This window comes from Dicentrarchus labrax, unplaced genomic scaffold (genome assembly GCF_905237075.1).
Source record: "Dicentrarchus labrax unplaced genomic scaffold, dlabrax2021, whole genome shotgun sequence".
Lineage (NCBI taxonomy): Eukaryota > Metazoa > Chordata > Actinopteri > Moronidae > Dicentrarchus > Dicentrarchus labrax.
Window position 1 is genome coordinate 32,066,688 of NW_026136720.1, and position 72,089 is coordinate 32,138,776.

General features: G+C 41.1%; 2 protein-coding genes, 1 long non-coding RNA gene and 1 pseudogene across 3 annotated transcripts; 3 read left to right on the forward strand and 1 right to left on the reverse strand.

The window, feature by feature from the left end:
* The first annotated feature begins 16,284 nt into the window (after nt 1–16,284).
* LOC127352607 (myosin-1-like) lies at nt 16,285–24,910 on the forward strand (annotated as a pseudogene).
* A 2,507-nt stretch (nt 24,911–27,417) lies between these two features.
* On the forward strand, nt 27,418–28,469 carry LOC127353465 (myosin heavy chain, skeletal muscle-like). Its single transcript, XM_051382732.1, has 3 exons — nt 27,418–27,864; nt 27,958–28,161; nt 28,360–28,469. The coding sequence occupies exons 1-3, from the start codon at nt 27,427–27,429 to the stop codon at nt 28,444–28,446; spliced, it is 729 nt and encodes a 242-aa protein (XP_051238692.1). The 5' UTR covers nt 27,418–27,426; the 3' UTR covers nt 28,447–28,469.
* Nucleotides 28,470–39,128: 10,659 nt separating this feature from the next.
* LOC127353421 (myosin heavy chain, fast skeletal muscle-like) lies at nt 39,129–51,955 on the forward strand. Its single transcript, XM_051382633.1, has 39 exons — nt 39,129–39,350; nt 39,425–39,568; nt 39,668–39,824; nt 39,918–39,945; nt 40,023–40,122; nt 40,216–40,308; nt 40,397–40,460; nt 40,542–40,640; nt 40,736–40,839; nt 40,939–41,077; nt 41,225–41,343; nt 41,617–41,766; nt 41,866–42,036; nt 42,127–42,427; nt 42,560–42,624; nt 42,715–42,802; nt 42,884–43,001; nt 43,086–43,209; nt 46,011–46,147; nt 46,231–46,486; nt 46,566–46,808; nt 46,890–47,066; nt 47,146–47,291; nt 47,390–47,480; nt 47,577–47,966; nt 48,074–48,200; nt 48,291–48,409; nt 48,495–48,691; nt 48,986–49,169; nt 49,270–49,435; nt 49,536–49,660; nt 49,760–50,068; nt 50,162–50,365; nt 50,472–50,597; nt 50,690–50,860; nt 50,961–51,065; nt 51,158–51,253; nt 51,568–51,699; nt 51,864–51,955. Exons 1-39 carry the CDS (start codon nt 39,144–39,146, stop codon nt 51,882–51,884), a joined length of 5,793 nt encoding a protein of 1,930 aa, XP_051238593.1. The 5' UTR covers nt 39,129–39,143; the 3' UTR covers nt 51,885–51,955.
* A 10,359-nt stretch (nt 51,956–62,314) lies between these two features.
* LOC127353490 (uncharacterized) lies at nt 62,315–62,926 on the reverse strand. The gene is made up of 3 exons (XR_007881298.1): nt 62,761–62,926; nt 62,483–62,569; nt 62,315–62,362 (listed from the first exon to the last, which is right to left on the reverse strand). It is a non-coding gene; the product is annotated as an uncharacterized LOC127353490 (long non-coding RNA).
* Between the last annotated feature and the right edge of the window lie 9,163 nt (nt 62,927–72,089).

Below are 72,089 nucleotides of genomic sequence, written 5' to 3' on the forward strand. Positions count from 1 at the left end.
CCCCAAGACTAAAACTGCAACCAGCCCTGGACAAAGTCCAACTATCATGCTACGATCTTGGAGACGTACCATGAGAGGATAACTAAAAAGGGCGTTGATGGCATGGCCCTAGCTCGCTTGCTTCTGCTAAACGCCGCTAAAACTAAGACTCTGTTATTTGATCAAGCAGAATGGAGCTGGATGCATCCGCTGCGGAGTCACTCTGGAGCAAGCCAGTCATCTTTGGGATGTTACACCAGCATTATGGTGCACTGAGTGTTATACAAACCACTTTTCCATTCAATCTGCAAGAGCCATTGTAGGTCGCAAACAGGTGCCCTACATGCCAATAATGCCTATTGAAGCATGTACGGAGGTGGAAACCAATGCACAATATGGAACTCACTGAAGGCAGTAGAAGGAGCGGCCATGTCCTACATGGAATACCTGGAATGGGTATGTTGCACCGTCTACACCAAGATGTGGGAATACCCTGATGGAACGCGAGTGTCCATGGCACATCTGGCAGACGGACGGTTCGTGGCGATAGGCCCACGACTGCCTCATCTGAAGACAACCAACGAGAGTGTGAGTGCACCAAAAAAGCCACTGACCCAGGAAACCGGTACACAGACCGAGTGGCTAGCATGGTGCTGGGAAGAGAGAATGGGAGAAATTGCATGATCCCTCCTCAGCGCAAGTTGAGAGCCCCCTGCCCAAACTGAAGAACACATCAGAATATGAGGTAGAGGCGATGGTGGTTGCCATCAAATCTAAGATGGGCATTGACAACGAGAGGAAAGAGGAAGTAACCTCAAAACCACATTGTCCAGAGGATAATACTCCATGTATGGATGAGTTCCTGGTAATTGATCACAGGGAGGCATCTCCCGGCCCACCTCATCTCTCTCCAGTGACACCGACACCAACAGAGCCAGATGTGTTGACCATTCAGGAAAACTACGAGGAAAATGATTCCCTGTTCGCAGGGAGTTAGGGTAGAGGCATCAGGGGCAGCGGAGGGAGGGGGTGTCAAGAAAAGTTGAGATCCCTGATCCACAGAGCACAGAGGTAATAATAACCAAATGCTTTTATGTGTGATGACTGAAGTTAATTCTATATCATAAGCTGTATGATGATTGAAGTTGATTCTATATTACAAAATGAAATATGTAACAATGAAAGGAAATATGATCAAATGCTTTAATGTGTGATGATTGACGTTGATTCTATATTACAAAATGAAATGTGTAACAATGAAAGGGAGCATGGTCAAATGCTTGTAATTGATTATTTGATGAGTGATGAATATAAATGTATAGTAGTAAGATTCAACTATGAAAAGTAAGGTCAAGAGATCAAATCCTGTTAAAGTTATTGAGTAAATTGAGGAGAAGGCTCATATTACAAAATAACTGTTGAGAGAGTGGAATGGCTCAAACAGGATGGAGCAAAAAGGGGAAGTTGTACAACGAACAGGACACAGCCGGGGGGGAGAAACGGTTAAACGTGGCTACACAGAGAGGATCGTGGTTAGTCCTCAGCCAGCTCAACTCAAGAGACGGAGTAAACGAACAGCCCAACATCGCAAAGAGAGGAATACAACCTACCTATAGCCTAAAAGAGAGTGATAGGCAGAAGAGGATTAACCATTTCCACCAGGCTTTAGGATTACAATTCATTTCAATGGATTACTCTTTTGTTCACCCTGCCAATCGAGACTGAACTGGTTAGAGACTTTACGTACTTTGGATATAGTCGGGAGTTTCAATATCAACCAACAGTATGGCAGGCCAAGGGAGGGCCGTATTGGCCGTACACCCGTACACCCCTTCCCTCTTTTTCTTCACATTGAACATTCAACCTTTCAGCGAAAATTAAATGTAAACAATTCTTTTTTAATGTCAGAGATATAGTTAATCTCTATCAGTAGATGTTAATAATCAATGCTGAATCAATATTAAGCTGTGTGCTAGCCCATGCTAAATCTTGCAATATATATAACGACTGAAGTTAAAGAATAAATTGTGGACATTGTATTTATGTCATCCCTACATGCAATAATTATTAGGAAGTGTGTTTAACATCTTGAAGGTTCTAACAGGTTACTCTAGCCAACGAAATTAAACAGACCCTTGGGACCTACTGTCCAAGCCACTAAAAATAATCCTAGCAACTACCAAGTGCACAGATCAGTAAGAGGAGAGCTGCCGTGAACAGACGTGACTAGTGTGGTATTGGATCCTACGGCTAATCGGTCAGATGCTGCACTAGAGTGAGCAGCGTAGGTGTTCGGATGAATGCAGTTAGAAGTTAGGCGTGTCTCCTCGTCTCGCCACCAGCTTAAACAGTCCTCTTCTGAACCTGGCCAGGTAATACCCACTGGCAAGAGGCTCGGACCCTTTAAACTGGAGAGCTGGTCCATTTCCACCCATACGGGGGTGACTTGGGATCTAACACTGTTGACAGGGGGTTCTGTCAATAGGCACAAACTAAATACTTAAAAATGACAGTAATTGTGTACTAATGTTTTATAAAGTAAAAAAAAAAAAAGCTAGGATGTAGTAGGATCAGAGAGGTGAATATATTAAACCAAAGAACCAAAGACCATGAATGTCAACGTTGCCATAGGTCATATTTGCATCTGAATTTTGAAACATGAATTACAACAATAAATCCTTGCTTTAATATCGAAGTGAAGGAGGGAGTCATTTATAGAAAGGAACAAAGGTTCATTTGAAGGAGCCAGGCCATATAATAAAGGGTGCAGCATCTGACTAATCTCCATCTGACAATCAGTCTATGAATACTCATCAACAATCAGACAACACAATTTCTTCCACTCTTATACTGCTGTTCTTAATGTCATCTAAGGCCAGAGATAAAGCTCGTAGTGAATAAGAATAAAATAGAACAGAATTAAGTGATAATATTGCAAGAATAAAGTCATAATATTACGAGAATAAAGTAGTAATTTTATGAGAACTGTCAGCCTGTTCGTTCAGCCAGCAAAACATTTTAAAGACAAATATATCAATACGTTAGTTTACATGTCGACTGTCAACCTGTTTGGTTGAGTTGGTCACGTCAGATCTTGATAACTCTATCGAAGCTTTTAATCTCATTCAAAAGATTACATTATTCTCGTATTATTACGACTTTATTCTTGTAACATTACGACTTTATTCTCGTAACATTACGACTCGTACTCGTAATTTCCCAAAAAATAAAATAATTTGCTTTCTTAGTCTGGCCCTAATACGGAGAACTCAAAGATCTGCTGTGTTTAAGTATCTCATAATATGACTTTTTATCTCATAATTTCGACTGTCTCTTAATTATGACTTTTTATCATTTCTATTCTCTCTTCTCCTCTTTTTTAAATTAATTTTTATTATTTTGGGGGGATTTATTTAATTTTTTAAAATGGAAATGGGCTTCCATACATTTTAAACTAAGTGCTCTCGCAAAAACCTAGGGTCCTAGAAATGCCGTCCTGAAGCCTGTGGTACTGCAGGACCGTAACATTGTGTGGGGTGGCAACCGATGCAAGAACTGTCGGATCTTGTCTGGCTGGCAGATTTGGCATTTTTGGTTTACATTACAAAATACGCTAACATAAAGCCTATATGGGCAAAACCCAGTGGTGAGCCTGCTATATGCACACATAAAGGCCTTACAAAGCAAGCTCCAAGTAAGATACTTGTCACACTCAGAGCCCAGTACGTCACATTTCCCTGCGCTGCGCGGGGTCATGGTCAGATTTCCAGAGGACCCTATAAACAAGGAGGCATGCAGCAGCTATCACATGACTCTTTGCAGAGTGTAACAGGCGCTTTCAGGGTTTTGCTACTCTCAAAAAGAGCACGTTGCTTTTCTCCTCTCACTGCCCCACGGACCCTGATGAAGCCCCACACCAGCTGCAGATGGAGCTCACTCAGCTGCAGTGTGATGAGGTTGAGAGGTCGACACCAACGGCTCTCACTTGTGAACTTTCACCGGCAGTTGGATAAAGACAGGTTCCCAGGAATGGGAGCGTTTGCAAAGAAAATGGAGAGCTTCTTCGGCTGCGCACATCTGTGTGAGCTGACATTTTCTGCAATGAACCTGAAAGAGAACTGGTTGAGGTCCAGACTAACCGATCCCCACCTACGCATCTCAACCACTGCTCTCAAACCAGACCTGCACTGTGTACCGCAATCCAGATCTCAGTATCACCCAGGGGCGGACTGGGACAATAATTCAGGCCGGGAATTTGATACCATCCCAGGCCACCACCACCGATTAACGCAAAACACCAAGAGTGTGTTAGGTTGGGCACCTACTGATGTAAGAGTGTAAAATAATAAACCAAAGGCTCCACATGCGCCCACACACAGCTTTTTCTGTTTCTTTCCCCTACAAAATAAATGTTTCTGTTGTGCTACAATAACCTGTACTCAAATCACATAAACTGAAATTATGTTAATTTCTATTCTATTTAATTTACCACTACACTTTTAAAGTGCAGGCTGCACATTTAACAGTGTAGTAGTAATTGAAATAAAATAGGTTACACCATCATCCACCTAAACTTGAGACCAATCCTATTTTTAATGTAACATTTGTTTTATTAAGTCAGTTTTAGCCCCATCAGCTTCCACAAAGTGGAACTAACCTCCTCATTAAACTAGTCGTGCTGGATAGGCTATGGTTGTGCGTCTGTTGTCACCACTAGTGTTTAATGTCTTACCTGCTCCCATACTGACAAACATGTCAGTTATTTTACAGCACTTCGCTGCATTTGTGGCCAGTGCTTTTAGCTTTTTAAGCCTCTCCCTCTCTGCTCCACCTTTCCTCTTGGGCTGTCGATCTCGCTTCATTTTTCAAGCATGTAGAACTACAGGTGCAGGAGGAGGCAGGGAGGGAGGGAGGAGGGGAACGGGGGCGCAACTTGGTGTGTGTGTGAGTCTGCCTGCAGTGCCTTGACAGAGAGCCTCAGAAAAAGAGAGGAGGGGTGTGTTTGTGCCCAACGTTGCTGCTCAGTCTGTGTGAGCTTCAGCGAGGCAGATACCCTAATGAGCCGCACGACGGATTGTTTATTTAAAAATCAAGCGCGACCTGAGCCGAGCCTTTGGTCTTGATCATCTGCAATCAGGTCAATTCCATGTCTCTTAGTCATCTGACAAAACTACAGTTTCTGAGTGAGTAAAAGTATTTTTCATTGCTTGGCTGAAATGTTAGACATGTTCACACCTCCCTGGTGTTTTTCTTGGTCATCTGAAATTCATAAAATGCAGTTTCTGAGTGACATATATTATATAATATATATATTATATAATATATTTCTCAACTTTGTGGAACCTTTTTGGAATTTTTTTTTGCTTGCTTGTTCATGGCGTTATCTGACTCTTATGTGGTATGAAAAAAAGGCTGAATTGTTTTGCGGAGACCTGTTCACAGCTGAGTGGCTTACAATAGATTACACTGCACGCTGTATTTTTTGGGTTTGTTTTTCTGAGAAAGGATTTGTGTTTTTCTGAGTAATTTTTTTTACGTCTATTTTTCTGAGTAATTATTTCTGTTTTTCTGAGTTATTTATTTTTTGGTTTGTTTTTCTGAATATTTTTTTTCTGTTTTTCGGACTAATTTTTTTTCTGAGTTTGGAGAGCATTTGAAACAATAGACGCATTTATTCCTTTATTGAGAGCTCGATTAAACGGAAACAAATGACCGGCTTGTTTAGTTCAATCAAGTTTTATTTTGATCTGGGTTTAAGACACTGGGATATAGTCCTGTCTTTAAGTCATATAGATGGTATTATCATTAGTTTGTCATCTGTACGCAGGCACCTGAGGACTTAACGGTTGTTCAGAAGGAAAGCCCATTCAGATCTGCTAGTCAAAGCAATGTTTCTCCAGGCTCAGCTGGACAGATATAGCATGCTCCAAATATCCTCGATAATTCAGAAAAAAAAATTACTCAGAAAAACAGGAGGGAAAAAATTACTCAGAAAAACAAGGGAAAATTTGTCAGAAAAACTGAAAAAACTATTAAAAAACAAACCAAAAAATAAATTACTCAGAAAAAACAAGTTTTTTTTAAGTGAATGCAATTACACGTCCGTACATTTGTTATTGCAATATAAATAAAATTGCTATAATGTAGTGCATTTGCATGTGACTTTATTATGGTTCTCAGTATTTTCCCATTATTGAATCTGGCCCCCTTTGAGAATAGTTTGGACACTTGTGGTCTAGTTATTATTTTTATTTTACATAAAGCAGCTTTTTTGTTGATTCTGGTGACCCTTGTGGACAAAAGTGGTAATGTTTCCAAATCAAACTGGTGGGCATTAAGAATCTTCTTACTTATGGTCTTGTGTGCTACTGTAGGTCATATAGAGGCATCAGTATGACACTGAGATGGTTGTACAACTATTCAAAAAACTTCTTGTAGTACGTTTAACCCAAATGTTCTTTTTTAGTTAGTCTAGTTTTAGTTTAACTTTATTGACTTGTGTTACTGAGTTTCTTTCTGAATTAATATCAGGTTTAATTTAATGTTAAGTATTAACTTAATTCATTACAACGAGGAGTAAAAAGTCAATTCTTACTACAGAACGGGCAAATCTCTCAGAGAGTGCATGGAGGCACCTGTTCAAGCACTGCCTGGAAGTCTGCCATGTGCAGGGTGCGAACTACGGGGGAGCCAGGGGGGTCTCAGCCTCCCTTTATGAGACATGAGCTCTCCTGAAAACATGATTTGTGAAATTTTGGGGGGTTCTCTAAAATATTGGCAAAATTCTGTTTTTTCCCATGCATTTCCTTTTTGTTTTGTTTTTTGTTTTTCTGTATTGTCATAATCATGGGTCATGTGTAAAATTAGGCTGTTTTTAATGTATGATTTCCGCATGAGGGTGATTCATCACTATTTCACTCTAATAAAGATACTGGCCTGCATGCAATTCTTGTCCTCACCATTGAAGCGTGGGGGCGCTATGTCTAAACGTCACTTGAAATCAGACATCGGAAATGAAAAACAGACCCACTCTGGACCATTTGTGCTGGAGCTGCTGGACCCGCTCAATTTCGTTGCTGAATTTTATTTACTGGCATGTTTTGAAGTCATCATGTCTAAAAGGATGGATGTGATATGTGCTTATATGTGCTGACATAAGGCAAGTAGGCGTACAGGCTTGTAATAATGGATGTGTTTTGAGTAAGACACTGCTCTGAGGCACGCGCAACTGGAGTGGGAGGGTTTTCCTGTGACCCATCAATCACCTGCATGCTCCCTGTCCCTGAAGTACCTGCTTTTCTTAGCTTGTACCATAATTTGTGTATATGGTGTAATTATAAAGAGTTCAGTTATCACTGCAGTGACTCTCTTCAGCCTGTAGTAGTAGTCAACTCACAACAGGCATTTATATTCACACATTGAGTAAATAAACACAGATAATGTGTTTTACTCAACGCAGCATAGTTGAGAGAAATGTGTCAGATACTCCATTTAGTGGATGACCTATTCAATGAAAAAGGCGTGATCTACTTTCATTACACCTTACACTTGACATTTCATGTCATTATTTGTTTGTGTATCTTTGATAAACTGAACACTAAAACATTCGATTTTGTTGGGCATTTGCAGCATGAACAAACCTTCAATCAATTCTGTATAATATATCAATATGCTAATAATTAAACATTTTGAGACATCCAGGTGACAAACAATGTCATGACCACTTTTCTTCAGAACCAGCTTTATTGGCAAATTCCGTGTGCACATATAAAGAATTTGACTCCCAGTTAGACACAGTTCTAAGAACAAATTTCAGGAAGATAGAAATAGACGGCTAAAAACATTGACAACAAAGCTAAACAAAGATCAATAAAATAACAACACATAAAACAAACTTTAACTATAATGTACATGCCAGTAGTTGAAAAAAAGAGTAGAGAATAAATACAAATATATAAAAATCAATATTACAATTCTTATATATACAAACTGACCTGTTTGAGTAAATTGTAAACAAGAATGCAATAGTTCAAGGTTGCAGAGTACAAAAAATGCTAGAATAATTATTGAATCTTGTTTACACTTATATTAGGTCTCCAAAAGTTTAAAGCACTATTCACTCTTGGGCAAAACATTCTTTTGGTTTAGTCAATATACTGTCCAATCCAGGATGAGCCTTGCATCCTCCCACTCTTTGATGACATGCCCACTTCTTTCACCTCTACACTGCAATCTTTAACTACTCAAATTACATGATGGAGTACGACAGAGGGCCCCCAACAAGTCCGGCTCCTAGAGACATAACATGTGTTCCTCATTGCACCCCAAGTTAGCTGACAAGTGGCTGACTCTGACCACTAAATCAAACTCACTCTATGATGCTAACTGAGTCTTGTCTAAGAAAACATCACAGTGGCATTCCTGTGAAATCGCGTTTATTAGTTAGTTTAGAACAGGGGTTCTCAACCTTTTGCAAGCTGGGCCCCCCCAAAGCTGGTTCATTGCAGTTGGGCCCCCCCTTCCCGGCGCTACCCCCACTACACCACCTTGCATAGATAGATAGATAGATAGATAGATAGATAGATAGATAGATAGATAGATAGATAGATAGATAGATAGATAGATAGATAGATAGATAGGCTAGGCTATTATTTTTAGGGCCACATTATTATTATTATTATCATTATTATCATCAGTAGCAGTAGGTATAGTCCTATTATCATTACTAGGCTATTGTTATAATTGGCAGTAGCACCAGACTTCTAATGTGAGCTTGCAGGCATTATTATTATTATTATTATTATTATTATTATTATTATTATGAGTAGTAGTAGGCCTATTATCATGACTAGGCTATTGCTATATAATTATATGAATTTACATGCTTTATTGTTGTTATTATTATTATTATTATTATTATTATTATTATTATTATTATCATCAGTAGGCCTATTATCATTACTAGGCTATTGCTATAATTGGGAATTGGCACCAGACCTCTGATATGAATTTATTCTTTATTAGTGTGTGTTTAGTAGTGTTATTACTAGGCCTAATAGTAGGCATATCATCTGCATTTTTGACAGAAGCTTGCAGGTAGGCGATGTTAATGTGAGACCTGAGCCTGCTTTGCCTTGCAAAGATCCTCAATTCTTGGAGCAATGTCTGATAAACATAGCCTCAAATCATCCTCGATTTGTGCACGATTGCGGTACTGTTTTGAGTGCAGTCATTTTTGAGAATCCTGCCTCACACAAATATGTCGACGCGAAAGGGAGGAGAATATTCAAGGCCACGTCTTAGAGTTGAGGGTATTCCTGCATCAGTGCTGCCCAGAATGACGAAAGAGGGCAGGAGGTAAAGACTTCCTTCAGCCTACTGTCACTCTTCAGCTCAATGAGCTGTTCCTGCATATCGATTGACAGCCCGTTTGCTGTGCACACAAATGGATCTCGAACCCACGCGAAAGAGCGATAATCATCCTTAAAGTATGTCGCAAATTGTGTTCTCATTTCTGACAAGTGCTCAGACGCTGATTGAAATAGAGAGAAGAATCGTGTGATGTGCCTGCATCCGTGATAAAGTCTGCAAGGCTGGGGAAAATGTCGCAGTTCCCTTGACTGATGCGGCCATGCCAGAGGTCAAGTTTTTGTGTGAGTCGTCCACTCTGTCTGCAAGGAGCAAAATATGAGTTTCGCGGCCTTGCAAAGACAGGTTGAGGCCATTCAAGCGGTCAAATATATCGACCAAATAGGACAGAGACGCAAGCCACATCGTGTCATCCAGATGCTTCGCCAGATCTGATTTGATTTCTGTCAAAAACCACTTCACCTCCTCTCGCAGCTCATACAACCGCTGTAACACCCGCCCCCTGGAGAGCCAGCGAACTTCAGTGTTCAGAAGCAGCTGTTCGTTCCCTGACCCCATCTCCTGGCAGAAGACCCCAAACAAGCGAGAGTTTAGTGGCCATGATTTGATGAGATTAATCATTTTCAAGGATTGGTTCAGCACGGAGTCAAAGAGAACCGGCATTTTTTTAGCAGCTAGTGCTTCACGATGGACCATGCAATGTGTCCATTTCACAAGTGGAGCTACTTGCTGAACGCGAGCAGCTAGGCCGCGCTCACGGCCCGTCATTGCCCGCGCACCATCCTTGCATAGGCCAACGCATCGGTCCCAAGCCAAACCATTTTCACGGATAAAAACATCAAGGACATTGAAGATGGCTTCTCCTGTAGTGTGCGACTGAAGAGGCCAGCAAAACAGGACATCCTCCTCAATTGTCTTGTCCCGCAGATACCTGACATAGGTGAGGAGCTGTGCCTGCCCAGCAATATCAGTGGATTCGTCCAGCTGCAGCGCGTAGTAAGGACTCTTTTTTATGAATGAAATCAGTTGCTCTCTGATATCATTAGACATGTCTGAAATTCTCCTAGCGACTGTGTCATTGGACAGTGGTACTGTACCGAGTTTGGCTGCTGCACTATCTCCTATCATTATTCTGCACGTCTTGCGCAGCCGGCAAAATGAGAGTCTCGGCAATTGTATGCGGTTTACCCAGTTTAGCTATTCTTTTGGCCACTACATACGATGCCTCCAAACACTGTTTAGACACAGTGCTGTGCACTGAAATGGTTGCCTGTTGCTGTTGGAGGCCATCAAGCTTTCTTTTAAAATATTCAGCCGGTTTGTCCTTAATGCCAGCATGCTTTGTTTCGAGGTGCCTTTTTAGTTTGCAGGGCTTCATGCTGTCGTTTGCCAGCACCTCGGCACACACGACACACTGAGGTCTCAGATCAGCTGTGACTGTAAACCCAAATTGCAGGTATGCTTCATCATACCGTCGAAGCTTTTTTGCAGCTGGTGGCGCGTCGGTTGCCTTGTTGGTCCTCACTAGAAATCTCTCCATTTGTGTTGGTTTTGAAATAATTTGGATGTGGATTAGTTGTGATTTCAATAAAGTTTAGGCTATGATGTAACGATGTGTGTGTGTGTGTGTCTGTCTGTGTGTGTGTGTGACTATGTTGAGAGACTAGTATCGGGGGCTAATCAGTTGGGACTTAGGCACGATCTTTAATACAAACAAAACAAAATTAATAAACAAAATAACGATTTTACAGGCAATGCAGATTTTATTTTAAGACTTAACGATTGTAGTCCTTTGTCAGTGAGTGAGTGAGTGTGTGTGTGTGTGTGTGTGTGTGTGTGTGTGTGTGTGTGTGTGTGTGTGTGTTGCAACACGGTGAAAACGGCAGAGGGGTAGTTAGCTAAGTGCACTGCCTAGCAGTTAAAAAATAAACATAAAAACATAAAAATAACTGAGATGGGGATAATCTTTAAAAAGACTGTTTGTGGGATTAATCTTTAAAAAGACTGTTTGTGGGATTAGTCTTTAAAAAGACTGTTTGGGTTTTGGAGTATAAGTAAATGATATTGAGATTGATAATAGATAGACTAGCGAGAGCTGGCACAAGCGAACTTGGCAAGAGACTAGACTAGAGTGAATGGAGCTACGCGCAGTGTTGTATTTTTTGTGTGAGAGTGCAGAGTGAGTGAAGAAACATTAACATTTAAACCCTGCTCTGTGAGCCAGGGCGGGAACGGCGGCGGCCATGCGCATGCGCGATTCATTTGCAGCCTGGACGCGGAGTGGTGTGTGTGTCTCCTCTCTGCTCTGACTGCAGGCTGCTGTGCGGGGCTACAGAGACTGACCGCCTGTGAGTGCTTTGGACCGGGGAGGGGCTCACGGCAGCACCCGCTGCTCGTTGAGCACAGTAACTGCAGAGTGATACGTGCTTTTCACGTCAGTCTCCAAACACCACAAAAGTCTCCAGTAACATCAGATTTTTTTTCCTCCCATCCTGTAGCCTACTCGTGCCCCCCCGGGAGAGTGTCCGCGCCCCCCCAGGGGCCACTGGTTTAGCAGATAATAATAATAAATGTGCAATTTAAAAAAATTAGTCACTAATAGTCTAAATAATTAAATAATTAAATTAAAGATAATATATTCAATACATTTTGTGCTTATTTAATGATTGCATATTGAGTCATATCTCGGTAATTTATATGTGCACAATCAGAATCGGCATAATAATAATCCAATTAACTTTTTTAATTTTGATCCCTGTATGTTTCTTAAGGTTGCTTTACTATACAACCATCAATTCTCAAAAAATAATTTTAAAAAGCTTATCTGTACCTTAAGATGTAAGTGACAATATAACAGCTTAGTGTTAGATGTAATCATTTTTAATCTCATTTTTATATGAAACTATTATTCCACTTTTATATATGCCATGTTTCAAAAGAAGTAAAAAAAAACTTACTTCAGAAAGGAATTGACCCAAAGTAGTGCCAGCTAAATATTTGAAATGCTTCAAGACTCAGCTGTCATTCCAGCCATATTTGGCACGATAGCCTGCTTTAAGCCTTACTGTGTAAGCAAACCAGACTTAATATAAGGGGTACAAGTGGAGCTTCAGTGTGTGTGGTGGTAGACCAGTGAAGTTCCTGCTTGTGGTGAGGATATCTACTATTGCATTGTACAATTTAAATATCTTCCTCATTTTAGAAATGAGTTTACAAAATATAGTGTCATATAAGAGTAGAAATATATATGTATTACTATTCAATGCACTCTGTGCTTTCAATGTATAATTTCCTTGTAATTTTACAATATAATATGTGTTTGTTAATTCATTTTGATGTTTTCTGCACTGACAAAAACATGTTTTCAACAGGATTGTGGAATATATCATTCTTTTCACAAAAGGAAAGGATAAGGTATGTGCAGCTTTTAGTATTGATTACAGTTTTATCATATGTATAAGTATATCTATGTTTAGTCAGTGGATGGCAAGGTGAAGCAGTGCTTAGCCTCACACTGAGAAGGGTCTAGGTTCCAACCTGCCAAACCAGCTACAGCAGGTTGTGTGAATTTTGCATGTTCTCACCATGCCTGCATTAATTGGCAGCTCTAAATTGTGAATGTAAGCGTGAATAGTTGTGGCTCAATGTCAGCTGGGTTAGACTCGAACCCCCCTTACAGGATGATTGGTTATAGCTAAAGAATGCTTCGAAAATTAATTTATATTTAGCTGTTGTTCACCCATTGCTTACAAATCTCAAATAACAATTGATTATAATTGATTAATCAGTCTGTCAGTCTGAAGGCTTCAAGTTTTAACTGAAGCCCAGGGGCCTCCCAAGTTCAGGTTCATGATGAGCTGAAAAGGTCATATTGTTTTGTAACTCGTCAGGTTTTCTGTCAATCACTCTAATCGCACGTTACATGGCTGCTGATTAATCCAATTTAGGAGTGACCCACGTGGCCCCATAGCCTATGGCCCGTGGGCTTTCCTATCAGAATGTCTATAGTTAGTTTTGGGGTGTGTCCCTCTATGATTGAGTGACATTAAGTGAAATGTCGGGGAGGACATTTGAGAGTGGTGCCCAGAAAAGAAAAAAACTTATTAAGAAGGAGTTGCTCGAAAAGATCTACTAAAGAGCATCCCAAAGCTCACCGGATTTTTTAAGCCAGCTGCTACTGAAGATGGACCCAGCAGGAAGATCGCTATCCCACACACCGGAGGGAGCGGAGGAGGCGCAGGCAGCGCAGGTGAATGTAGCTGGAGAGGAGCAGGGGACCGCCCGCAGCAATGGAGGGGAGGAGGAGGAGGGAGCACACGAGCCCCAGAGAGAGGACCAGGCCGCAAACCAGTTAGGGGGAGACGAGTCAGATGACCCATATAACAGTGACCCGGGCCGCTGGGGAAACAATATTGACACAATAGTGCGGGCTTATTGGGCGGAAATGGGACCGGAGTCCTGTAAAAATAAAGATGCTGACGTGTCGGCATCGGAACGCCAATATAAACAGCAGAGAAGATTTTTCTCAAAAATGCATTTCAAACGCAAACTCAGTAACGGAGAGTGTGTGCCCAGAGAATGGCTCTGTTATTCACCATCAGCAGGTAGTGTGTTTTGTTTGGCATGCAAAAATTTGGCGAGAACAAGGAAAAGTCTGCATTTGTGAGTGGGGGTTATTTTGACTGGAAACATGCTAATGATCGTATAGCAGAACATGAAAGCTGTGACATTCACAGAAAAGCCATGATTGCTTACATCAATCAAGCAGCTGACAGTGGGACAGTGGACTCAGAACTCAAAAAACAGTTCAATGAGGAGTGTGAATACTGGACACAGGTTCTACAAAGAGTTATTATTGTTGTGAAGTTTTTGGCTGAACAGGGACTTGCTTTCAGGGGTGACAGCCACAGGTTTGGAGACACTGACAACGGCAATTATTTGGGGTGCATGGAGCTGATCAGCCAGTTTGAGCCTTTTTTAAAGGCTCATATTGAAAAATACGGAAAGGCTGGCAGAGGAACCCCATCCTACCTCTCCCTGAATGTGTGTGAGGAATTCATACAGCTGATGGAAGTAATCAGCAGAGTGATATTTCACAGCACAGTGTGTGCAGCACATAACCTGGTGGGGGTCAACAGTTTGAACTGCTGTGAGGAGACTGAACAGTTTTTCGGTTTTGTACAAGCTTTGTTCAACTATTCATCAAAGACCACGCTGGCAGATGATCAGGGCAGGGTTGCAGCCCAATGATAATTAAAGAATAGAGACTTTGAAATCGCTTTCTGACATAAGATGGTCAACACATGCTGTCGTAACCAAAGCCCTATGTCAGAACTACGCAGGGATCCAGCAGTCATTACTCAACATTGCTGATGATGAGCACAAGAGAGGAGGCTGCACAAAAAGATGAACAAACTGGAAATTGCATTAATGTGCAACATGTGGAATGTCATCCTTCAACGTTTCCAGGGTGTGACTACTGCACTACAAGCGGTGGAATTGGATCTGTGCAATGCTGTGCATCTGGTTCGGTCATTGCGTGAATATGTAGCAGGCCTCCGGGATCAGTTTGATAGCTTTGAGACAGCTGCAAGGAACATGTCCCCCAATGTGTCTCATGAGTACAAAGCAGACACCCAGCGAAAGAAAAAAGAAAGAGACAGGCTGATGAGTTATCTGAGCCTGAGTGCGAGCTATCAGGCTGCAAACGCTTCTATACATCTGTGTATATTTTTATCATTGACGGTTAAGTGTCAGAACTGGACAGAAGGTACCATTCATACAAAGATGAGCCTGCAGAGGAAATACAACAGTGACTTGGAAGAGGACTTTGTGGAGGAGGTGGTACAGTTCAGAGAATTTGTACAAGATGAAAATGTGAGCAGCACGTCTGCAGTGGAGTTACTGAAATTTTTAAGAAGAAGAAAACTCCATACAGTGTTTCCAAACACAGAATAGTGCTCTACGGCTATTCCTGACTATGCCAGTGACCAACGTGAGTGGAGAACGGTCCTTCTCCAAACTGGGCTTGGTGAAAAATAGACTACGATCAAGCATGCAGCAAGACCGAGTCAGTCATTTCACACTGATGTCTATTGAGCATGACATCCTTCGTGATTTGGATTTTAAGGACATAATTAGGGCCTTTTCTTCATAGAAGACCAGACGAAAGCACTTCTAAAAAGGTAAGAAAGTGCTGTATTTATAGCTTGTGCAGGTTTTAAATTGTTGTGGTTGTGCATTGTTTTAAGAGAAATGCACATTTATACTGCAAACCTTCTATAACTGTTGCTCAGTTTCATCTTTTTGGTACCTGGCAGTAGGCCATGTTGCTATCCATGGTGCTGAATGGAATGTGTTTGTGTGTCTGTGCAGGTGTATGTGATTGGTTCACAGGGCCCGCTGAGGCCAGAGAAGAGGCTCCTACTTTGATCTGTTGCTGTTCTTTGCTTATGCTGTTATCAGTTATTATCAATGTTTGTGCAGACAGGTGATGGTTGGTGATGTTTTTCATAATATCGTTTGAAATCATACTTTCACACATTTTGGTTTTATTATCACCATAAGTTGCTGTGTGTGGTTGTTAAATAAAGTATCTTGTGTTCAGTGATATGTTAATGACAGTATTATGGTGTTTTCTGGCTCAAAGAGGGAAAACTCACTGTTGTATGTCTCGAAAGAAACTAATGCATTTTGTGATGTAGATTACCTAGATATTACACTTTTTTAAAATGAGACTCTATAAATCAGGGTCCTACAAAACCTCTCAGCCCGGGGCCTAACATTAGGTTAAGGCGGCCCTGCCTGTAATGATGCAAAACCGTATTTAGGTGTGAATATGTTAACTGTTTAGTAAAACACCAGGCACGTGGGCACTGTTAAATCACTTGAGCATAAAACATCAGTCTAAGATTGCTATTGTTTGACTTGCTGCAGACATTAGCCACCACCATGAGTACGGACACAGAGATGGCCGTTGATGGCAAAGCTGCCATATACCTCCGTAAGCCAGAGAAGGAGAGAATTGATGCTCAAAACAAACCCTTTGATGCCAAGGCCGCCTGCTACATGGCCGATGCCAAGGAGCTGTACTCGAAGGCAACAATCCTCAAGAAAGATGGTGGCAAAGTCAGTTTGACAAAATTGAGGACATGGCCATGATGACCCATCTCAATGAAGCCTCTGTGTTGTATAACCTCAAAGAGCATTATGCAGCATGGATGATCTATGTAAGAAAAGCTTCCTAATAAGAAAAGAGAAATATACCTGTACAGCAAAACTACCTATACTAAGAGTTAACTGCTGGATCACTTTCAGACCTACTCTGGGCTGTTCTGTGCCACTGTGAACCACAATAAGTGGCTCCCAGTGTACGATCAGGAAGTTGTAAATGCCTATAGAGGCAAGAAGCGTATGGAGGCTCCACCCCACATCTTCTCTGTCTCTGACAACGCTTATCAGTTTTTGTTTTTTTTTTCCCAATTGGACAGATAGGGAGAACCAGTCTGTCTTGATCACGTAAGTTTCACATTTGTTGACTTTGCTGAACATAATCTAACATGATAAAATTCTTACAAGTCTGTGTCTATACCTAGTGGAGAATCTGGTGCTGGAAAGACTGTGAACATCAAATGTGTCATCCAGTATTTCGCAACAATCTCAGTTGGTGGAGACAAGAAGAGGGACACATCAAAGGTTTGTTACTGTATGATGATTACAATTCAGTGTTCTTTAAGTATGGAATACATACATTCATTTTCTGACATCAATTTTAAACCTGGATTATAGGGGTCACTGGAGGATCAGATTATTGCAGCCAATCCTCTGTTGGAGGCCTATGGTAACGCCAAAACTGTGAGGAATGACAACTCTTCTCGTTTTGTAAGTATGGAGGATTTCTACACATGAGAGGTGTTGTTACACATTGCCCATTATGAGGGATATTCAAAATTCCATTGTTCCAAACAGGGTAAATTCATCAGAATCCATTTCGGCACAACTGGCAAACTGGCTAGTGCTGATATTGAGACATGTAAGTAGGTCTCATAGTACATACAAATAGTTGGAATTGAGAATTAGACAGTCTCTGACTCTTTAACAACTTCTGTAGATCTGCTGGAGAAGTCTAGAGTAACAAATCCAGCTTCCTGATGAAAGAGGCTACCACATCTTCTACCAGATGATGACCAACCACAAACCTGAGCTGATTGGTAAACAGATTGAGTTGTAACAATTCTACAACCTACTAGTTTCAATGTGCGACAATCTAATACATTTGTCACCCCTTTTTTGATCTCCGAAAATGTCACTCATCACAACCAACCCCTACGACTTCCCAATGTGTTGCCAGGGTCAGATCACTGTTGCCAGCATTGATGACAAAGTGGAACTGGAAGCCACTGATGTGAGTCATTTTTTCTTCAAAATACTGAAATGTGTTTTGTGTACAAAGTGCAATATCAAAACTGCTCTTTAATAGATTTAAATGTTTTTAAAGTGATTATCTTTTGTGTGGTCACCTTTTTTAAAACAGAATCCCATTGATATCCTGGGCTTCACTAATGAAGAGAAGATTAGCATCTACAAGAATACTGGTGCTGTGCTCCACCATGGTAACATGAAGTTCAAGCAGTATCAGCGTGAGGAACAGGCTGAGCCAGATGGTACAGAGGGTGAGTATTTAATGTCAGCTCAAAGTGAATAGTTTGTGAATACCAAAGGAAGTTCTTTATCTGGCTGGTTTCTTTTACATTATGATGGAAGGTCACAGTCCTAGACCGCATGTATAAATCACTAAACTTTTTCAGACGCTGACAAGGTTGCTTACTTGCTGGGTCTGAACTCTGCTGACATGCTGAAGGCTCTGTGCTATCCCAGAGTGAAGGTCGGAAATGAGTTTGTCACCAAAGGACAGACAGTGCCTCAGCTAATTGAGATATACTGCTATCAGTTTTTTGGTTCACATGCATTTCCAAGCACTACATTTACATGTACATGTGCATCTACAATACGAAAAAAAAAGTGAGAAAGTTAATTAGTTTAGTTTAGCTTAGGTTTGTAACATCAGATGTATTGTGCAAGTAAGCTCTACTTTTGTATATCAGTAATCCAGCATTTTACAAAACATTTGACTGACTTCAGTGAAATCATTCGTCCTTGTTTTCAGGTGATGAACGTAGTGCCTGCCCTGGTCAAGTCCATCTATGAGAGGATGTTCTTGTGGATGGTCACCCGTATCAACCAGATGTTGGACACTAAACAGCCAAGGCAGTTCTTCATTGGTGTCTTGGATATTGCTGGATTTGAAATCTTTGATTTAAGCTTCATTTCAAACGATTCATCAGCTGATACTTTTCATGACTGAATTATTCTTATTGTCTGAAAGACATTACATTGAATTTTTGTCCCCTCACAGTTCAACAGAATGGAGCAGCTATGTATCAATTTCACCAGTGAGAAACTGCAACAGTTCTTCAACCACCACATGTTTGTCCTGGAGCAAGAGGAGTACAAGAAGGAGGGTATTATCTGGGAGTTCATTGACTTTGGCATGGACTTGGCTGCCTGCATTGAGCTGATTGAAAAGGTAATCATTTCATTTTGTCATTCTTTTTGATTGTTCTTGTTTTCACTTAATGTATGACATAATTACATACATCATTCTACTTTTTTAAAGCCCATGGGTATCTTCTCCATCCTTGAAGAGGAGTGCATGTTCCCCAAGGCCACTGACACATCCTTCAAGAACAAGCTGTATGACCAGCATCTTGGCAAAAACAAAGCATTTGAGAAGCCAAAGCCCACCAAAGGCAAGGCAGAGGCCCACTTCTCCCTGGTGCACTATGCTGGTACCGTGGACTACAATATCAGCGGCTGGCTGGACAAGAACAAGGATCCACTGAATGAATCTGTTATTCAGCTGTACCAGAAGTCCTCAGTGAAACTGCTGGTTCATCTCTATTCTCTTGTTATTGAGGGTATGATAGTAGATAGATTGCTAGATTTTCAAGCTTATAGATAATGTATATTTTTTACCTAACTTATTGCATGTGTTCATGTAAATAAATTGAAAAAACATGTCCACTTAAAACCATCCACAGAGACTGGTGGTGCCAAGAAGGGAGGCAAGAAGAAGGGCGGTTCTATGCAGACAGTGTTTTCACAGTTTAGGGTAAGATTTAACATTTCAAACTTTGGTATAAAATCTTATCTATGTTTAATATCACAGTTGTGACATTTTATGACAAGAGTTACCATTTTGGATCTACAGGAGAACTTGGGCAAGCTGATGACTAACTTGAGGAGCACCCATCCTCACTTTGTGCGCTGCCTGATTCCCAATGAATCAAAGACTCCAGGTACATAGAGACCATGATCTCAATAGAGTTGGTATGGTTTACTTCAGGTTGTGTTGCTTCAACAAAGAGAGTAACTACTATATTCATTTAAGGAAGTAATTAAGAAATATTCTTTTACAGGTCTGATGGAGAACTTCCTGGTCATCCACCAGCTCAGGTGTAACGGTGTGCTGGAGGGTATCAGAATCTGCAGAAAAGGTTTCCCCAGCAGAATCCCCTATGCTGACTTTAAGCAGAGGTATCAACAGATAGTCTAACACAATTATGATGCAGACTAATTAAAGAAAATGTTCACACTGACCACTAATTCTCTTATAAAAGGTACAAGGTGCTGAATGCCAGAGCACATATTTTTCAGTCAATTTTTTCTTTATGGTATAGAAGAGTATCCTGAAAAACATAACCCATGGGGAATTAGGCCATGAAGGAGACAATGCAACGTCGCCATCATGTGGCCATGGATAAACATTACATATTGCCTTGTAACTTGTTACCAAGAGGCTTAAACCCCAGATCATTTATGCCCTAGATTCTGTGGTTCTTTAATATTAAATGATTAAATGATAAATAATATATTTTACTCTTACTCACAAATCTAATCAGGTTATCACCAAATGTATTCAATATGTGAGTGAGTCTGCAAAAAAGTTATTAATTTAATTTTACCATTTGATACAAGATTGTATTAATACCAATTACCTAATTCTTGTATGGGTTATTTTACATAAATTGAAGTACTTTGTGCATACATCACAACTACAACCAAATTTAGAAGCACATGTATACCAAGTGACCCTGTAAAACTTCATTGCATTATGTCAAAGGTGGTGCTGCAGAACTCATCATGTCTGACTCACTTGAAATTTGGCACATTTCACTCTTGTAAAAAGGCTAATGTGCAAAAAGACACAACTGTCAGCCATTTAGCATAATTACATTTTACTGTTTAAAGTATTTAGATATAGATCCTGATGCAGATAAAAAAAATTCTAAACATGTTTTCTTAATCTCAAAAAAGTATTTTTTAAAATACAGTAAATATATTATATATTTTTCATTTTGAAATGATTGTGTAGGGTACATGCTCCTTTTCTACCTTTCTAGTTTAATCTTTAGTATGTTTTATAGCAGTGGTCTTCAACAGGGGGTCCGCGATCCCCTAGGGGGCAGCGGAGGTGCTGCAGGGGGGTCGCAAAAGTTTCGGTTGATTAGACTTTTTTTTAATATTCCCCCGCAATTTTTTCCACAAATTTAAATGTCTTTAGATACACATTAACATGAATCCAACACACTGTAGTGAACAGATAAATGGAGGCAGAAGATGTCTTTCAGTCAGCAATGCACACATTCAGCGACACACAGGAGCTCTTTAAGCTGGGCACCGGTTCATTCACAAAACCTCTCCCATCAACGAGGAGGACCCGCCCCTATCGCTGCTGTCCCAATCACGAGACTGTATTTGACACGCTAGCTCTGTCAGGTTCCCCCGTGATTGGCTGAGAGCCCATTCTTATTATGCAAGCAGCTAGTGTTTATGTTTGGATCGAAAAAATGAAAAAACTGATCATTTTGTAACACTACAAAAAAAACCCACAAGCACAAAAGAGATAGGCCTACCCTCCACCTCAGAAACCGCAGGTGAAAATGAAAGTGAAGATGTACCTGCTGTAGGCCCCGCAGCTGTAAAGGGAAAGCGTAAAATAGAGAAGACCCGAAAATATACAGAAAATTATATGAAGTTTGGGTTTACCTTCAAGGAGACAGATGGCATTGAATTTCCAATGAAATTGTCGGACACAACCATTGCTCGCCGTATTGACGAGATGGCATCAGATGTGAGGGCGCAACTGATAGAGAAGCTGAGATTGGCAGATGCATTTGCAAAGGACGCGCTAGCTTTCATGCAGAACAGTGTTGGCGCGTGTGTTAGAATTACGTACTTCTATTAGGGAGTTTTTACTTCTCCAAAAGCGCAGAGAACTGGCTGCACTTTTCAGCGACAATGTCTGGATCACCAAACTTGCCTATCTTGCTGACATTTTTGCTGAGCTGAACAAACTTAACAGTTCTATGCAAGGTCGCAACACACATGCCTTTCAGCTGTATGACCGGATGGAAGGCTTCGTCAAAAGGGGAGGGAATATTTTCCATGTTTCCATCAGTGGATGAGCTGGGAGATTCTGCTGTGCTCTCGCCTCCTGTAACACACACGATTCTTGCGCACTTGGAGGCGTTCCATGGTCAATTTAAGAACAACTTTTCTGAGGTCGACTCCTGGCGCAGGGACAAGACATGGATACAGTTTCCATTCAGAGACAACGCAGCAGACGACGCACGCCTGACGGTGACAGAGGAGGATCAGCTCATTGAACTGTCCACTCACAGCACATTCAGAAACATATATGAAACTAAACCACTCACCCAGTTCTGGATATCTTGCCAGAATGACTTTTCACAACTGGCAGCAAAAGCAATGATGAGCCTGTTGCCCTTTGCTACAACATATCTTTGTGAAAGTGGATTTTCCTCACTCACCTACCTGAAAAACAAATACAGGTCAAGACTGCAGCCTGAGGCTGATATGACTCTCTGCCTGACAACCTCCATACATCCAAGGTTAGACAAGTTGTGTGCTACTCATCAGGGTCAGACATCTCACTAATGTGGGAGTATTTATGCCATCCATAGATGGTTTGAGGATTCACTGCCCATATTACATGTATGTTTAAAATTAAAACATGAATCTGTCAATTATTTTAATAGTTCTATATTGTATGCAAGATAACAGCTATGTTTATGCATGCCAGTGGCTCTAACAAGCATCACTAATTTTCGTTTCCACATTTATGTTTTAGAAATGCCCATTTGAATAGCTTTTATGCATGATTACATGCAATTGACAGACATTGTTGATCTTGGCAGGTATCAGTTTGTTATGTTATCTTTATGAATGGCAGTTGGATGGCCACCCTGCTCACTGTACCTTGCACATGTTTAAAATAAAAACATGAATATACGAACCTGTGTATTATTTGAATATCTTAGTATTGAATGCACAATAACAAGGTACATTCATACATAGGACCAGTTTAATATAAAACACAATTTTATACAATATATATAAGTAGGGCGTCTCTGCTCCAGGAGGCATGTTGAAAATATAACATTTTGAGAGATTTTATGAAAAATGATGAACAACATTGTCCATAACAGCAACTTCTTGTCCACAGGGAAGCAATCTATACCATCCAATGTCCGCTCATTCATGAATGTGAAACACTGGCCATGGATGAAGGTGTACTACAAGATCAAGCCTCTGCTGAAGAGTGCTGAAACTGAGAAGGAGCTGGCTGAGATGAAGGAGAACTAGGGGAAGATAGAACAACTGCTTTTTTCATGCTTTTCAGTGTTGATGTGCTTACGTCTATTTTCATAAAACCAACTAGGAATCAGAGAATCTGTCAGATGCTGAGGAAAGATGTGAGGGAATTATCAAGAGTAAGATTCAGCTGGAAGCCAAACTCAAAGAGACCACTGAGAGACTGGAGGATGAAGAGGAAATCAATGCTGAGCTCACTGCCAAGAAGAGAAAGCTGGAGGATGAATGCTCTGAGCTCAAAAAGGATATTGATGACCTGGAGCTTACCTTAGCTAAAGTGGAGAAAGAGAAACATGCCACAGAGAACAAGGTTTGCAATTGTTAATATTGAGCAGATCAAGTAACATTCATAGATTGGCATGTAATAACATGTTTCTTGCAAATGCAGGTGAAGAACCTGACTGAGGAGATGGCTTCTCAGGATGAGAGCATTGCTAAGCTGACCAAGTAAAGGTGGCCCTTCAGGAAGCTCATCAGCAAACTCTTGATGACCTGCAGGCTGAGGAAGACAAAGTCAACACTCTGACCAAGGCCAAGACCAAGCTTGAGCAGCAAGTGGATGATGTAAGTTTGCAAAGTCATTTGGATTGGCAAAGCATGTTTCCTTTTGAATATGATAGTTAAATACTAATTTTAATGCTCAGATTTAGGGCTCTTTGGAACAAGAGAAGAAGCTGTGCATGGACCTGGAGAGACCTAAGAGGAAGCTGGAGGGTGATCTGCAACTGGCCCAGGAATCCATCACGGATCTTGAGAATGACAAGCAGCAGTCTGATGAAAATGAAAAAGTAACTAACTTCAAATTGCCAACCATTCTCTTTAAAATTCTGGTCAACAGCATGAACTCTTACTATTTACCAAATCTATTATTCTCACAGGAAGGACTTTGAAATCAGTCAGCTCCTCAGCAAGATTGAGGATAAGCAGTCCTTGGGTGCTCAGCTTCAGAAGAAGATCAAGGAGCTTCAGTTGACATATTGCATTAAGTGGTTGACTCCATGCAGAGCACTCTGGATTCTGAGGTCAGGAGCAGGAACGATGCCCTGAGAATCAACAAGAAGAAGGAGGGAGACCTAAATGAGATGGAGATTCAGTTGAGCCATGCCAATCGTCAGGCTTCCCCGAAGTCCCAGAAGCAGCTGAGGAATGTGCAAGCACAGCTGAAGGTATTGTAAGACATAGAGTTGTTCACAGACTATAATCAGTGCACCTACATTTTGGCAGTTTTGTGAATATTTTGCTGATTTTACTTTACGAGGATGCACCTTGATGATGCTGTCAAGAGCCCAGGATGACTTCAAGGAACAAACTAGTATGGCAGAGCGCAGGAACGGTCTCATGGTGGCTGAAATTGAGGAACTTGGAGCTGCTCTGGAACAGACAGAGAGAAGCCGCAAAATCGCTGAGCAGGAGCTGGTTGATGCAGTGAGCGTGTTGGATTGCTGCACTCTCATGTAAACAAGAACTGTCGTTACTTCAGTCATTCAAAAATATTTTCATGAGTTAATGTGGGAAATGAAGCATGCTAGCTCCAGAGACTTGAGTCTAGGATAAGACAATTCTGTTAAGATCCGCATGGTAGTGCAAATGTAAGAAAACATGCAAAACAAATATCTAAATATTATCTTCACTTCCTGGTTTTCTAAAGGTGCGTGAGCTGGAGACAGAGGTTGAGGCTGAGCAGAGACGTGGAGCAGATGCTGTTAAGGGTGTCCGCAAATATGAGAGGAGGGTGAAGGAGCTCATCTATCAGGTCAGCTCATTAAAATCAAATTTACACAAACAATTTATCTGTTTATTACAGGGAAAAGAAGCAGCTGAGTAAAGCATGCTTAGTGTTTCATTGTGTTGAATCATATAATATGATATAATTCATGCTGAAACAATAAAGATTAAACGGTTTCTCTTAAATTGCTGTCTGTTATACTTTCATGTCTTTATTTCCCATGAAAGGTAGCTAATGTGACATTTGAGAGATACTAACCAAATAGTTTTTACAATCATTAATTAATGCAGAATGCACAACTGTTCACTGTGACACTCAAAATACTATTATCAAATTATATAAATCAAAAACGAGTCAAGATCATATACTGTACAATAATAATATAATTTATATAATTGTAAAAAGAGCAAGAGGGACAGAGAAATCCCCACAGACTCCCTGCAATGATGCTAATTAGCATGTCATTGAACACAATGTTGCTTACCTTCTTCACTGGGACAGGGAGGGGTAGTGGCCAACCCGAAAACGACGCAGGGAATATCCCATTTTCACCAGGCCTGACAACTTTGCCAAATAAAATTGAGTTTTCATTTATGTTCAGAGGGGCTGAATGCAGTTGAAGGGGGCAAAAATAATAATAGGTAAGAATTCTAGCAAATACAATAGGGACCTCCAGCAGTTGCTGGCTCGATCCCTCATAATAATAAGAAACATAGGAAATTCAACAAGGACCTCCAGCGGTTGCTGGCTCGGGCCCTAATTAACATTTCTGACTTTAAATCATTCTTTATCACAGAGATTTTTCAGATTGTGACATCATGTCAATATGTTGGATGACAAGTGACATTTAAAAATTCTATTGCTCAACAACCGGAATGGTTGACATTCAAAGTGCAGTGATGTGCATGAAGCCAAAAATGGACTTGAAGCTGCAGAGTTACTTAAAGTGTTAATAGGTTGACATATGAGTGTGAATACCACAGACATATCCCTTACACCTTATCATAAGCAGTGGTTGTATATTTTTTTATTATATTTATTATTTATTTATTGTGAAACTATTTATATATTGATTGTTGATGTATTTAGTATTTTAAAGATTATTTTTTTTATCAAATAAATTAAATAATCTGTGAGAAGCATTAGAATACATGTGTATTTTTACTGTAACTATATCAACCAATATCAATGAATAAACTGTTTGTCAAAAGACCTAAAATTAAGGTTTCCTTTTTTAGGTAGGAATTAACACAAATTCAAGATGTGCCTTTGCTGATGGAAAACTGAAACATAAGATGTATTAGCAGCAAATGCCAATCTCATGTAACCATCAGCTGTCCTCCTAACCATATTCAGCTTGTGTCCCCCATTTAACTTATACTTTGTCAGCAACACACATTTAATACAAGGACTCCAATTCCAGTCTGTGAGTGTTGTACAAGATCTATAAAGCTCATGTTTGTGATGATATTATCGACTTACTTTAATTAATAGGATGTATTGGACAACAGTAGTCCAAGTATGCAGTACTGTTACAGAGCATAATGTGAGAATTACAAATCTTTAATTTAATTTTACATTTTCCTGTTGAGCAGAACTCAGTTACATTAACTAAAGATATAAGTGGTAACACACATAAGTAACTCCTCACTATGAGTGGAGTCAGTCAACAGGTGGTAGAAAGGATCTAAGGGATGTTCTGAAATAGACAGAAAGGGGGTAAGAGGGCCATCACTGATTTTGACTTTGCTCTCCATATGACCTATATTGTCTGGAGACAATGAAATAAAGCCTGGAAGTTAATGACTGGATGAGGTTAAGTAGTAAAAAGTAGCAAGAACACATTAAAGAATTTTGTTCGGATTTGTGAATTTGATAGTTGCCGAAAAGTTTCTCCGGGAACCATCACCTTGGTTTGGGTGCTTCTATGAACCTGAGAGCTGTGTTGTCGGGAGAAATATGCTCCTGGTAGGGTCTCCCAAGGCAGAGTGGTCTCAGGTGAGGGGCCAAACTAAGAATTGTTCACAGACCCCATGGACGTACACAGAAGATGTAAAGAGACCCGGCCCGGAGGAAGCCCGGGGGCCCCCGTCTGGAGCCAGGCCTGGAAGGGGGGCCTGAAAGCGCCTGCTGGCCGGGCTTGCCACGGAGCCGGCTGGGCATAGCCCGAAGGAGTGACGTGGCCACATCTTCATCCCGCGGGCCCACCACTCAGGAGAAACCATTGGGGTCGGGTGCAATGCCAAATGGATGGCAGTAAAGGCAGGGGGCCTGGACAGACCAGACCCGGGCAGCAAAAGCTGGCTTTGGGGACATGGAATGTCACTTCGCTGGGGGGGAAGGAGCTGGAGCTGGTGCGGGAGGTGGAGCGCTATCGATTAGATATGGTGGGGCTTACTTCTACTCACAGTCGAGACTCTGGATCCTTACTCCTGGATAGGGGTTAGACTTTATTCTTTTCTGGAGTTGCTCAAGGTGTGAGGCGCCGGGCTGGTGTGGGGATACTAACTAGCCCCCAGCTGAGCGCTGCTACGAGTTTATCCTGGTAAACGAGAGGGTCGCCTCCCTACGCCTACGATCTGTGGGGGGGGGGACTAGGACTGTTGTTTGTGCTTATGCACCAAATATATGATCTATTTTGTGATCATCATCATCATGACCTGAGGCCGCGTGTATTGGACACTCGGGTAAAGAGAGGGGCGGAGCTGTCAACTGTGGTGAGTTGGGTTAGGTGGCAGAGGAAGCCATTGGACAGACCTGGTAAACCCAAATGTGTAGTATGGGTGAACTGGGAACATCTGGAGGAGGCCCCTGTCCGAGAGACCTTCAACTCCCACCTCGTGCGGAGCTTCTCCTGTGAGAGTTGTGTCCGAATTCTTGGTCGTAAATCAGACTTGTTTCCAGTGGGTGTTGGCCTCCGCAGGAACCATGCCCTGAGAATCAAGAAGAAGATGGAGGGAGACCTAAATCAGATGGAGATTCAGTTGAGCCATGCCAATCGTCAGGCTTCTGAGTCCCATAAGCAGCTGAGGAATGTGCAAGCACAGCTGAAGGTATTGTAAGACATAGAGTTGTTTCACAGACTGTAATCAGTGCACTTACATTTTGGCTGTTTTGTGAATATTTTGCTGATATTTCATCACCAGGATGCACAACTGCACCTTGATGATGCTGTTAGAGCCCAGGATGACTTCAAGGAACAAGCTAGTATGGTAGACAGCAGGAACGGTCTCATGGTGGCTGAAATTGAGGAACTTGGAGCTGCTCTGGAACAGACAGAGAGAAGCTGCAAAATTGCTGATCAGGACCTGGTGGACGCCAGTGAGTGTGTTGGACTGCTGCACTCTCAGGTAAACAAGAACTGTCGTTTCTTCAGTCATTCAAAAATCTTTTCATGAGTTAACCTGGGAAATGAAGCATCCTAGCTCCAGAAACTTGAGTCTAGGATAAGACAATTCTGTTAAGATCTGCACGGTAGAGCAAATGTAAGAAAATATGCAAAACAAATATTACCTAAATATTATCTTCACTTTCTGGTTTTCTAAAAGTGCGTGAGCTGGAGGCAGAGGTTGAGGCTGAGCAGAGACGTGGAGCAGATGCTGTTAAGGGTGTCCGCAAATATGAGAGGAGGGTGAAGGAGCTCACCTATCAGGCACAACTACATTAAGATTTTACATGTACTGTAAAGATCAATCTGGCTTACTTTCCATGAAATATATTTAAACACAAATCTATATTTTCTTTTACAGACTGAGAAGGACAAGAAACATTTTACCAGGCTGCAGGATGTGGTTAACAAACTGAAGCTCAAAGTGAAGGCCTACAAGAGGCAGGCTGAGGAAGGGGTAAGGACTCACATTTATTTTTAAACAATGGGCTACTTGATACACTGTCATATTTATTTTATGTATAGTAAACCTAGTAGGCTATTTTCAACATTTCAACATTTTTCTGTTTTTCTGTATTTCAGGAGTCCCAGGTCAACAAAGTGAGAGCAAAGAGTCGTGACTCTGGCAAGGTAAATATATATTAATTTTGTGTTTAATAACTAAAACAGCATCATCATTCTTTGATTTATGTCTGTTTGTTGGAGCAGATTCTTAACAATATTATATTCACACCATTACACAGTATTAGGTTTAAGTGCTATAAAATGAATTGATTCAAATTATTGTCACCTAAAGCTCATTAAAATCAAATTTACACAAACAATTTATCTGTTTATTACAGGGGAAAAAAGCAGCTGAGTAAAGCATGCTTAGTGTTTCACTGTGTTGAATCAAATAATATGGTATAATTCATGCTGAAACAATAAAGATTAAATGGTTTCTCTTAAATTGCTGTCTGTTATACTTTCGTGTCTTTGCTTCCCATGAAAGGTAGCTAATGTGAGATTTGAGGAACACTAACCAAATAGTTTTTACAATCATTAATTAATGCAGAATGCATAACTGTTCACTGTGACACTCAAAATATTATTATCAAATTATATAAATCAAAAACGAGTCAAGATCATATACTGTATAATAATAATATAATTTATATAGTTCGGTCAAACTACAGTGCCAAGCATGTGGATGAACCTGACTTGATATTTTAGTATCACATGGTAAAGTAGACATCAAAGTCAGCTGTTCTGTAACAGGCTACAGATGTGTGGTGTGGGTTATTATTGGGTGCACTTTAATTTCAAAGTAAATTAACATTTCTGAATGTAAATCATTCTTTATCAGAGATTTTTCCAGATTGTGTCATCATGTCAATATGTTGGATGACAAGTGAAAGTAGAATTTTTTTTTGTCACTGCAAGTTCAACACTAATGCCTGTGACATTTAAAAATGCTATTGCTCAACAACAGGAATGGTTAACATTCAAAGTGCAGTGATGTGCATGAAGCCAAAAATGGACTTGAAACTGCAGAGTTAGTTAAATTGTAAATAGATTGACATATGAGTGTGAATACCCCAGACATATCCCTTACATTACCTTACTTATCATAAGTAGTGGTTGTATATCTTTTTATTATATTTATTATTTATTTATTGTGAAACTATTTATATATTAATTGTTGATCTATTTAGTATTTGAAAGATTTATTTTTTAATTAAATAATCTGTGAGAAGCATTAGAATACATGGGTATTTTTTACTGTAACTGTATGCACCAATATCAATGAATAAACAGTTTGTCAAAAGACCTAAAATTAAGGTTTCCCTTTTTAGGTAGGAACAGTGTGCGAACCATACCGTGGCTTTGGGGGGGGGCGCTTGCGCGTGCCTCAGGGTAGGTTCTTACTCAAAACACATCCATTATTACTGAGCTGTCGGCTGTTGGCGGGCTTTCACCGGCAGAAGTCCTCGCAAGTGCAGCGGTGGTGTCGGTTGTCTTCAAGCTAGCATCTGCGGAAGACAACTCGCCTCTTGCTGCTCCTCAGAGTCATTCGTCTTCAATTTCTTTGTAAATCCGAAATTTGCGAGTAGATTTCCCTGTTTTCTTTTAGACATGATGACTGCAAAACATGGCAATAAATACAATTTAGCACCGAAATTGAGTGGGTCCAGCATCTCCAGCGCAAATGGTCCAGAGTGGGTTTTTGTTTGTTTCCGATGTCTGATTTAAAGTAAAGTTTAAGACATAGCGCCCCGGCGCTTCAATGGTGAGGACAAGAATTGCATGCAGGCCGGTATCTTTATTAAAGTGAAATAATTATGAATCACCCTCATACGCAAATCATACATTAAAAATAGCCTAATTTTACACATGACTCATGATTATGAAAGTACAAAAAAACAAAAAACAAAACAAAAAGGAAATGCATGGGAAAAAACTGCAATATTTTGTCAGGGGAGCTCATGTCTCATTAAGGGGGGCTGACACCGCCCAGGCTCCCCCGTAGTTCACACCCTGGGAAGGAATTAACACAAATTCAAGATGTGCCTTTGCTGATGGAAAACTGAAACATAAGATGTATTAGCAGCAAATGCCAACCTCATGTAACCATCAGCTGTCCTCCTAACCATATTCAGCTCGTGTCCTCCATTTAACTTATACTTTGTCAGCAACACACATTTAATACAAGGACTCCAATTCCAGTCTGTGAGTGTTGTACAAGATCTATAAAGCTCATGTTTGTGATGATATTATCAACTTACTTTAATTAATAGGATGTATTGGACAACAATAGTCCAAGTATGCAGTACTGTTACAGAGCATAATGTGAGAATTACAAATCTTTAATTTAATTTGACATTTTCCTGTTGAGCAAAACTCAGTTACATTAACTAAGGATATAAGTGGTAACACACATAAGTAACCCCTCACTATGAGTAGAGTCAGTCAACAGGTGGTAGAAAGGATCTAAGGGATGCTCTGAAATAGACAGAAAGGGGGCAAGAGGGCCATCACTGATTATGACCTGTATTGTCTGGAGACAATGAAATAAAGCCTGTAAGTTACTGACTGGATGAGGTTAAGTAGTAAAAAGTAGCAAGAACACATCAAAGAATTTTGTTCGGATTTGTGAATTTGATAGTTGCAGAAAAGTCTCTCCGGGAACCATCACCTTACCGCGGTGGAGAGGTTTGGGTGCTTCTATGAACCTGAGAGTTGGGCTGTCGGGAGCAATATGCTCCTGGTAGGGTCTCCCAAGGCAAAGTGGTCTCAGGTGAAGGGCCAGACTAAGAATGGTTCACAGACCCCATGGAAGTACATAGAAGATGTAAAGAGACCCGGCCCGGAGGAAGCCCGGGGCCCCCGTCTGGAGCCAGGCCTGGAATGGGGGCCTGAACGAGAGCGCCTGGTTGCCGGTCTTGCCACGGAGCCGGCCGGGCATAGCCTGAAGGAGTGACGTGGCCACATCTTCATCCCGCGGGCCCACCACTCACGGAAGAAACCATTGGGGTTGGGTGCAATGCCAAATGGGTGGCAGTAAAGGCAGGGGGCCTAGACAGACCAGACCGGGCAGCAAAAGCTGGCTTTGGGGACATGGAATGTCACTTCGCTGGGTGGAAGGAGCCGGAACTGGTGCGGGAGGTGGAGCGCTATCAACTAGATCAAGTGGGGCTTACTTCTACGCACAGTCGAGACTCTGGATCTGGTGTGGGGATACTAACTAGCCCTCGGCTGAGCACAGCTACGTTGGAGTTCACCCCGGTGGACGAGACGGGCCGCCTCCCTAGGCCAACGATATGTGACTATGACTGTTGTTTGTGCTTATGTACCAAACAGCAGTGCAGAATATTCGGCCTTCTTGGAGACCCTGAATGAAGTCCTGTATAGGGCTCCAGTAGGGGACTCCATCCTTCTCCTGTGAGACTTCAATGCACATGTGGGCAATGATGGAGATACTTGGAGGGGTGTGATTGGGAGGAACGGCCCCCCAGAGCGGTGTTTTGTTACTGGACTTCTGTGCTAGTCATGGATTGTCCATAACAAACACCATGTTCGTACGTGGTCCCAGAGCACCTTAGGCCAAAGGTCTATGATCTATTTTGTGATAGTATCATCAGACCTGAGGCCGCATGTATTGGACACTCGGGTAAAGAGAGGGGCGGAGCTGTCTACTGTGGTGAGTTGGGTTAGGTGGCAGGGGAAGCCACTGCAAAGAACAGGTAAACCCAAACGTGTAGTACGGGTGAACTGGGAACGTCTGGAGGAGGCCCCTGTCCGAGAGACTTTCAACTCCCACCTCCGGCTGAGCTTCTCCTGCATTCCTGTGGAGGCAAACGGAGTGGTTGGTGTTCAAAGCTTCTATTGCTGAAGCTGCGGCCGTGAGCTGTGGTCCTAAGGTCTTTGGTGCCTCAAGGGGTAACCCGACAGGCCCGAAAGGACCGCAGCCGCAGCTGTGAGGGAAGCAAAACAGCGGGTGTGGGAGGAGTTTGGAGAAGATGACCTCAACTGAGGAGGTAATTAGCCGGTGGAAGGAACACTTTGGGGAACTCCTGAACCCGACTAGACCAACAAACCCGCCCTCTGTGATAGAGGCAGGGCCGTAGTGGGATGGGGAATCTGGGGCATCAATTTCCCTGCGGGAAGTCACTGAGGTAGTCAAACAACTCCATAGTAGCCAAGCCCGGGGATTGATGAGATTTGCCCAGAAATGCTTAAGGCTCTGGGTGTTGAGGGGCTGCCTTGGTTGACATGCCTTTTCAACATTGCGTGGAAGTCAGGGACAGCGCCGAAGGAGTGGCGGACTGGGGTGGGGGTTCCCCTACTTAAAAAGGGGGACCAGAGGGTGTGTGCAAACTACATATGCATCACACTACTCAGCCTCCCTGGGAAAGTTTACTCTAAGGTGCTGGAAAAGGGGGTCGGGTTGATTGTCGAACCTCTGATTGAAGAGGAAGAGTGCGGGTTCCGTCCTGGTCGTGGAACATCGTCAACTCTTTACTCTGGAAGGGGCCTGAGAATATGCCCATCAGGTCTACATGTGCTTTGTGGATTTGAAGAAGACATATGACCGGGTTCCTCAGGACATACCGTGGGAAGTGCTGCATGAGTATGGGGTGAGGGGGCCACTTCTCAGGGCCATTCAATCCCTGTATTTCCAAAGCGAGAGTTGTGTCCGGATTCTTGGTCCTAAGTCGGACTTGTTTCCAGTGGGTGTTGGCCTATGCCAGGGCTGCACTTTGTCACCAATCCTGTTTGTGACTTTCATGGACAGGATATCAAGGCGTAGTCATGGGGGGAGGGGTTGCAGTTTGGTGGGCTGAGGATTGCATCGTTGCTTTTGCGGATGATGTGGTCCTGTTGGCATCATTGGCCTGTTACCTTCAGCACCCACTGGATCGGTTGGATCGAGTGTCACGCAGCTGGGATGAGGATCAGCATCTCTAAATCGGAGGCCATGGTTCTCAGCAGGAAACCGGTGGATTGTCTACTCCGCGTAAGGAGTGAGTCCTTACCCCAAGTGAAGGAGTTCAAGTACCTCAGGGTTTTGTTCACGAGTGAGGGTAGAATGGAGCAGGATATTGGCTGGAGAATTGTGGCAGCAGGGGCAGTTTTGTGATCCCTTTATCAAACAGTTGTCCCAAAAAGAGTTGAGCCGAAAGGCGAAGTTCTCCATCTACCGGTCGATCTTTGTTCCTACCCTCACCTATGGTCATGAGAGATTGGTCGTGACCGAAAGAACGAGATCGCGGTTACAAACGGCCGAAATGGGTTTCCTCAGGAGGGTGGCCTGTGTCTCCCTTAGGGATAGGGTGAAAAGCTCGGACATCCGCGAGGGACTCGGAGTTGAGCCGCTTCTCCTTTGCGTTGAAAGGAGCCAGCTTAGATGGTTCGGGCATCTGGTGAGGATGCCTCCAGGGCGCCTCCCGAGGTAGGTGTTCCTGTCACGTCCAGCTGGGAGGAGGCCACGGGCAGACCGGGGACCAGGTGGAGAGATTATATCTCAACACTGGCGTGGGAACGCCTCGGGATGCCCCAGTCAGAGTTGGCCGATGTGGCCAGGGAAAGGGAAGTGTGGGGTCCTCTGCTGGACTTGCTACCCCCGCGACCCGATCCCGGATAAGCGGGTGAAGATGAGACGAGATGAGATGAGAAAAGTGATGTGGATCATGTATCTTTTCTGCAAATACCTACTTACTAGGTACAGTCAGATTGACATTTAATACAAAACATAAATCAAATTTATGTTTTTATTTGTGTATAATCACCTGAAAATAAGGATCATTGGAATTAGCTTTTTTATATACAGAGGGAGCGGGTCGCCAAATTACAAATTCTACTTTGGTGAAGGCAGGACACACAAGACAAGTACTTGTTGCCTTCGTTGGTTGAATTGGACAGGTTTAGGCATAAGAAGTGAGTCCACCATGTTGCACCACTTTGTTTCTACTGTAACTGTGCCACTCACATTTTTTGCTAGACTTACAGCTACCGTAGGTTCTCCTACACGCATGGAAGGGGAGGGTGAGGCAAGCAGTATTCAGTTGATTGCAGTGTGCAACTTCACTGCTAGATGCCACTGAATCCTACAGGACCTTTTACTTTATACCACAAATTGAAGAAAAACATTACCAGGCTGCAGGATATGACATCATACTGCTTTTGTAAAGTATATTAGCTCCAACCAAGTAGTCAAGTGAAAAGTATTACTTAAACAGTTTAACAGTTTTAACAATAATCAGCCAAATCCTGATCTAACACAACTACCATTTAAAGTACTGGTGCTGAGGGAAACTTATGAGCATGCTTTCCTGGCATCACAGCCTAGCCTGACCTGACCTGCCTCATTCGCTTAGGACAATAACAGCTGTAGTCAAATTGGTTCATGGCAGCTGCAATGGATTCCAATGGCGACCCTCAGTCACAGAAAAAAAGCATGTCAAAACGGTCATAGAAAGTACGGTAACACTTTATAATGAGTACACACTATTAAGCATTAGTTAAGAATGAATAAATACTGAATTCATCATTTATAACGCATGAATACACATTAATATGTAGTTTATAAACACAGTTAAAAATGTTTTATTCATCATTGATAAGCACATTAGTTATGGATTAGTAAATACTGAATTCATCATTTATAAAGCATGTTTCTGCTGTAAATAGTCATTACTATGTGGTTTATAATCACAGTTATAAATGTTTTACTCTTCATTGTACTGTACATTTCTGCATGCACTTGCACATCCACTATTCAGACATGTATTAATGATTAGTGACTGTGTTAGCAGATGTTCTATAAAACTCACAACAAATTCATTTTCTAATGATGGCCTATAAACAGTGATTAATGCAGGAATTCACAGTTACAAAGCACTTACTACTCGTTAATTAAGTATTTTACGCGAGCTTATCTAAAGTGAGCACTATCTATGGCTTATTAAGGATTTACAAATGAGATATAAAGGCTGACAATGCCTCGAGACTCACAAATTGTTCAGTTATCTTAACAGAGGAAGGAGAGACACAACACAAAGGGATATAGAACATATTGTATTGATATTTACTGCAACTTCCCAACATATTGTATGAAGACGGACAAGGGTGGTTTATGAAGACATGCTATTGTTGTGATCTTATCTGTTTGGGACGTGTACGTTGAGCTCCCGCTCTCAGCACGTCATCAACGTGATGACGTGCTGAGAGCGGGATGTTACGTCATATTTACGTTAACTCTCAGAAGAAACAGTGCAGCCAAGGGGAGCATGGAGAAGCACATTGGAGTCGGCGGCCGTCAGCGGCTCTAGTGGTGAGTATGTGTCTTTGTTTGGTAGCACACATTATTGTTGAAAGATAACGTTAGCTTGTCAGCAGCTGCAGGTGTTTGCCCTCGCTCCCCGACTAACGTTACTAACGTTACTACCGTTACCGACCCGCCCGCGGTGGCAAAGCCGACCTGCCGCTGCTAGGCACTCACCTCGCCCGGCTAGACGAGACTAGGCTAGGTCGGCTTAGCCACCGCAGGCGGGTCGGTGACGTTAGTCGTTAGTGTCAAGTGACAAGCTAACGTTATCTTTCAACCATAATGTGTGCTACCAAACAAAGACACATACTCTCCACTAGAGCCGCTGACGGCCGCCGACTCCAATGTGCTTCTCCATGCTCCCCTTGGCTGCACTGTCACAAACTTATGAGAGTTAACGCAAATATGACGTAACATCCCGCTCTCATCACGTCATCACGGTGATGGCGTGCTGAGAGCGGGAGCTCAACGTACACGTCCCAAACAGAGAAGATCACAACAATAGCATGTCTTCATAAACCACCCTTGTTCGTCTTCATACAATATGTTGGGAAGTTGCAGTAAATATCAATACAATGTTCTATATCCCTTTGTGTTGTGTCTCTCCTTCGTCTGTTAAGATAACTGAACATTTTGTGAGTCTCGAGGCATTGTCAGCCTTTATATCTCATTTGTAAATGCTTAATAAACCATAGATAGTGCTCACTTTAGATAAGCTCGTGCAAAATACTTAATTAACGAGTAGTAAGTGCTTTGTAACTGTGAATTCCTGCATTAATCACTGTTTATAGGCCATCATTAGAAAATGAATTTGTTGTGAGTTTTATAGAACATCTGCTAACACAGTCACTAATCATTAATACATGTCTGAATAGTGGATGTGCAAGTGCATGCAGAAATGTACAGTACAATGAAGAGTAAAACATTTATAACTGTGATTATAAACCAGATAGTAATGACTATTTACAGCAGAATCATGCTTTATAAATGATGAATTCAGTATTTACTCATCCATAACTAATGTGCTTATCAATGATGAATAAAACATTTTTAACTGTGTTTATAAACCACATACTAATGTGTATTCATGCGTTATAAATGATGAATTCATTTTTTATTCATGCTTAACTAATGCTTAATAGTGTGTACTCATTATAAAGTGTTACCGAAAGTACTGACTAACGTTAGCTTGTGAGCAGCTGCAGGTGTTTGCCCTTAACGTTAACGTTACTAACGTTAGCCTTTATATCTCATTTGTAAATGCTTAATAAGCCATAGATAGTGCTCACTTTAGATGAGCTCGCGCAAAATACTTAATTAACGAGTAGTAAGTGCTTTGTAACTGTGAATTCCTGCATTAATCACTGTTTATAGGCCATCATTAGAAAATGAATTTGTTGTGAGTTTTATAGAACATCTGCTAACACAGTCACTAATCATTAATACATGTCTGAATAGTGGATGTGCAAGTGCATGCAGAAATGTACAGTACAATGAAGAGTAAAACATTTATAACTGTGATTATAAACCACATAGTAATGACTATTTACAGCAGAATCATGCTTTATAAATGAATTCAGTATTTACTAATCCATAATTAATGTGCTTATCAATGATGAATAAAACATTTTGAACTGTTTATAAACTACATACAAATGTGTATTCATGCGTTATAAATGATGAATTCAGTATTTATTCATGCTTAACTAATGCTTAATAGTGTGAACTCATTATAAAGTGTTACTGGCTATTCTCTTTTGTGAGCATATCAACCTAACTGTTAATTTTGGCAGATGGGACAGCAGTGGCATTACCCTAGACCTTCTAAACTGCTCTGGAAAACAATGTTGCCAAATGATCTGCTCAAAAGAACATGTTTTGGACTTGGTGGAATGGCATCATTGCAAATTGTCAAAGAAAATATTATATATAACAAGTCAAATGAAACTTTGGTCAAAATGATTTACAGTGCACAACTGACAATAGTGATGATTAATGATGAGAAACTTTTACTTGGGCTGCATTGCAGCAGTTACAATCATAGAGAGGCAGGAAATAGACTTGAAGCCTATAAAGATTCTTAGAGTTATGTTCACACTCATTAAGCGTGTGATGAGTGAAATGTGAGCCACTACACAGCATGGGTAGATATCTGTATTGAATAAAATATTTGTTTTATCGTCCTTAGACGATGCATTAGACGGACAACTGAAAAATGCAGCTGGAAAGCATGTGTTCACACAATGTTAATCATACCCAAGGAAGCCTCTGCGACATAGTCTACAGTCATGTAAAACAAACAGAACTCCATTCTGCACACCCCTCTCCTTTCTATTATGTTGATACAATGCCTTGCATTGTCATGTCATAAAAGAAAAATTAGTTTTAAAAACGTAAAAATCTTTCCTCAAAAATTGGGAACTGGCCTTACAGACTGAAATCCAAAACACAAGTGGTATATTTATAGTACATTCATGTACTAGCAACACCTGTTTTAATGGAAGTCTGCTTTGGCTGTTATTCACACCATATGTGAATGTGTCCCACATTTAACTTTTACTACGTAAGCAAGCCAGATTCAATATAAGGAGTCCAAGTGGACAGAGCAGTGTGTGGTAGGAGACCCTAGAAGACCCCAGCTTGTGGTAAGTTTCAATTCTATCTGTTTTGGAGAATTTAAATGAATTCATTATTTGAGAAATTAGTTTGTATTGTATTGTATTTTTGGAGGAAGTCTTTGATTGCAAACCTTCACCAGTAAGTGAAAATATGTGTCATGTATTCAACAGGATTGCAGAATATAACACACTTTTGACAGAGAAAGGGTCAGGTATGAACATCTTTCAACTATCTTTGGGTATCATGTGAAAATTGTTATATTCACCTGCATATGCTGTTCATTCAGTTTTGTCATGACTCTGTTAATGTTATCAATATACACAGAATTATATTTTGATTGAGCTAAAGTGAAGGCACAACAGAGCATAGACAGATATTTAATAAAGATGTTGTTCATGATTTAGTTCTGCTTTTCCTGCTATTCTGAGGTTTTAAGTCACAGGGCTTTAAGACAGTTTTTAAAAAGATGAATAAGATTGCTCTTATTTGTAATTACCTCATAGAAATAAATTGCAGCAATGAGTACAGACGCAGAGATGGCCGCTTATGGCAAAGCTGCCATTTACCTCCGTAAGCCAGAGAGGGAGAGAATTGAGGCTCAAAGCAAACCCTTTGATGCCAAGGCTGCCTGCTACGTGGCCGATGTCAAGGAGCTGTACTTGAAGGGACTGATCGTCAAGAAAGATGGTGGCAAAGTCACTGTCAAAGTCCTGGACACGGAGGAGGTTAGTATCACTAAATCAAAGTAAACTGGGATTCAATATGATCAGCCCTCAATGTAACAAATGTATTGTTCTAGGAGAGGACAGTTAAAGAAGATGACGTCAGTCCAATGAACCCTCCGAAGTATGACAAGATTGAGGACATGGCCATGATGACCCATCTCAATGAAGCCTCTGTGTTGTATAACCTCAAAGAGCGTTATGCAGCATGGATGATCTACGTAAGAAAAGCTGCCTAATAAGAAAAGAGAAATATACCTATATACAGCGAAACTAGCTATACTTAGAGTTAACTGCTGGGTTTCTATGATCACTTTCAGACCTACTCTGGGCTGTTCTGTGCCACGGTGAACCCCTATAAGTGGCTCCCAGTGTACGATCAGGAAGTTGTAAATGCCTATAGAGGCAAGAAGCGTATGGAGGCTCCACCCCACATCTTCTCTGTCTCTGACAACGCTTTTCAGTTCATGCTTACTGGTAAGTTGTTACCATAACAATGTTGAATTAATCAGTATATGAGGTTTCTGCTGAGTAAAAATATGGTTACTCTTTTTTCCCCCAATTGAACAGATAGGGAGAACCAGTCTGTCTTGATCACGTAAGTTTCACATTTGTTGACTTTGCTGAACATAATCTAATATGATAAAATTCTTACAAGTCTGTGTCTCTACCTAGTGGAGAATCTGGTGCTGGAAAGACTGTGAACACCAAGCGTGTCATCCAGTATTTCGCAACAATCTCAGTTGGTGGAGACAAGAAGAGGGACACATCAAAGGTTTGTTACTGTATGATGATTACAATTCAGTGTTCTTTAAGTATGGAATACATACATTCATTTTCTGACATCAATTTTAAACCTGGATTATAGGGGTCACTGGAGGATCAGATTATTGCAGCCAATCCTCTGTTGGAGGCCTATGGTAACGCCAAAACTGTGAGGAATGACAACTCTTCTCGTTTTGTAAGTATGGAAGGATTTCTACACATGAGAGGTGTTGTTACACATTGCCGATTATGAGGGATATTCAAAATTCCATTGTTCCAAACAGGGTAAATTCATCAGAATCCATTTCGGCACAACTGGCAAACTGGCTAGTGCTGATATTGAGACATGTAAGTAAAAGGTCTCATAGTACATACAAAAAGTTGGAATTGAGAATTAGACAGTCTCTGACTCTTTAACAACTTCTGTAGATCTGCTGGAGAAGTCTAGAGTAACATTCCAGCTTCCTGATGAAAGAGGCTACCACATCTTCTTCCAGATGATGACAAACCACAAACCTGAGATAATTGGTAAACAGATGTAGTTTTCCCATAACATTGAACTTACTTACATTTTACATTTTTCAACAATTTATTGAATTTGTCACTCCTTTTTTGATCTACAGAAATGTGTCTCATCACAAGCAACCCCTATGACTTCCCAATGTGTAGCATGGGACAGATCACTGTAGCCAGCATTGATGACAAAGTTGAGCTGGAAGCCACTGATGTGAGTCATCTTCACTTCATTAAGTGCGATATTAAAACTACTGTTTAAATGCATTTTTCGAAGTGATTATGTTTTGTGTGGTCACCTTTTTTAAAACAGAATGCCATTGATATCCTGGGCTTCACTAATGAAGAGAAGCTGAGCATCTACAAGATGACTGGTGCTGTGCTCCACCATGGTAACATGAAGTTCAAGCAGAAGCAGCGTGAGGAGCAGGCTGAGCCAGATGGCACAGAGGGTGAGTATTTAATGTCAGCTCAAAGTGAATAGCTTTGGAACAACAGCGGAAAAGTTATTTCTCTAACTGGTCTCTATCATCTATCATCTATCATGATGACATATCAGGGTCATATACTGTATGAATGAATCACTGAACTGTTTTCAGAGGCTGACAAGGTTGCTTACTTGCTGGGTCTGAACTCTGCTGACATGCTAAAGGCTATGTGCTATCCCCGAGTGAAGGTCGGAAATGAGTATGTCACCAAGGGACAGACTGTACCGCAGGTAATTGAGATATACTGGTATCAATTTTAATTTACATGTACTACATGTATATTTTCATTAGGAAAATGAAAACAGAGGAAATTAATCCCTCTTTGGTTTGTAATATCTGACAAAGTCTGCAAGTTTGCTTCACTTTTGATACATTCCTTGTATGTTAACAAATTACTTAAAACATATATATGAAATGATTTACTTTTTTTTTTTTTTTTTTTACCTGATTAGAAGAAATTCCAGCATTGACTGACTTTAATGAAATCACACACATTTATTTAGGTGAAGAACTCAGTGACTGCCCTAGCCAAGTCCATCTATGAGAAGATGTTCTTGTGGATGGTCATTCGTATCAACCAGATGTTGGACACTAAACAGTCAAGGCAGCACTACATTGGTGTCCTGGATATTGCTGGATTTGAAATCTTTGATGTAAGCTTGATTCCAAACGAATCATCAGCTGATACTTTTCATGACTGAATCATTCTTATTGTCTGCAAGATATTACACTGAATATTTGTCCCCTCACAGTTCAACACCTTGGAGCAGCTGTGCATCAACTTCACCAATGAGAAACTGCAACAGTTTTTCAACCACACCATGTTTGTCCTGGAGCAAGAGGAGTACAAGAAGGAGGGTATTATCTGGGAGTTCATTGACTTTGGCATGGACTTGGCTGCCTGCATTGAGCTGATTGAAAAGGTAATAATTTCATTTTGTCCTTCTGTTTGATGGTTCTTATTTTCACTTAATGTATGACATAATTACACACATCATTCTACTTTTTTCAAGCCCATGGGTATCTTCTCCATCCTTGAAGAGGAGTGCATGTTCCCCAAGGCCACAGACACATCCTTCAAGAACAAGCTGTATGACCAGCATCTTGGCAAAAACAAAGCATTTGAGAAGCCAAAGCCTGCCAAGGGCAAGGCTGAGGCCCACTTCTCCCTGGTGCACTATGCTGGTACCGTGGACTACAATATCGGCGGCTGGCTGGACAAGAACAAGGATCCACTGAATGAATCTGTTATTCAGCTGTACCAGAAGTCCTCAGTGAAACTGCTGGGTCTTCTCTATCCTCCTGTTGTTGAGGGTATGACAGTAACTACAGTAAAATCAAACATATTTTTAAGATTGTAGATAATGTAGTCATACCTAACGCGAGCATGTGTTCATGTAAATATTGAGTCTCTGACAAAACATATCTGCTCTAAACCATCCACAGAGGCTGGCAAGAAGGGAGGCAAGAAGAAGGGTGGTTCTATGCAGACTGTGTCTTCACAGTTTAGGGTGGGTTTTAACTTTAAAATTTAACATTGCAAACATGGGTATAAAAACATATCTCAGTTTGTACATTTTTTGCCATTTCTGGATCAACAGGAGAACTTGGGAAAGCTGATGACTAACTTGAGGAGCACCCATCCTCACTTTGTGCGCTGCCTGATTCCCAACGAGTCAAAGACTCCAGGTATATAGAGACCATAGTGTATGGTTTAATTAAGTTTAATATTCTATTAAAGGACATAATTAACAAACATCTTTTTTATAGGTCTGATGGAGAACTTCCTGGTCATCCACCAGCTCAGGTGTAACGGTGTGCTGGAGGGTATCAGAATCTGCAGAAAAGGTTTCCCCAGCAGAATCCCCTATGCTGACTTCAAGCAGAGGTATCAGTGGATATTCTAATAGAACTTTGATGCAGACTTTTAAAAGAAATTGCTCACACTGACCATTAACTTTCTTATAAAAAGATACAAGGTACTGAATGCCAGTGTCATCCCTGAGGGCCAGTTCATTGATAACAAGAAGGCTTCGGAGAAGTTGCTTGGATCAATTGATGTTAATCATGACGAGTACAAATTTGGACACACCAAGGTAAGCACCTAGATCACATTCATATACATTGGTGTATTTACCAAGGATGGTGTTTTCCTGTTAATTAGATGTATTTCAAATATACACACATCAGCCATAACATTATGAGCACTGATTGGTGAATAACACTGATTATCTGGTTATCATGGCACCTGTCAATGGGTGGGATATATTAGGCAGCAAGTGAACATTCATGTTTAGGTTGATGTGTTAGAAGCAGGAAAAATGGGCAGCATGAGGATTTGAGCGACTTTGATAAGGGCCAAATTATGATGGCTAGATGACTGGGTCAGAGCATTTCCAAAACTGCAGCTCTTGTGGGGTGTTCCCGGTCTGCAGTGGTCAGTACCTATCAAAAGTAGTGAAGGGTCATGGGCAGAGGTGGACTGGGGACAATAATTCAGGCCAGGAATTTGATACCATCCCAGGCCACTACCACCCGATTAACACAAAACACCAAGAGTGAGTTAGGTTGGGCGCCTACTGATGTAAGAGTGTAAAATAATAAAGCAAAGGCTCCACATGCGCCCACACACAGCTTTTTCTGTTTCTTTCCCCTACAAAATAAATGTTTCTGTTGTGCTGCAATAACCTGTACTAAAATCACATAAACTGAAAATATGTTCACCTGCATTATGCATAAATATTTTTAATTTACTACTACACTTTTAATGTGCATGCTGCACATTTAACAGTAAAATAGGTTACACCATTATCCACCTAAACCTGAGACCAATCCTATTGTTAATGTAACAGGTACCAGACTAGTTATAAATTTGACCACTGTGTCAACCAAAGTATCATACCACAAGTGAGAGGTACACAGGTGGCGCACTGCAGATGTGTAGGTTTATTCTCTGTAACATTAAACAAGGAAACTTCAAACACACTCTCAGGGACCGAGCTGGCAGGCATGAGGAGTCAAGGGTAAATTTTCACAAAAAGTAATTTTATTCACACAAAATGTGAAAATAATCAATTTACAAAATATAAAAAATGTTCTGGGCCCATAAAAGAGGTCAACTAAACAGAACTTAACTCAGGCTACATTAACTGAACGGACTGAACAATCCTAAACTAACCAAACCAAACCAACCAGACTAAACTGAGGCATTGGGGAAAGTTAAATAGTGGCTGATCAGGCCACTCTGACACACATAGACTAAAACGTAACATTTAAACAAACCCTAATAACCTCAAATAATATCCAGATAATACAGCCAAATATTGACTAGGGAAAATACTGAAATACTAAACATCAAAAAGCATAATAATCAGAAATAACTAAACTCAAACAAGGAGATCACTGCCTCTCCCCATGATTCCAGACAACATGGTGTAGCCCTATCGGCCCAACCCCTTTTAAGCGTCTCTGATTCAGTTGGCACTTCCTTTGTCAGCCATGAGACATCTCCAGCAGCACCACCCAGGAACTGGTAACTCAAAGAAAACTGAATTAATGCAATGAAAAGAACCTAAATGAATTAACCTAATAATACTACCCCAAATTGACAAAGAAAGTTAACTAATTGTGTGCACCCAAAAAGATAATGGCTGTCAAAAATGGATAATAAAACTGTATTATGAATTAAGTTATTTATTGTGAATTGTGACTAATGTTCTATACCTAAACCTAAAGATAGTCAGACAAAATGGAAGAGTTACCACCGTGTACTTCTGCCTCAGTGTGTGGCTGCTTGGGCGGCCATCACATAACACACAGAAAGAAATTTAAAATATGATACAATAGTCAGTGAGTAAAAAAAAGAGAAAAGGTTACAACGTTCACTCACTCATGTAAAAAAAAAAACCTAACCCATCAGCTTCCACAAAGTGGAACTAAGCTCCTCATTAAGCTAGTCGTGCTGGATAGGCTATGGTTGTGCGTCTGTTGTCACCACTAGTGTTTAATGTCTTACCTGCTCCCTTACTGACAAACATGTCAGTTATTTTACAGCACTTCACTGCATCTGTGGCCAGTGCTTTTAGCTTTTTAAGCCTCTCCCTCTCTGCTCCACCTTTCCTCTTGGGCTGTCGATCTCGCTCCATTTCTCAAGCATGTAGAACTACAGGTGCGGGAGGAGGGAGGGAGCAGGGGGACGGGGGCGCAACTTGGTGTGTGTGTCTACCTGCAGTGCTGTGACAGACAGCCTCAGAAAAAGAGAGGAGGGGGTGTGTTTGTGCCCAACGTTGCTGCTCAGTCTCTGACCTTCAGCGAGGCACATACCCTAATGAGCTGCACAACGGATTGTTTATTTAAAAACCAAGCGCGACCCCAACCGAGCCTTTGGTCCCGACCATAGGCAATTGCTGAGCGGGCCAGTTCGCTGGCCAGGCCACCGGGAAATGTCCCAGTGCTCCCGATGGCCACTCCGCCACTAGTCATGGGCAGTCAAGGCTCACTGATGCATGTGGGGAGCGAAGGCTGGCCCGATCCAACAGACAAGCAACTTTAGCTAAAACTGCTGAAAGAGTTATCACCACCAGGGTTGCCCGGGTGGTCATAATCTTATGGCTGATTGGTGTGTATATATCTAGTAATAACAAAAGCAGGATATCTGAAAAACTACTTCTATGATTGGAATGAAATTGGTCAGAACATGGGAACAAGAAACAAGTAATATATCGTTAGTATAAAAGGCGAGCAGACAGTATGTCATTATCAACAAAACAATGTTGCCCTAGGACCCTTAAACCATGTGGGTTGGACACCTTTTTTTCCGTTTGTTTCTTCCTTTGTTTTACAGGATGGAAAGGATCTGAGTTTAGCCTACATTCATTTTTACTTTTCATTTGTTTAGGTGTTCTTCAAAGCCGGTCTGCTGGGTGTCCTTGAGGAGATGAGAGATGAAAAGCTGGCAACTCTGGTTACCATGACTCAGGCTCTCTGCCGTGGTTACGTCATGAGAAAGGAGTTTGTGAAGATGATGGAGAGGAGGCATGTTGAAAATAGAACATTTTGAAAGATTGTATGAAAAATTATGAACAACATTGTCCATAACAGCAACTTCTTGTCCACAGGGAAGCAATCTATACCATCCAGTACAATGTCCGCTCATTCATGAATGTGAAACACTGGCCATGGATGAAGGTGTACTACAAGATCAAGCCTCTGCTGCAGAGTGCTGAAACTGAGAAGGAGCTGGCTGAGATGAAGGACAACTACGAGAAGATGAAAACAGACTTGGCTACTGCCCTGGCCAAGAAGAAGGAACTGGAGGAGAAGATGGTGTCCCTTCAGCAGGAGAAGAATGATCTGCAGCTCCAAGTAGCATCTGTAAGTACACCTCAACAACTGCTTTTTCCCTTCTTTTTAGTGTTGATGTGCTAACGTCTATTTTCATAAAACAAACTAGGAATCAGAGAATCTGTCAGATGCTGAGGAAAGATGTGAGGGACTTATCAAGAGTAAGATTCAGCTGGAAGCCAAAGTCAAAGAGACCACTGAGAGACTGGAGGATGAAGAGGAAATCAATGCTGAACTCACTGCCAAGAAGAGAAAGCTGGAGGATGAATGCTCTGAGCTCAAGAAGGATATTGATGACCTGGAGCTTACCTTGGCTAAAGTGGAGAAAGAGAAACATGCCACAGAGAACAAGGTTTGCAATTATTAATATTTAGCAGACCAAGTAACATTCATCGATATGCATGTAATAACAACATGTTTCTTGCAAATGTAGGTGAAGAACCTGACTGAGGAGATGGCTTCTCAGGATGAGAGCATTGCTAAGCTGACCAAGGAAAAGAAAGCCCTTCAGGAGGCTCATCAGCAGACTCTTGATGACCTGCAGGCTGAGGAAGACAAAGTCAACACTCTGACCAAGGCCAAGACCAAGCTTGAGCAGCAAGTGGATGATGTAAGTTGCAAAGTCACTAGTATTAGCACAACAAGATTCCTCTTGAATGTGACAATAAAATACTAATTTTAATGTTCAGCTTGAGGGCTCTCTGGAACAAGAGAAAAAGTTGCGTATGGACCTGGAGAGAGCCAAGAGGAAGCTGGAGGGTGATCTGAAACTGGCCCAGGAATCCATCATGGATCTTGAGAATGACAAGCAGCAGTCTGATGAGAAAATTAAAAAGTAACACTGACTTTGAATTTATTACTACAGCCATTCTCTTTAAAATTATGTTCAACAGTATGAACTCTTATTATTTACCAAATCTATTATTCTCACAGGAAGGACTTTGAAATCAGTCAGCTCCTCAGCAAGATTGAGGATGAGCAGTCCTTGGGTGCTCAGCTTCAGAAGAAGATCAAGGAGCTTCAGGTGACACATTGTATTACATAACAGATTACTGCGCATATTTCGTATTTTGTATATTACAAGAAAAAGTTGGGGAAAAAACACACCTACATTCAACAGGCCCGTATTGAGGAGCTGGAGGAGGAGATTGAAGCTGAGCGTGCTGCTCGCGCCAAGGTTGAGAAGCAGAGAGCTGACCTCTCCAGGGAACTTGAGGAGATCAGTGAGAGGCTGGAGGAGGCTGGTGGAGCCACTGCCGCTCAGATTGAGATGAACAAGAAGCGTGAAGCTGAGCTCCAGAAGCTCCGTCGTGACCTTGAGGAGTCCACTCTGCAGCATGAAGCCACTGCTGCTGCTCTCCGCAAGAAGCAGGCTGACAGCGTTGCTGAGCTGGGAGAGCAGATCGACAACCTCCAGCGTGTCAAGCAGAAGCTTGAGAAGGAAAAGAGTGAATACAAGATGGAGATTGATGACCTCTCCAGCAACATGGAGGCTGTTGCTAAAGCAAAGGTACACAAAATATCAAATGCTATTTTAACATCCAAATTAATATGGTAAATAAGGGAATTCATATTATAAATAAAATCTGATCACTGATCTGTTTTTTTCCTCATTAGGGAAATCTTGAAAAGATGTGCCGTACTCTTGAGGACCAACTGAGTGAACTGAAGACCAAGAATGATGAAAATGTCCGTCAAATCAATGACACGGGTGCACAGAGAGCACGTCTCCTGACAGAAAATGGTATCTACAAGTTATCATTGAACAATCTGTTGTTTATTATTGAGAACCATGACACAAACTAATAAAGTATTATGGCATCTTTCACACAAGGTGAGTTCAGCCGTCAAATTGAAGAGAAAGAAGCTCTTGTCTCCCAGCTGACCAGAGGCAAACAGGCCTTCACACAGCAGATTGAGGAGCTGAAGAGACAGGTTGAAGAGGAGGTTAAGGTAAGAAAACAATGGAAAAGAAGTGAGTACTGATCAACTTTATGTGTTAGACATTTTGCACATTCAATTTTAATTCTTACACCAGGCCAAGAATGCTCTTGCCCATGGACTGCAATCAGCCCGCCACGACTGTGATCTGCTGAGGGAGCAGTTTGAGGAGGAGCAGGAGGCAAAGGTTGAGCTGCAGCGTGGAATGTCCAAGGCCAACAGTGAGGTGGCTCAGTGGAGAACTAAGTATGAAACTGATGCTATCCAGCGCACTGAGGAGCTTGAGGAATCCAAGTGAGTACATTTTAAACATTTACAACCACAGAAGTGTAGCATTATAGCGTAGCTCAATTGACAAAGGTATTTCTGTTATCAATACTTAAACAAATTTATCCAAATATGACAGTTTGACATTTGCTTATATTATGTTTACATTATTTTGGTCCAAGCTGTTTAGATTGCAGAACTACTTCCATATGTTCATCGAGTTTCTTAAACATATGGAATTATTTTTCATACATGCAAAATTGTTTGTGTAAGTATTTGTAACTTAGGGTTTTCATGGACAAATCACACTTTTTCAAACAGGAAAAAGCTGGCCCAGCGTCTTCAGGAGGCTGAGGAACAGATTGAGGCAGTGAATTCCAAGTGTGCTTCTCTTGAGAAAACCAAGCAGAGGCTCCAGAGTGAGGTTGAAGACCTCATGATTGATGTGGAGAGAGCCAATGGACTGGCTGCCAACTTGGACAAGAAACAGAGGAACTTTGACAAGGTAGCAACGTTTATGTTGCTAAGCAGTACAAACAATGAAATGCATATCTTTATTTGTCTTCATGTTGCTCTAACTGAACTGTATTAATTGTGTAATTTAGGTCTTGGCAGAGTGGAAACAGAAGTATGAGGAGGGTCAGGCAGAGCTTGAGGGAGCTCAGAAGGAGGCTCGTTCTCTCAGCACTGAGCTCTTCAAGATGAAGAACTCTTATGAGGAATCTCTGGATCACCTGGAGACCATGAAGCGTGAAAACAAGAACCTCCAACGTGAGTTATGACCACATTATTATTACTACATTAAGTAAGAATAAAGTATTTATATTTCCATTTCAAGGCATAACAATATAAAACATGCATCTCTCTGCAGAGGAGATCTCAGATCTGACTGAACAGATTGGTGAGACTGGCAAGAGCATCCATGAGCTGGAGAAGTCCAAGAAGCAGGTGGAGACAGAGAAGTCTGAGATCCAGACAGCTCTTGAAGAAGCTGAGGTACACTTATTCCACGGAGGTCTTCTGAAAATACGCGGACAAATGTTTTATAAATGGTTAAAAGGCAGAGATGAATACTGTTTTCTTTGACATCATTAGGGAACTTTGGAACATGAAGAGTCTAAGATTCTGCGTGTCCAGCTGGAGCTCAACCAGATTAAGAGTGAAGTAGACAGGAAGCTGGCAGAGAAGGATGAAGAGATGGAGCAGATCAAAAGGAACAGCCAGAGGGTGGTTGACTCCATGCAGAGCACTCTGGATTCTGAGGTCAGGAGCAGGAACGATGCCCTGAGAATCAAGAAGAAGATGGAGGGAGACCTAAATGAGATGGAGATTCAGTTGAGCCATGCCAATCGTCAGGCTTCTGAGTCCCAGAAGCAGCTGAGGAACGTGCAAGCACAGCTGAAGGTATTGTAAGACATAAAGTTGTTTCACAGACTATGGTCAGTGCACCTACATTTTGGCTGTCATGTGAATATTTTGCTGATATTTCTTCACCAGGATGCTCAACTGCACCTTGATGATGCTGTCAGAGCCCAGGATGACTTCAAGGAACAAGCTGCTATGGTAGAGCGCAGGAACGGTCTCATGGTGGCTGAAATTGAGGAACTTAGAGCTGCTCTGGAACAGACAGAGAGAAGCCGCAAAACCGCCGAGCAGGAGCTGGTGGACGCCAGTGAGCGTGTTGGACTGCTGCACTCTCAGGTAAACAAGCACTGTCATTTCTTCAGTCATTCAGAAATCGAATGAGTTTTGCAAATAATGTGAAAATGAAGCATGTGATGACTTAAGTGATCTTTTTATCTTTTAGAACACAAGCCTTATGAACACCAAGAAGAAGCTTGAGTCTGACCTGATCCAGGTCCAGAGTGAAGTGGATGACACTGTTCAGGAAGCAAGGAATGCAGAGGAGAAGGCCAAGAAGGCCATCACTGATGTACGTTTGACTTTTTCATTTGTATTGCAAGTAAAATGTGTTTTTCTCAAAATATTTGTAATATTATATTTCTAATATGTTGTCTCCTCTAGGCTGCCATGATGGCTGAGGAGCTGAAGAAGGAGCAGGATACTAGCTCTCACCTGGAGAGGATGAAGAAGAACCTGGAGGTTACAGTTAAGGACCTGCAGCACCGCCTGGATGAGGCTGAGAACCTGGCCATGAAGGGTGGCAAGAAGCAGCTCCAGAAACTTGAGTCTAGGGTAAGACAATTCTGTTAAAATTTGCAGGTGAAAAAGTGTAAGAAAACATACAAAACAAAAAATATATAAATATTATATAAATGTTCTGGTTTTTCTAAAGGTGCGTGAGCTGGAGGCAGAGGTTGAGGCTGAGCAGAGACGTGGAGCAGATGCTGTTAAGGGTGTCCGCAAATATGAGAGGAGAGTGAAGGAGCTCACCTATCAGGTACAGTCACTTTGGCATTTAACATGTAGCCTACAAATAAACACATGTATTGTTTAAAACATTTAAAAATTCCAATTTACTTTATTTTCCAGACTGAAGAGGACAAGAAAAATGTTGCCAGGCTGCAGGATCTGGTTGACAAACTGCAGCTCAAAGTGAAGGCCTACAAGAGGCAGGCTGAGGAAGCGGTAAGGACAACACATTCATTTTAAATACTGATAGGTAATAATATGCCAGAATCATCTTGTTCTTCACAAAACACACATTTATGATATTGGTAGTTTGGTTTTTGCACTGCTAAACTGTTATTTTTAAATATAATTTGGAATAATGATTGAAAAAATGACAATCAGCTATAAATTACAATAACTATATCATTATGAAGCAAGCAAGCCATTAAATGTTTGTGATTGACAGTTTGGTCATATTTATGTAGTACACCTTATAGTGAATAAAACCCCTCTCATTGTATGTTAAAATGTATATAACTATGTTTTTTCAGGAGGAGCAAGCCAACGTTCACCTGTCCAAGTGCAGAAAGGTCCAGAATGAACTCGAGGAGGCTGAGGAGCGTGCTGACATTGCAGAGTCCCAGGTCAACAAACTGAGAGCAAAGAGCCGTGACTCTGGCAAGGTAAATACACATCCCACTTTTATATTTGCATATATACATACACATACACACACAGACACAGACACAGACACACACACACACACACACACACACACACACACACACACACACACACACACTAACAAACACAATAGGTATGTATTGATTGTTCTATTTTTCTACAGGGAAAAGAGGTGGCTGAGTAAAGCACTCCGGCTGATTCCAATCATATAATATGATGTGAAATATACCACAATAAAATAGTTGTTTATCTTAATTTGCTCTCTGTCTTATTTTAATCCCATTTGGATGATTTATGATGTGAAGGCATGTCACAACAACAGAACCAAGTAAGGCGCCTTACTAATCCATTAATAAATGGAACCGAAGAACGCCCATGATTTGTTTTCTGGACCAGTCTCCATTAAAGTAGTAGAAGAGGCATTTGTCAGCAAGGTGGACATTTCTTTTGGCCATATGTCTGCAAACCACTGATTATCATAGAAAAAATAAAAATAACAGAAGGGGCTGCATCTGTGTATAATTTAATAGCAAATGATGATTCTAGTTGCAAATTGTAAAAGAAAGCGATGCCATTCCTTTTATCACACAGAGGAGACCAGAACTGGAGCTTAGATCTGCAGCCCTCATCCAAGCTCACCATATCATGAAGTTTCTCTACAGATCTGGAAAAGTGCAGAAGCCTGGATATAAAGCAGTGTCCCTTGGGAATTACACGCATAGCGAAATTAAGATCCCCAAGCAATTCTCATTTTAAAATAACTACTGCCTCTGACGCTTTTTTTATAACCTCTCTGATGCGATTAAATTTTTTCGAGAGGCAGAATGGCTTGCATCAGGACGTTATCTATGGTGGTGCCTAGAAAGTCTAATGCCTTACATGGATGTTTTTTGCCATGTACCCCTACCTGCTTTCTTTAACTTGACGGCATTGTCAATTGTACTATGAAACAAGGAGACAGGTAGCTGCTTTGTGATCTACATGGACTTTGAATTATAAAAGCTTGACTCTTTTCCTGCTGCCTTGTCCTTTTCGAGTATTTTTCCGTGCAATATTTCCCTACAGTCAATCTTGGACGCCATTCAACAGAAAATGATGATTTTGAATCAAAAATCAATATCATTCAAACTGGTCTTAACAAGTGACAACGCTATGGCATGAATCAATGTTTGCCGTAAACTGACATTACTTTCATGGGATAATCAATTTTATTTTCTTATAAGCACAGGTTCCTAATTAATAGTTTAGTGTATTTTATGAGACTGATCAATAAATTACTGGCTATCGTTTTCCTTATTTAAGGGTGGTGCCCCGAGGACCTTTAATATTAAAGTAATTTTCTATTATCTTTTGATAATTATAATTTTTGATAACCATTAATTGATTAACCTAATCCAGTTGACCCACTGTCACATCCTATGACGTGGAGCCCGACACCGTCTCAAATGCCAGCTGACACTGCTCCATCCACTGGACCGGATCTGAGGCACCCTTTCGACTGAGGTTGGTCAGGGGGCTGGTCAAGTCTGCAAAGTTGGGAATGAACCACCGGTAATAACCTGCCAGCCTTATCTACTTCAGGATGCACCTGCCCTCTGCCCAAGTGGTACCCCAGATACCGTTCCTCCCTCTGTCCAAATGCACACTTCTTCGGGTTGGCAGTAAGCCTCGCCTGCCTTAGCGACTCGAGCACCACTGCCACACTGCACCAAGTAGGCGGCAGCATACGCAAGTGCGGACGCAGGACACAGTCCATGAGACGCTGGAAGGTGGCCAGGGCACCGAACAACCCGAAGGGAACTGTGACAAATTGGTACAACTCTTACGGAGTGGAGAAGGCCGTTTTTTCCTTAGACTCTGGAGACAAGGGAATCTGCCAATAGTCCTTGGTTAAATCCAGTGTCGTAAAAAAAGCGAGCAGTACCCAACCGATCCAGGAGCTCGTCAACCCAGGGCATCGGGTAGGCAAACTGTGACACGTCATTCATGTTGCGATAGTGCACACAGAACCGAATAGACCCATCCTTTTTAAGCACCAGAACAATAGGGCTACACCAGGCACTGTTGGACTCTTCTATTACTCCCATCTCCAGCATGGCTTTCAGTTCCTTCTGAACTACTTTTCTTGTGTGTTCAGGTAACCGATAGGGCCGTGAACGCACCGTCATGCCCGGGTGAGTCTCAAAGTGGTGCTGTAAGAGTTTTGGGCTTCCTGGCAGGGGGGAGAGAACATATCAGCAAAACTCTGTTGCAACGCGGCAATGCCTGCTCTCACTCACTAATTCATTAGAGTTGATTCAATTTTGCTGTTTTTTTCATTGGTGTTAAATATTAATGTAATTCAACATTTCCTGCACAGATGCTACATTTAAAGCTCTATTGTAGCTCAAAAAGCACACACTTACGTTGTACGCTTTTAATGTGAAACATCTGCAGGAAATAAGTTTAATTTACAGTAACTTAGCACTGATAAAACAAAAACAACACTACAGAACTGTAATTCCTTGTATGGGGCAATCTCCAAAAGCAATGGATCCTACAATTCCCATAATGCATTTCACTAGCATCTTTATTAGACCCTCCCTGCCCTCTACATAGTCTGTCTTTCAAAACACCCCTCAAGTTTCTAATGCAGGCTTTACATTGAAAAGTCTCAATCTTAAACCAATATAACCATCATGACATCATAATTTCAAACTCTGGATGCTACAGAAGATATTATAGATTTTAGTAGCACGTACCATGAGTAGTAAACTGAACTTCATGTGTAAAACTGGAACACTGCCCCTTTTCTTATTTTAGACATTTTTGAATACCGATTTTTATTTGAGAATCAGTAGATGTATTCAATAGTCATAATCATTAATAAATACGTTGTGAGGAAATAACCAAATCAGAAAATACTTCATTTGAATAAAGGCCCCCTGAAACTCTGAAAGACATAAAACATTACATTAGTGTAATTTTAACATTGTAGCACAATCATATACTCTCAGGCTTTGGGAATAAACAAAAAAAAAAACCCTGAAAAAACAGCTATGTGTCTTCACTGATATTGTCTGTATCAACATCTTGAGCCGTGAAGATGCTTGTCTATGCTCTCATTCATGAAAAGTTTCTTTTCTCCATGAATCCACAGGGACACGAGCACTACGCTCTACACAGCTCTGAATGATATCAAACATAAGATATGAATAATAGCACAATTCAGTTGAAATGAGTCTTTCACAAACAGCCCATCAGCAGTAGCAGGCTGTCTCTTTGTGTTGGAGTGTGTAACAGAGAAACGCTGCTCTCGCCTCCAGCTCCCACAGCCCCGAGGAGAGACTTTCCCTTTCTGGAGATTAGGATTAGAGCCATTCTAAGTCTGATTGAACACCGCAGAACAGCTCTTTCTGCATGCGTGTGTGTGCGGGTGTGTATTTGTGCACCACAGCTTTCGCTCTATGTGTGCATATGTAAAATCTGTGTGGCAGTGTGTACGTGAGGAGAAGATGTCATCGGTGATTGAGCGCCTGCGTGAGATTATATGTGCTTGCCTAAATCAGTCAATGTGCGTAAGCAGGGAAGGTGCATGTTTGAATATATTGGATGTGTGTGTCTGCACACCTACAGTATAAAGCCTTGTTCAAAGTGCAGAAGTATGTTTGATAAAATGTCTGTTTGACAAAGATACTGTGTTTGGATTTGTGCATGTGTGTGTGTTTGTGTGTGTCCCAAAGTCATGCTTTGGCAGTTTGTATGTAAATCGTGTGTGACCGAGGATATTATATGTTTGTGCTCGTGTGTGTATGTAAATGAGTTTGTAAGCAAGAGAGAAGAAGTATATGTGTGTTAAGACAGCATTATGTATGTGTGTGTGTGTGTGTGTGTGTGTGTGTGTGTGTGTGTGTGTGTGTGTGTGTGTTTGTGTGTGTGCATCAGTGACAGATGCAGGTCTGTGACAAAAGGCAAAAGATTAGGAGGGAGCAGCGAGGATTTAAGAGTTCCCATTCCGCCTTAAATTTGCTCATCTCACCACTACTAGAACAGGCAAATGTTCACACTGCACTGAGAGTCTGCTCATTACAAACAAGCAAGAATCCGAGAGAGGAAATCAGTCAATAACCTCTAAGAACTGTGATATTTCTATTTTAACACGGTACGTCCTGATTTACACTCAGCAGTGAAATATTTCCACGGCTAAGAGCTGCCCAACACTGTCCAACCTTTTACTGAAACACTCGACTGCTGGCTGATGACGTGTGAGTGTTTTTCATTCACCTCAGTCATCTACAACAGAGACGCTGGATGTAGAGAGTCCTAATGCCCGTAAACTTCAAAGCACATCACTGCTGGACAAGTAAAAACTCCCCATTCTGATTTTACCTGGTCATCAAGAACTGACCAGAGCACAGACGAGAGGAATAACATTCTACTACATCAGCTATTCAGCAATGACATGGGACCTACAATACAGCATGTAGAGGGCAAGGCTTTTTGATTTTATGCCCCGTACAGACACATCTTCAGTTGACATGTGGCTGCAAATGACCATCGCTAAACCCCGCCCCCACTCGGTTCCGGCTGCAATGCCTGTCAAGCTTTCCACTCTAGCATGTTACATATGCAATTAACAGTTTACTGCTCTAAATTCAAATAATGTTTGAGACATTCGGTCAGTTAATTAAGAGGTAGACAGAAGCAGTATGCTGGCCTCGTGGTTGAAGCAGTTTTTCCAGCTAGCAAAACAACCAATGCCCAAAAAGACTCTTTGGCTGAGGGGGGTTGCACTGTCAGTGAAAGGGTATGGCCTTTGATAGCTTCAGTGTGTAACCCGCAGCACTGGCCACGTAATTCTCTACACAACCAAAAGTGAAACTCTACGCTAAAATCATATTTTCACTTTGTGTCACTAGGTGTATTTTATCATGCAGAACATGGAGTAAATGAATTTAGGACAAACAGGGGCAATGACAAGAAGCTTCTTATTTCTAGAGGGTGAGGGACCATTTTGACAGCTGAAATAACATCTGTCAGGAGCAGATTTCATTCAGCATAAGCTGTTGGTAGTAGGTACCTTTTTGTGGGGGAGGACACGCAGCAAAAGGCCCGTAGGTCGGAGTCGAACCCAGCTAAATGTTGTGTTCACCAGTTAGGTTGCTAACTGTGTCTGTCAGCTCTTTGGTGTGGAGCAGGTGGTGTACAGTGGGTTTTTGGAGCTTTTTCTCTGAAAACCGCTGCCTGCTGCAGCTGAAACCGGCGCTATGAAAGCGGTGGGGGTGAACCAAAACAGTAAAGCTTTACATCTGTAAAGCTGCAGGGAGCAGAAGGAAATTCAGCTGCTAATTCTCTCTAGGTCCATCACTGATCCCTTTCACAATGTCAAAATGTTTTCACATCATCATTTCATACATTGTGATTACAACAAATGTTACAAGAGAAAAAGCCGTATACGCTGTACACTGCTTCAATATGTGGAAATATCAAAAGCCTGACTGACCTGCCAACTGCTGAGCTATAACTGGACAATCACAGTTTAATTAGTCAGTTGCTTTTTGGTCACTAATTTGAGTGACCAAAAATAAAAGAATAAATATTTAACTGTGAATGTTTGGTCAATGCAGAGAGGATCAAATCTCTTCACTGACAAAAAACTACATTCATACATACAGACAAACCATTAATGCTCTTTTTAATGCTCTTGTACATATTTTTCTTCCTCACTTATCATCATGGTGCGAACATTGTCATCAACAGCACAAAGCGTCACTATGGCAACAGCAGTAGGATCACGAGTAAAGTCCCCTCTGCACAACAACTCTCTTGTACTTGACCAAGACCTTGAGCCAGAAATATACTCCACACAATCACAAGAGAGGTTCTGGTCCAATGTACAAAATGCTACAAAGGACACTCCTGTGGAGCTATGTTTTCCAGTACAGCAGCGACGTGTCGGGTTAAAACAGATGGCCAGGGTTCTGGAAGGAAATGTAGCATTCATTTTTTCCACAGACAATGTTATGTCTTTAGCTGAGAATTCCACCGTTTGGGAAAAACATTTTTACACCATTACATTCTTAGAGCACAAATGTATTGACTGCTATTAAAATACAAAGATGCACAAAGGTGTCCAATCTCAGAACACACTTTAAGGGAAATGCCACAAAATCATGCATGTAACAAACTACATTATCTGTAGCTGCTACATCTGCAGCCTGGTTCTAGCTCACAAAGCTGCAAAATTGTTGGAGAGATAGAGAAGTGGGAAAAAAAAGGTACACTGTGTGTGTGCATATGTATAGCTGGCACAGAGTGTGTGTGCTCTCATTGTACATGCACTGAAAGTGTGTCTTTGCATTTTTCTTGGTGTGCTTGTGGTTTCAGAATTTGTGTCTGTTTGTGTTTGTGTGTGTGTGTGTGTGTGTGTGTGTGTGTCTGTGTGTGTGTGTGTGTGTGTGTGTGTGTGTGTGTGTGTGTGTGTGTGTTTTCACAAACTCACTCTATTCTGGTCAGCTTCTGACAGAAAGGGATAACTTTGGCCAACTCCACTGCCACTTTATCCTCACAGTTATTCCACCCCAGACTGGAGACAGAGACAGACACATATGTATAACATTTAGATCAGCGCTGACAAACCGTGCATCAGAAATCAGAATCAATCATGTTCATGTCCATATTGGCTAATTTACTTTGCTGCCCCTGGCGAATAATGTTTGTTTTAATCATTTGTACTGACAATGTTTTATATAATCAGCTGAACCTTACCCCACATCCTGTATGACAGTGGGTGAGACTAGCAGCTACAGCACACAGCTCTGGAGTCCCAACAGAGGTCAGACTGACGGACCAAACAGGAAACAGAAAGACATTATTTATCATGAAACTAATAATCAGTAAATTTAGTCATCTATCAGGGTTTGGAGATTCCTAAAACAGTAAGAGGAGCTTCAGAGTCTTACTGAATCTTGGTGAGGTTCTTCATGCACATTATTGCTCTGGACAGACTCACTGACCCTTCATATCCAATACTATTATCTGAAATACTAGAAAAAGACACACGTGCATAAAAAACAGAAACCTAACTGCAAGATTGACAAATGTAAAAAATGTCAGTCAGAGATTTTTAATGTGTGTGTGACTTACTCCAACACAGAGATGCGTGTCAGTGATGGTAGAACAAGAGCCATTCTTGCAGCAGTGAGATCACCCAGACTGTTAGTGACCATACTGGAGGACCACACAAACACATGTTTTAATTCTGTACTGATGCAGGAGAAAATACTTTCTTCTCTTTAACCACAGTACACACGAGAGAAATAATACAATAACAAATAAGGGGAAAAAAATGTAAGATTATATGGAACACTAGCAGCGTGCAGTTGAATGTGGTGCTACACTGCTTTTGGCCACAAGATGGCACTTGTGTGCTGGAAAAACTAATGATATACAATAAGAAATAAATGTGTTTCACTCATCTGTGCTGATCTACTGTTAACAATGGATATCATTTTAAATTAAGAATTTGTTCCAGACAGTTTCCTCTGATTCACAAGAGTTTTTTTAAGGGAGCATGGGGCTGATCTGCCACCAATCTAATTGCTCACGTGCAAGTTTTGCTCTGGGGGACAGCGAGCCAATCTCAATGAGGATAACGAGAATGCATCAAAAAACACCAGATGTAAATCTGAACAAAAGATCACCGGATACAGATTGCAGTTTAATACCAGGTGTAAATGAGGTGTCAGATTTTGAGAGAACGTTTGAAGGTGATCAGGGGAAACACTGAGCTGATAAAAATGTCACCACCATCTCCTCTAACTTATAATTGTATGTTTTGCACTTCTATCTTTTGTTTCTGTAAAATAACTGACATGTTTGTCAGTATGGGAGCAGGTACGACATTAAACACTAGTGGTTACAACAGACGCACAACCATAGCCTATCCAGCACGACTAGCTTAATGAGGAGGTTAGTTCCACTTTGTGGAAGCTGATGGGGCTAAAACTGACTTATAATTTCAGTTTATGTGATTTGAGTACAGGTTATTATTGCAGCACAACAGAAACATTTATTTTGTAGGGGAAAGAAACAGAAAAAGCTGTGTGTGGGTGCATGTGGAGCCTTTGCTTTATTATTTTACACTCTTACATCAGTAGGCGCCCAACCTAACTCACTCTTGGTGTTTTGCGTTAATTGGGTGGTGGTGGCCTGGGATGGTATCAAATTCCCGGTCTGAATTATTGTCCCAGTCCGCCCCTGGTTCCAATGTATTAAGTGAGGGGATAAATCCATGTAAATATGATATGATGTCTTTACAGACTGTATAAACAGCATTGGCATTTGCCATCAAAGTTCTGACCTTCCAACTCATCAGTGAGCAACACTTTACAGGTTATCACTATGAGAGAACGGGGAATTGTAATTTACCCCAAGGGAGTTGGGGGGGTAATTATGATAAGCTTCATGTGGAGCTTATGACATGTTGGAATGACGAGCGGCAGCAACGGTGGCTGTAACGCGAGCAGCGAAGCAGCCTTTTGGCAGCGACAGTGTCAGCAAAGGCATGCTATCATAAATAGACCAGATTATTAGAGTGGTGCTGGATATGTGTGTGAGTAAAGACTGTCATTATGACTGATGCAGTAAATGTAATAACGTCCACCAGAAATAGCTTTGCAAACTTAGCTCCACATTGTGCAGCAAATAAATCCTTAGGGGCCACATAATGAATAGCTATTAACAGGCCATATTATACTTATCACTTGGAAAGGTCAGATTCTGAATACAATTTGATACAAAGGATCTTCCCAAGAGTGAAACCTTATGTCAAAAACTCTCATATGGGATTGGGTACATCCAGTTCTAATGGGACTGCTACAGTAAACAAGATTCTGTTTCTTACTTGAGACTGCGAATAGAGACGATATTCCTTAGTGCTTGTGCTAGACACATCATGCTCTTCTCATTCAGCTGCAAAGAGTCCAGACTTGGGGTGTTCACAGACACACACACACACACACACACACACACACACACACAGACAGAAAGACACATTTAGAACTTCAAGACACTATAGAAGCAAGTCCATCTGTATCCAGACACTTTTGCAGACTTCAATCATATGCATATATATATTATAATTTATATATTACCAAAGGCCCTCCAGACTGACACATTCTCCCAGTGCTTTGATGAGCTGCAGCCCTCCAGCCGCTGACCAGGCACAGTGAGACAGGCTAGAAAAGACAAATCAAATGATACCATTGTCAGGTTTCATATGCTCTATGAGATGGTTGAAACACCCTCTGCAAACCACATTATGTCCATAACTTCCTGTGACATTATCACACCTACTTATAATACTATTACGCTGAATGTGAAATGCTTACTTGAGTAACCGTAGACGGGGCAACATTGTGGTCATAATCTGAGCTGCTGTGTCATCAATCACATGACCTGACAGACTGGTAGAGTAAAAAAGGAAGATTTCACTTCATGAAATTCACTTCAATTTATGAATGTTGTGTTGGTTGTGCAATCAAATTAAAACAATGTGGGGTAGAGTTATTATCATGCATGTCAAGGTAGAAAAAAAGAGCCATGAAATACCAGAATTATTTGCAAGATAACTGGAGAAATGACAATAAGTCTATAGCGTCAGTACAAGTGTTTGATGCTTGGCCCATAACTAAAGCGAAAGCTTGATCGTGAATGCTCCCAGGCCACCTGAAAGGCCTATAATGCACAAGACAATTATAGCCAGATAGAATAAACTATTAATGAAGACAGTGAGAGGAAACAAAACGAGAATGCTCCAGACAAGTAATGAAATGTGTATGTGTTGCTCACTTTAGGCACTGAATGGCTGTAGCCTGCAGCAAGGCCTCTGAGAGCTTCTGAACCACAGTCAAACACGGCTCTTTGGAACCAATACTGCAAAAGATCACAGTAGATGCTTGTCATGCTACAACTATAAAACAGGAGAGAGGAGAGATTAACACCTATTTCCTACAGGACCTGTACAACTGCCAGCAAGTGTTTTTCCTGCTGTCATCAGCTACTTAGACAAATAACATTTGGCTTTACTACTTCCTCCAGAGTTGTTGATTAAATTCATAAGCCTTTGAAACAAAATCTTGTTTATGTATGACAATCTTAACAGTGCAACTTCTGCTTTATTTGTTTTCAAGAGAAAGAAGGACCACTGCCGTGATAATGTGGGATAACGTTGTGCATTTCAACTACAGGGGTAAGATAATAAAATATCCCCTCCTGACAAATATTAAGACAAATATAATAATAATTAGTCTGATATAGTACAGACTGGCTTCCATACTAGTTGTGATGTAGTCTTGTGATATTGGAGCGCCTACCAATTGTCAGGGGATTTCTAAATTAGAAAAAGTATAATGGCAGAGAGAGCAGCCACTGGCTTGTGAGTCTAGCTTATACTGTACATGTTAAAACCCTCTACAGGAGATGAATGTAAAAACAGCCTTCTAGTACATACATCATTCTGCACAATAAAGCTCAAACATCCAAGAGAAGGAACAATAAACTTAACACATTGTTAAAGTGGAGGGGGACATTCATTTAAATATGCCACCTGAGACATATTACCTGACTGAAGTCAGTTCAGTGGACTTCATCAGAGACAGGTGTAGCGTGGTTTGGTGAACCCTGCAAAGTAAATGTGTAGGTATATGGTTTAATGGGGGTAATCTACAGTGAGTGTGAATAGGTATGGGTTTCATTACAACAAGTGTACAGTTGTCCAACATGCTGATTTGTATATCTCACCTGATGGTGTATATGTTACCGTTGAGCTCCAGACAGCGACACACCAAACTAACAGCTTCCTCAGATCTGATCCAACCCTCCTCAAAACTGACAAAGAAGAGAGAGGGTAATGCAGCTCAGTGTTTCAACAATAGAATGCAGCACATGGACACTGTTTAATTCAGCTATATGGACAGAAACACAGTAAAAAGCAATATGGACCGTATGATAAGTGTCTTGTTTGTTTCTTCTCTTCAGGAGCACACAGCACATGCTACATCTACTGAATTGATTCTCACCTGACACTGATTCCTCTCTCGCTGCTGTTCAACAGTTTCACAAAGTCTCCAATCGAATCTGACTTTAGCAAATTGTTCTTGAATCTGTGGACCAATCACCGAATAATGGTTCCTGATTTTCACATGATGATCACATTGATCATCAAATCATTAATAATGCATGAAAAACTATATAATTTCTGTCTCTTGAGGCTAAAAGTTAGTCAGTTGTTAAACTAAGAATCAGTTCCAAACTACTCTCTCTGATGCTGGCAGAGTGGCAGAAAAGATAGGAGGGAATAAAACAAAGTATAAGTCAACATATGGGTAAAAGGTATATAGTACCAAACTGATTAATTGAATGTCAGCTGAAACCTTTAAAGTATTTTATAAGACAACAAACAGGGACCTGGTCTAACTGTGAATGCTAACAATAAAACACTGAATTCACTCTGACATTTTGTGGCAGATACATGGAAAACCTCTGCACAATGACATGCTAGTTACTTATACTTTTGAAATTTTGGATTCTTGTCCTACCTCAGAGTTTTTTCACAGCCGTCGTATTGGGTAAACCAGATGAGACACCTCTCCTCTGCTGCCAAACTAGACATGGACAAAAACCTCATTCACCGCATCGGTGTGTGAATGTGTATGAATGTTAGTTTCTGTTCCATGGACTTTGCCATGTGTGTGAAAGGGTAAATGTGGCACGTAGTGTAAAAGCGCTTTGAGTGTTTGGAAGACTAGAAAGGCACTATACAACTACAGGTCCATTTACCATTTAGCATTCTACCAATGTGATTGAAGGTAGATTGTTGTCGGCTTCACCTAAGAGATGGCGGTGGCACAAGACATTTACTGTGTCAGCTGGTATGTCTTGTTGATAAGGAGATGAAGACAAATGTTGGGAAGCAAACTGTTTGATTTGCTCTCTTTCTTCAAGAGAAACAGGGTCATTGGCCAGAGTGTCATGGGGCCGTCTGGAAAGGCCATCTGCGTCTTGGTTGCTTTTTCCAGCACGATACTTGATGTTAAAGTCAAAGGTGGAAAGAGCAGCTAACCAGCGATAGCTGGCAGCATCAAGCTTAGCTGACTTTAGTACATAGGTCAGTGGGTTGTTGTCTGTTACAACCGTGAATGTGTTTCCATAGAGGTAATCTTGGAATTTTTCTGCAATGGACCACTTCAGAGCTAGAAATTCTAGCTTGTGTGCTGCATACCGCTTTTCACTGGTCTAAAGCCCTCTGCTGGCATAGGCGATTACTTGCATTTCACCATCCTGTTCTTGGTACAGGACAGCCCCTAAACCTGAGGTGTTTGCATCTGTGTCGAGAATGTACGGTAATTTTTGATTAGCAAATCCAAATATTGGAGAGGAAGTGAGCTTTTCTATGATTGCCTCAAAGCTTCCTGGCAAGAAGGTGTCCATCGGTCAGCAAAGGGTCCTTGGGGTTGAAATATCCTCCAAGGCATAGTGTTCCTTTTTTACCCTTCTTGTAAGGTGGGTAACCTCCAGTAAGGTCATTCAAGGGTTTTACTATTTTGGAATAGTCCTTTACAAATCGGCGATAATACCCTGCAAAGCCTAGGAAGGACTTGAGCTCACTGAGGGTCTGGGGTCTTGGCCAGGTGCGGAGGGCACTGACCTTATCAGGGTCAGTCTCTACCCCTTTGCCGGAAACAATGTCGCCTAAGTAGCGCCCTGAACTTTGGAAGAAACAGCACTTTGTTGGAGAGTTTCAAGCCATACTCCCTCAATTGCTGGAGGACGTGTAGAAGCCTGGTTTCATGTTCCTCTAATGTGCTTGAAAACACAATGACATCATCCAAGAACACTAGTACTTCCTTCAGATTAAGACTGCCCATACATCGCTCCATCAATCGTTGAAAGGTACTGGACGCATTGGTGATGCCTTGGGGGCATGCGATTAAACTCCCAAAATAAAAAATAAAATCCCAAGGGGCCCACAAACAGTGTTAATTTCGTTGACGAAGACTATGACAAAAAATATTTGTCAACGAAACTTTTTCAAGGACGAAAACTAAATAAAAACTAAATAAAAAGTCAGATATGATGACGAAGACTGTGACGAAATGTAACTGACACTTAAGTCAACGAATAAAAATGAGACGAAAATGTTAGGGAGGGACGAATGGAGAAGATATCCAATTAGAACTACTCTTCTTGTGGGACAAGTTGGGAAGAAATCCAATCAGAGTGAATCTTTGAGGGTAGGTTGATCTATGCAGAAGCAACAGAGCCATTTTAAAAAGCTGCGGCAAATGCAGGCGCAACAGCTAAACAAGTTTGCAGAACTTCGCACAGTTTCGAGGACGTTAGGTTGTTTACATTATATTTAGTTGTGTTTAGTTGCACAGTCTTAGTTACACAGCTTTGGCTATTTTCAGTTGACTTCGCTCGTTAGCAACACGCGAACGTTTTGCAGTGCACCGGGTCCGAGGACAATGGGATGTCTCATTAACAACAGAAATGTCAGAGTTAGGTCTAGGACGAAAACAAAGAATTGACATCTGGTCACACTTCACATATGACAAGGACAACAAGACCGAAGTGACATTTATAGACTCCTCATCCACAAATACATGCGAAGCTTAGCATACACGCTAAGGTTATTTTATCAGATAAACTGTGATATAGTCGACTAAAATCTGCTAATATTTGGTCTACTAAAACTAAACTAAGACTAAAAGACTTAAGACTAGACTAAGACTAAAACTCTTTTGATATTTAGTCGACTAAAACTAGACTAAGACAAGATTTCAGATGACTAAAATAGTACTAAAACTAAATGGTGCGTTATTCAAAAGACTAAGACTAAATCAGAATTTGCTGTCAAAATGAACACTGCACACAAAGGCAGTTTTAGACTTATCACCTTCCTCCATCTCAATCTGGTAGTAACCAGACTTGAGATCCATTACTGAAAACCACTTGGATCCGGCAAGGGCTGAAAAAGCCTCTTCAAGGTTAGGAAGTGCATATGCGTCTCGTATCGTCAATGTATTCAGCTTGCGGTAATCAATGCAAAGATCGACGTCTCCATTTTTTTACGAACCACCGCGGTTGGTGAAGAGTAAGGGGACTCCGATTCTCAAATCACTCCTGCATCAAGAAGTGTTTGCAGATGTTTCCTCACGGCTTCATAATCATTTGGGTGTATTGGTCTGGACTTTTGTTTGAAGGGTGTTTTGTCTTTTAGATTTATGTGATGTTTTACTTTGGATGCATGTCCAAAACCCAGATCATGTTGAGCAAAAACATCAGCATAAGCATTTGGATTCTGGGTTACCCTATCCTTCCACTCCTTTGTGAGAGGGGAATCCCCAAAGTCAAATGTCAGATTTTCCTTGGCAGGTTCAGTAACTGTTTGAGAGGTGACAGTACAGCATTTCACAGTATTGGCTTTTAGGTTCGGAACAGGTAAGTTATCATAGATCTCCTCTGGGGTATGAAGCTCAGCAATGACACAATTTGAGTGTTATGTCATGCTCTGTTTCATCCCTAACCGACACAGGTAATTTATTGGGATGTTGCTTAGGCAAGGTGACAAGACAGCACTCAAAAAATATTCCACCAGGCATGGTGGATGATGTTGGCTGTTCGACAATTGCAAATTCCCCAGGGGTGTTAGTCTTGACCTAGCCCTCAAGAAGGACTCTCCCTTGAGCAGGTATCACTTGCTGCAGTTTACCTTTATGAGTCATTAGACCAGTTCTCCCTGTAGAGCTAATTTCTTTTCTGAGCTTAAGGGTACGAAGGATTTGTCTATAGCCATAGAAAGGAGACACGTTTTTTTGATGTTTTCCATGACAGTGTTCATCATACAAGAAATCGAGTGCATTTGTGCCGATCAGCACAGGTAGGTCATGATTTACGCGTAAGTCAGGGACTACTAATGCTAAAGTGGAAATTTCTGGCTCAGTTTCTACTAGGCCTGTAGCAACGCGTTGACGCAAATTTTTGGCAATGTGGGAGCATCTGGGGCGGAGGCGCACCGTTGACGCTCGTGGAGGAGACGGTGGCAGATGGGTGCTGGCGTTGGCTGGGTTGGTTTCATGTTTGTGTGGTGTGGTGTGTTGTGTGGCTTGGGCTCTGCGCACTTCGGTGGTGCTGGCCGGCTGTCTTGGCTCTCCGTGCGGTTTGCCTGTGCTGGGTTGGTGGCTAACGTTAACGTTGGCTAGCTACTGGCACCTAGACAGCTGTGTTTAGGTAACATTAGTTATCATCTAATGTTGGCTTGAATGGTAGCTGGGTCAATGACGTATAAGGATTTTCAACAGGCCAAATTTAAAATACAAAAAATTAGCATATCTATCGCAATTGTTCAAACATTAGGAATGTTGTGCACACAGAAATTAAAATTAAAAATGAAATTAAGCGTTTTTAGTAGTTTTGCATCTATATGAATTGGCCGTGGCCTTAAAAAATGTCATGTGGTGCGACCGTGATTTATCTTAAAATTTTTTATTTTCCATAATTTGCTTAACATTTTTTTTTTACAAGTTCTCAGTTATTTAAAGTGTTTACAAACAAAGTATTTAAATTTCTTTTGATATTTTGTCAATAATTATTTGATATTTTTGTTCCATAATGTTACAGTCCCATTCATGATTGTACTGACACAACTATATTTATTCTAAATTAAATTACACTGATTTAAAAAAATACAAACTACCAGTTACTTAAGTATACTGTATCAGTGATTAATATTTCAGCTACAGAAACTAGATATTATATTTTGAATTCAATAGAGTTTTATTGGTCGCGCCATATGATGAGTGGTCGCACCAAATGACATGAAGATATTAAATATAGGCCAATAAACAGGTCAATAAACAATACTTTTAATACAAAACATAATATTACAACCGATAATAATAAAATTGCAATAATAACAATACAAATAAAACAATTTAATTACATTTTCAGAAAGACGAAAAATCTCAAACATAAATGCACTTTGTTTTGAACAAATAGTTCATATTTTACAATGAAGATCTGAATGTGCATCACATTGCCTTAGTTTCCTGAAAAAAACTTTATAAACTTTTCAAAATAAAAAATCTCAAACATAAGTGCACAAAAGATTGGCTTGGTTTTAAACAAAGATTTCATAACCATTTAAAACATTTTTCAAAATCCATCAAACATACAGTAACTGCATTAACTTGACACTTAGCCCCAGGCATTAGTGAACTTTTCCCTGTCTTGGCTGTTCAACTTAGAACAGCGTGAGGTTGCTGGCTCAGGTTCTGAGATGACAGCGTGTACATCTTTCTTAAAGTAAAAGATGACATCTGGAGTTTGTGGCTATATGAACAAGTTCTTGTCATCCGACTGCCGCATGGTGCTAACCTGAACTTCCTCTCCCACGTCCTGAAGGACCTGGCCCATATATGGAAGCTCATCATAGCTCACAATCACAAACTTGCCACTTAAGTCTTGAAGACTGGCTTGTTCCTTTGGTGGCTCTGGACTGCTGGTTGCAGCTTCAGTGTGGCACATAGTTTCTCTCAGGTTGACTTTTTTTGGCTGGTAACAGAGGCATGTCTTCATTTCTGCATGCTTGCAGAAGCATGAAACCTCCCTGTGAGTGATTTGGGCTGCATGTGAAGACAAAACCTGGTGTATCTTCAAGGTTCCTCTCACAGCAGTCAAATTTTCTGGAATCAGCTCATCATATTTCTGGATGCTCTCTTCATTTATCCAATGATGAGTAATAGTTGACCCTGATTTTTTGGCCAGCATGTTAAACAAGTCCAGTGGAGTTTGCAGCTCACCCCCTCGTCGAACATAGAGATCAGTATCCCTCTTTACAGCACCACCAATGCCATACAGCACCCTTTCCATGGGACTTTTCCGAGTAGTTCCATGTCACATGCTTGAACCCAGAAAGGAAAGGAACAGTACTTAGTAGGTAAAAGTTGGATTTGTTCCATTACTGTGTAACTGGTCCATCACTGATAACATGGAGAACTGTAATTTGTGGGCTGGTTTCCTGAAGCTCTTTTAATATGGGCTCCAGGTGTGCCCACACTGCCCGCTCATCATGGCGGAGGCAGTTTGATACTGTGGCATACGATTTGGTGCAGTGTGTATTGTAGCCTGCTTTCGGCTGCCTCCAAAATGATAAGCTTGTACTTCTGTGTTCATCTTGCAGGCATAATTTTCAGAGAAATCAATGTGAAGAACAGCTTCAGATTCAGTCAGATTTTGCTTCAGGTCACAGAACTGTTCTGTTTGGTGGATCCAGTTGAACTGATGAATGGCCAATGCTTCTAGCTTTTTGTGAAATAGTTCTTTTAAGTCCTGGATTGTCCCTGTGTAGGTTTGTTTCAAAACATTTGCAAAGGTTTTCTCACCATTTGTTGATGTTACCCGCTCCCATTGTTCCCATGAAATCTCAGTGCAGTCTGTGTCAGGAAATTCAATTTCATCAAAGCAGCACTTCAGACATACACGATCCATGCATGGTTTGTTTTTAGGGTCACACACGATCATTCTCACTAACTCTGAGATGCTGGTTGTCTTCAGCAGTCCTCTCTTGGTAAGTTTGCTGACCAATAGCCGGATATTCTCATGTTCTACACATGCACAAGTATCTCTATCCCTGGTCTTTGGCTCAGTGATATAAAAAGGCCGTTTTCTGGCAAACTGTCTGTAGGATATGGAGAGATGCTGTTCTACCTCCGTTTGATACTGTGCATGGAGCTCAAGAAGGGGCTTTGTTAAAACTCTTCTTTGCATTTTCTGTTTGTTTTTGGTGATGGTGTCTTTTTTCCCAGCTAGAAGACGACTATTTTCATCTCTGGACAGAAAGTTGACAACTGCTTGCTTCCTTTCTGTTGACAGTTTCTTGGACCCCCTTTGCTTGAATTTTTCACTTAGGCTTCTTTTTTGTCTTGCCATTAACCTCTTCTCATTCTTTCTGAGTTTGTCATTTCATTTTTTCATCTCAATTAGTTGTTTCCTTAGATGTATGACCTGCTTTTTCAGTTCACTCTTCTCTTTCTGTAGTCTTTTGCAATATTTCCCTGCTGTATTCCTTCTCTTATCTGGTGTGGAGGACACTGGTGGATTAAAATCCTGAACAAGGATGGGGTCTGCCACAGCTTGGCCTGCATTTTCATCTTCTTGTGCCCTATCTACATCAACCAGAACTGGTGGAATGTCCTCCATAGATTGTGGTGTAAGATCAAATCTAGCATTTGCCATATTTTTCTTTTCTCTGTAAGCACGAGATGCAGCCTTCCATTTCTCTCTGTTTATTTTTCTCTCTCTGTGGCAGATCATCTGACTTCACATATAGAATCTTTCTCTGTTGTTTTCTTCTCTGATAGCTTTCTTTTCTTCTAGCAAGGTACTCCTCTCTTGCCGCAGGGTCAGCATTAACACGCTGCCTATGGCGAGCGGTTTTTGCTTTCCTTGACAGTGGCATCTGGTAAAATAGATTAAAACAGTAAATAAATGACAAATTACTAATTAATACATAATTACCACAGTGAAATTACATGCTCCATTTTTTATTTATTTTTCCCATGATATTGTACAAAAAACTAAACGTAAATTTCATTTATGAAATATCTGGAAAACAATGCTCAAATTGTACAAAAAACTATTCCAAAAAATATTAATGTAAAGTACTTTTTGTATGTTAGTCTTAAATTAAATATAAAAGTACAAAAACTGCCTATCTAGGACATATATCTATCATTAAAAACACCCTACAATGGTCGCACCACATGATATCTGGTCGCACCAAATTATATTTTCACGTTCAGTCAACATTTACAGGCAAATAATTAGCCTCCTTAACAAAACAAGCTAGCTTCACACAAAAGGCGAGTTTGAAATTTATAATAAAAATATATATTTGTAGAAATAGTTTAATATTCATCATTTTTTGGAGGTCATACCACATGATATCCAGATATGGCAACTACATACCATCCGTTGAAAGCAATGTTTTTTATCAAATTTGAGAAAGATTAACAAACCTGCTTGCTGTCTCCAAGGGTTCTTGGCAAACTGTTGGATGATGCAACTTCCTGTCTTGGACTGGATTTCAAAATTAAAGTCCCAAAGTGGTAATTTTGTGATGGTCGCACCACATGATATTGTATAAAATGGACATCCTCGGACAAAGTTTGCTTGTATGTTATAATGGAACTATAACTACAAATGCTTTGAAAATGTGTACAGGATGAAAAAACACTTTGAAAATCATGCCAAATAGGAAAGAAAATATATTTGAACAGATTTAAGGTGATTTTAAAGACGTTTTTGAAACAACAATTAAGGCCGGACAGTCGCACCACATGATATTTTGACACTTTAAAGAGCACAAAAATTGCCAACAACTCACTGTTTTTGAAAGGTTAAAGTAGGTATATATGTGGGAGATATATTGCATATCTGTGGTTTCTTTATATGCATTTAAACCTTTTTTTAACTGTAAAAAAAAAGGTTTACATCTGGCTTACAGCTGCAGAACACAGCTATCTATAGTAGCTAACGTTGACTGGCTTGGGCTTTGGCTGCTGGCCTGCCGCGGGCGGGCTGTGCGAGGGGCTGCGGTGGTTGGCTGGTGCTACCGGGGTGCGCAGAGCTCGGGCTGCACGGCGCGCTACACAGGCATGAGTTTGATTTGGCCAGCGTTGGTGCTTGCTTGTTGTTGTCTCCTTCGCGAGTGGCAAAGGGGTGCCTCCGTTTCAGAGAGAGAGCTAAGATGCGTTGGTTAGCCTAGCACCACCAAAGTGCACAGCTGCTAGATCTAGCTAACAATAGCTAGAAGATTGCAGTAGCTTTAACGTTATCTGTCTAACGTTAGCTAACTCACGTTAATCGTCCAATTAGTTGACTAATCAATAAAATAATCGCCCAATTAATCGTTTAATAAATAATCGTTTACCCCCAGCCCTAGTTTCTACAAAGCTCTTTGGGAACTTAAGGCTGAGGGGTACGTAGCCTAAATATGGAACGTTCTGACAACTAGCACCTTCAACATCGAGACCTTCTAGGGGTTAAATAGGATGTTCTGACACATTGCTGTTGTAGAAGGAAGCAGATACCGTGGTCACTTGAGACCCGGAATCAAGGAGACAATTACAATCAACTCCTGACACAATGATGTTAGCTGTACATTTCTGTCCTACAAGTCCTTTAGGTAGTTTATGTTGGTGTTCTACCTTGTGAGTGTGAGTGGATGCTTTTGTCAGGGGTTTAGTTTTGGGACATTCATGCTTAACTTCAGTTCCTGATAGTCCCTCCCCAGGAACTGAGTTCAGTTTAAATCATAGTTGTTTTGTTTCTCCCAGGCGTGTTG

Excerpts from the sequence above, each read along its gene's own strand:
- LOC127353465 (XM_051382732.1), top strand. The coding sequence starts at position 27,427 with ATGCACCAAATATATGATCTATTTTGTGATCATCATCATCATGACCTG. Across the intron at positions 27,865-27,957 it reads ATGTGCAAGCACAGCTGAAG|GATGCACAACTGCACCTTGA; the intron begins GTATTGTAAGAC and ends TTTCATCACCAG. Across the intron at positions 28,162-28,359 it reads TTGGACTGCTGCACTCTCAG|TGCGTGAGCTGGAGGCAGAG; the intron begins GTAAACAAGAAC and ends GTTTTCTAAAAG.
- LOC127353421 (XM_051382633.1), top strand. The coding sequence starts at position 39,144 with ATGAGTACAGACGCAGAGATGGCCGCTTATGGCAAAGCTGCCATTTAC. Across the intron at positions 41,344-41,616 it reads AGGGACAGACTGTACCGCAG|GTGAAGAACTCAGTGACTGC; the intron begins GTAATTGAGATA and ends ACATTTATTTAG. Across the intron at positions 41,767-41,865 it reads CTGGATTTGAAATCTTTGAT|TTCAACACCTTGGAGCAGCT; the intron begins GTAAGCTTGATT and ends GTCCCCTCACAG.